Source organism: Oryctolagus cuniculus, chromosome 6 (assembly GCF_051225735.1).
Source record: "Oryctolagus cuniculus isolate XC-2025 breed Fujian yellow rabbit chromosome 6, ASM5122573v1, whole genome shotgun sequence".
Classification (NCBI taxonomy): Eukaryota; Metazoa; Chordata; class Mammalia; order Lagomorpha; family Leporidae; genus Oryctolagus; species Oryctolagus cuniculus.
Window position 1 is genome coordinate 167,314,700 of NC_142872.1, and position 59,983 is coordinate 167,374,682.

Sequence of the window (59,983 nt, forward strand, 5' to 3'; positions counted from 1 at the left end):
GGGCACTGTCCCCCGGGTGCAGGAGCTGGCTCTTCCGGACAGGACCCCCGCCCTCTCTGCCCACTAACGCCCCCCCCCACCTCACCCCTTCCAAAGGATGGCAGGTGTGTGATCCGGCTGCGGGCCAGCTCCCCACCTCTGGCCAGTACCCCCAGCCACGGCCCTGGGGGGACGGCTCTTGGGGTCCTCACAGAGCCCCCGCAGCAGGCCAGCTCCGTCTGGCAGCGGCCGCAGCTTCCCTGGGGCGTGAGGGGCTCAGGGAGGCCACCAGGCAGCGGCTCTGCCAGACGGCCTGCTGAGGCCACCCTGGACCGGGCCAGGGCGTGCCCGCTGTGGCTGTCACAGGCAGGGGCACCTGGACCAGGCCCAGGCGGCGCCAGGGCAGGAGGCCCCTGCATTGCTGGGAAAAGGAAGAGGAAGGGGTGAGAGAGCTCACACGTGCCCACACGGGAGGAACCGGCCCCTGAACAGACACAGGCAGACCCCGTGCTGGGCCGAAACCTGGGACCCCACAGCGTGGCTCTGAGCCCTGCCTGAGTGGGGAGGCCCTGTCCTGCCCTGGAGCCCTGTGTGACGGGGACCAGCCCTGCTACGCAGTGAGATTCCCCCCGACTTAGAGAACCCCGCTCTGCACACCACCCTTTCTGCCTCTCAGTACCCTCCCACTCTTTGCTAGGAGGGCTAGGAGGGGGGCAGGGCAGGTGCGGGAGACCAGCAGCGAGGGGGGAGGGCAGCAGCAGGCAGGGCCAGCCCCTGGGGCTCTCCTTCCCGCCCACGCACGCATCGGGACTCCAGGCACGGAGCTCCCGGGTGGGCGGACGGGCACTGCGCTGCTGGCTGCGGCTGCGGCACAGAGCCAGCTCCTGCCGGCGTCCCCGCAGTCCCATCCCCCGCCCCCGCCCCCCTCCCAGCCTGCCTGCAGTGGCACCGACAGCCCAGGGGGGAGGAAGGACGCTGAGAACCAGCCTGGCAGTGCCCCTACTTCTCTGCTGGGGAAACTGAGGCATAGCACAGTGAAAGGCGCTTGTGGGACACGGACAGGAGGCCGGGATCCACCCGGGTGTGACCTGCTGCCCCTCACCAAGGTCAGAGCGGACACCACCATGCTGCCGATGGCGCACCCCGGGGAGCTGGGGCCCACGGTGTGGGGCCCGGACCGGGCTGGGGGTGGCCATGAGTGCGGCAGGGAGGGGCTGCCAGAGGCACCGCACGCAGGTGGGCTGCTAAACCCTTGCCTCTGCTGGGCCCCGCAGTCCCCAGTCACAAAGCCCCCCCCCAGAGGCCCTCCTGGAGCCCCCCACCCAGCGCACGTACACACACGCACACGCGCCCCTGCAAGGGCCTGAAACCCATCTATCAAGGATGCCGTGGGTACCACAGTTCCCATAGCAACGCCCGGAGGGTGGAAGAGCAAGGATGGAAACACAGAGAGGAACCGGCACGGACGGATCCACAGCCCCAAATCGGAGCCGCTGGGGAGAGAGGGAGCTCTGGAGGCAGCCTCGCCGCCCCCCCCCCCACGGGGGCCCTGGCCAGCGCCGGGCCACGGCCGCCCGGGAGATGCTATCATTTCCCCATTTTACTGGCGAGGAAGCTGAGGCCACTCCGGGGGCAGGACGCGGCCCGGGGCTCCGGGGGCGGGCTCCTGCAGCTTCGGAGTGCCGCACAGCGGGTGCGGGGTCCTCCTGGGCCGTGGCCTCGCGTCGGGGTTCCCGTCTTCCGCTTTCTCAGACTTCTCTGGGACAACCCAGAGCACCACCTCATCACAGGGTGGGCTAACGAGGAACCCCACCTTGGGAAGTAGACTTTTGGGGGCCCGTGGGTGAGGAGGCCTTGCCGGGTGGCGCTGAGGGGTGCAGGGCTGCAGGTCAGGGGCTGAGCACCCAGCTGTGAGGTGGACGCTTTGTCCCGGCCTGACCGATTGCCGATCCCCTCACCAGCAGGGGAGCAAGCATCCCGGGGCGGGGGGCTGCCTGGAGGAGGCAGCACACACCCTGCCTGCAGGCACTGGAGGCTTGGGGCTGCAGGGGAGAGAGGGGTGGCCTGAGGTGTGACTGAGAAAAGCCTCTGGGAAGCATGTTAGGGTCCTGCAAGGGGCCCCACGGACTGAGGGCCCAGGCTGCCCTCCCCCGGGGTAGGGGGGTGACGGAGAAGAGAGGCCGCCTGGAGATGGGCCTTGTAGGCCGAGACAAGAGGAGCCGAGAAGTCAGCAGGGACCAGAGGAGCGAGCGAGGGGCGGTGCTGGGGCTGGGGGCCAGGTTCTGCCAGCCACCGCCGCAGGGACCAGAGGAGCGAGCGAGGGGCGGTGCTGGGGCTGGGGGCCAGGTTCTGCCAGCCACCGCCGCAGGGACCAGAGGAGCAAGCGAGGGGCGGCGCCGGGGCTGGGACTGGGTTCTGCCAGCCACCAACGCAGGGAGACCTCAGGAGACCACCTCTGGCTGAGAAGCCTGCCTGAGCCCACCACCCCCACCCCGGGTCCAGTCCAGGCCCAGGAGCTGCAGACGGGACGGACGGGGAGCCGAGCACAGAGCGGCGGGAACTGTGGGGTCTGAGTGGACAAGCCTCCCCTCCACCTGGGGGCACTAGGGGGCTCTGCCACTGGGACCCAGCCCCAGCCCCAGCCCCAGCCCCAGCCTAGGGCGCCCTCCTGGCCTCTGTTGAGCGGCATGGGTGTCTCCTGGCGGGGTGGGTACGTGAGTGGAGGGGCCCCCAGCCCCCGCTGCCGAGCACGGAGACCCAGGCTGGCGTTCCCCAGCTGGGCGGCATGAGGTAGCAGGGCAAAACAGAGACAGATAATTACGGGAGATAGAGGCTAAAAATAGCCTCCTTGACAGCCCGGCGGGGAAGACGCCAGACAAGCCAGCAGCGGAGGCCCAGGAGCCAGAGCCCCAGAGGACCGCAGCTCCGGGCCAGCCCCCCTCGCCCCGTGGCCTGGCCGGGAGTTGGGGACCCGGGGCTCACGAGGAGGCCCCTGTCCTGGGGGAGGGCCAGGGGTGCCTAAGCCACAGAGGTGGCCCCAAGGTGGGGGAAGGGGCTCTCCACAGAGGGTTTTCACGGATGAATAGGAGCCTGGCAGACAGCAGGTGTTCCCTGCACGAGGGGTGGCACCAGGTGCCTGGCAGCCCCCTGGTGCCCAGGGGGACTCGCAGAGGAGCAGGCGTGGGGACTTCCTGTCCCCATGGCGACGGCTTCCGCAGGTGGTCTCAGGCCAGGCTGGGCGAGCTGGGCGGGGCCAGCCAAGGCACCTGCTGTGCACAAGGCTCCTCCCCCCACATTGGAGCTGAGCTCAGGGTCGGGCCATGGACCTGGGCAGGGACTCAGGGCTGAGGCAGAGCTGGTGTGCCCGGAGCAGGGCGTGGGGACACAGGGTGGCAGGAGCCTCTGAGCTCCGGCCAGTGGAGCCAGGGCCTGTGAGGGCAGGAGCACATGGAGCCGGCGGCACGGGCAGGCCGGGAGGGCAGCTGTCCCCGGCCACAGCCCTGCCATCCCAGCAGCCCCAGGAGGCTGGTGCACAGGGAGAGGTCAGGCCCGACCAGGCCGGGCGCTGCGGGAGGGTGGAGTGGCAGGGAGGGCTGCTGGCCCTGGTAGGTGGAGCCGAGCTGTCCAGGGCCGCGCTGGGGACCGAGGAGGGAGAGCCGCTTGCACCTGCCCGACGGCCCAGGTCAGCCTGAGGCTGGGCAGGCCTGCGCGGGACGCCCCGTTTCCCCTCCACACAAGAGAAGCGATGCCTGGGGGTGCAGGAGGGAGCTTCCAGCCTCCTTCCCGGAGGAAGCGGGGGCCGGTGGACGGCCAAGGTCTGGGCTGTGGTCTGGCCATCACTCGCCCGTCTTTGCCTGTGCCTGATCCACCTCCCAAGCCCCCTACTCACAGGGGGTCGTGCCAGCTCTCCAGGGATGAAGGGGTGTGGAGGCGGCCTCGGCCAAGTCCTGGGGGCAGTGGTGGTGGCACCCGGGGCACCTCCCAGCCCGACGCCTGCCCGCTCGCTCTCACGCAGGCCCCGAGCGGCAGATTTGACTTTGCAGAGAGGCCCCGGGCTTTGCACCTGTGGGTCTGCAAGCTGAGCCCCCTCGGGCTTCGAGTGCCGTCCCCCAGCCCGGGTAAGCATGATCCCTTTCCGTGCCTCAGTTTCCCTCCTTGCAGTGAGCACAGGAGACCGGCTGGTGCATGGTGCCTGGCCGGACGGTGAGGACTGGCGAGGGAGCCACGTGGGAGCGTGCCGTCCCGGGCACTGCGGCTGGGGGCCGCCCCCGCCCAGCTCTGCTCACCTCTCCCGCCTTTTCTCCTGCACGAGCCGCTGAGCCGCTCCTGCCAGCCCCCCAGTCACTGCTCATTCAAAGGGAGGCCCCGTGGGAGCCAGCGTCTCGTAAGAGGCAAAGGGAGGAGCGGGGCGGAGGCGGCCCCTCCTGCTGGAGCTCGCGCTGTGCTGGCTGCGCGCACTGTGACGACATTTCCTGACTGCAGGTGCCTGCCCGCCCCGGCAAGAGGGGGCGGCGCCTTCCTGTGCCAGGCTCCCAGCAGGTGCGGCTCCACCCGGGCTGGGCCCTGGACCAGAGCAACGCCTTCTGAGCGGCAGGCCCCGGGCCCCAGCCTCGGTGGGCGACCAGCAGCGCCTGCAGATGGCCGATGCCGGCCCCTGTCCAGGCGCTGCTCTGCAGGGACGTGTGGGTGTGGCTGAGCTCAGGCAGACTCTGGGTGCACCTGTCGGGGCACGGCTCATTTCCTCCCCTGCAGGAGAGAACTCTCAGCCCTGCAGCCGGCTCCAGTCCACGCCAGGAGCCCCGGCTCCCATGAGGATTTCCAGCTGGCTCGGGCAGCCAGACAGCGGCTTGGACTCAGGCTCGCAACACCTGATCCTGGCTCCCCGTGGGCATGAGCTGGTGCGGGGCCCTGGGCCTGCCTGGAGCCAGGGGAGGCTCCTGCCTCTTCCCATGGCTGAGCCCACACATGGACAGCCTGGGGCAGGCGGCCACCCCTGAGGCTGAGACAGATTTCACAACCCTGCAGCCAGGACAGCCGGGGGCCCCAGAACTCCACAGCCCTGGCGGGGGGCGACTCACAGACAGAGAGGCCCCGGCCTGGCATGAACACAGGCTCCTTACGCTTGGCAGGCCGTCCACTGCGCACTGCCCACTGCCCGGCGGCCAGGAGCGGGGCTGAGCCAGGCTGGGACCCAGGCCCGCGGCGGAGGCTCCCACAGCCCCCAGCGACCCCTCCCTGAGCCCGCAGGGCCCCCACGGCAGCCCAACCCAACCCACCCCACAGAGAAAGAGCCACACAAACTCTCCAAGAAGTCTCAGCGTTTTATTAACAAAATCTTACAAAAAAAGAGTCTGTCTGGGGGGCAAGGTAGCTGGGGCGCACGCCTGGCTGGACATTGGTGGCCTGGTCCGTGTGTGTGTGTGTGTGTGTGTGTGGACGTGTGTGCGTGTGGGTGTGTGGACATGTGGGGGTTGGACCACACCCTCTGAGGCCCCGGAGGGCTCCCTGCCGCCTGTGCCTGCCTAAGCATGGGTTATGGCTTCTGTGCAAAAATAAAACCCAGGCGGTTGGCAGGGGTGCAGGGTGCAGGGCCGGTCAGACAGTCCGCAGAGCTGGCCCCCGGCGCCTGCGTGGCCTGCAGACTCAAGTGGCCGCCAGCACCAGGCGCGGGTGCGGGGCCACGGAGTGGAGTCCGGGCCTGGGCGGCAGCAGGGCAGGGCAGGGCAGGACGACTGCCCCAGCCCGGGGAGCAGAGGCCTGGGTGTCTCCGGGGCTGGGCTCGGGGCTTCTGGTGAGGGCAGCCTAGGGCTTGTGGAAGGCCCTGCAGCGAGCCGGGGGGCTCTGTGCGGAGGGCCGCACGGCCCAGGGCGGCTCCAGCTGCGGGGGCTCTGGGGCAGGCAGCGTGCGGCCGGCGGGGCGGGCTGAGCAGCAGGCCCTGGCCCTCGCGCCAGCCGCCTTCCTCCAGCGGCTCTCGGCTGGGCGCTGGGGACGCTGTTCTCTGCCGTGGCCGCCTCTCTGCGGCCCCCTTCTCTCTCGGCTGTCCTGGGACTTCTCTGCCCACACAGGTAGCTTGGGAGAGGCGAGGGGAGGCGGCGGCGCTAGGCTCAGCAGCAAAGACTTTGTGGGAGCCAGGAGACCTGGAGGAGGAAGAAACAGGTGGTCAGGGCAGGGCAGGGTCAGCGGCCGGGACCCACAGGGTCTGGGCAAGGACGGGCGCGGCTGCTCTCCCGGGGCGGGACCGGAGACCCAGGGATGACAGCGGGGGCCAGCCCAGGTGGGAGGGGAGGGCTCCCTTACCTGTTGCTATGCTCCTGGCTCCAAGGGCACCGGCTGCTGTCTCAGCCCCTGTGGGACCCTCCGCCTGCAGCTGAGTCATCGCCTGAGCGCTGATCCCGCTCCCGGCTGCCGTGATTCACTGCTGCTGGGGCGAGATGCACGGGTCCCGGTGAGCTGGCTCCGCGCCCTCCGCGCTGCCGCCCACTCCCGCCCCCCCACCCCGGGGGTCTCTGCTCCTGCCCCCCACCCCCTCCCTGCAGCTAACTTGCTGGGGACACCTCCAAGCCCAAATGGACCCAGGGTCTCCCAGCTCCGGGGTTGGGGCAGGGGCTCACCTGGGAGGGTCCAGGAGACACCAGGGGGTCAGGTCTGCTGCTGCTGCTGCCTGTGTGTGGCTTCAGCTCTCCCCCGGGGGGAGGGAGCCACACTGCCTGAGGCTGGCCAGCTGCCCTGGGAGGCACGGAGGGTGCCAGCTGGTTCCACGGTGGCTGCCGCGGGAGGGCGGCAATCCCGGAAGTGGAGGTTCCCTCGGTATTGATTCTGCCTTAGCTTCTGCTCCAGGGGGGCGGGAGGGAGGCCGAGAGCTTGGGGCCCCCTGGCCCGGGGCCAGCTGGGTGGTGGGTGCGTCTTGTGAGTACCCCGGGCACTGGAGCGGAGCGAGGGAGCGGCCGGATGATGCCCTGCGATGGTCGGAGAGGGTGGAGGGTGGACGCTGCCGGCCCAGGCGGGCGCAGGGCCGGCGAAGACTTGAAGGGCAGGAACTGGGCGGGCGAGAGGAGCTCCTTTATCTGGAAGGCGTGTGTCTGTGTGTGCAGGTCGGGCCCCAGGCCACGGGGTGCCCAGCTGGAGTCAGCCCCAGCTCAAGTCCTGGTTGGCAAAGGCCCGGGCCGGGCACGGCGGGCAGGCTGGGGGGAGCTCCGGCTGCCCTCTACTCGGGCTGGGTCCGGTCGCTGGCTACAGACTCGCTGGTCAGGGCGGGCGTGAGGGCCTCGGCCTCCTCCTCGGCGGCCGGCTGGGGGCTGGCCGGCTGGGCCGCCTGCTCCAGGCCGCCCTGCACCTCCAGCCCCCTCTGGATGAGCTGCTCCAGCGTCTTGGGCAGCGGGTGCCGCAGGAAGCGCTTGAGCTTGGGCTGCAGCGTGCCCACCACGTACTGGATGACCTCCTCCTCGTCGGCGTCCGCGTGGAGCGTCTGGTACAGGTCGCGCTTGCGCCACAGGAACTGATCCAGCGGCTCGCCCTGCTTCTGCGGCAGGTCCAGCTCGCGCTGGATGGCCTCGCGGGACACGGTGCCCTCGCTGTACTGCAGGAACTCCTTCTTGAACTCCACCCAGTTCTTCACCGAGCCCTGCTTGAACTCCCACCACTTCTTGGCCGGCCCGTTCATGTGGTTCTGGATCTGCGACAGCCAGTACTCCTCGGAGCCGCCCACCTGCCGCAGGTACTCCTCCAGGTGGGCCAGGAACTCCCGCGGGTCTTCGAAGATCTGCGTGTCCACGCCCGGACTCGGCTGCCCGTCCTCGCCGGGCCCCCACGGCTGGTACGGCTGGGCCTCGGCGGGCTCCTGTCCCGGCAGCTCGCCGGCCGCGGGGGGCGGGGTGATGGCGTAGGGGCTGACGGTGTAGTCGTAGCCGTCGGCCTCCTGGCAGCAGCCCTCGGGGCCGCCCACGCCCACGGACACGGTGTGGCGGGCCGGCTCGCTGCCCACCGGGTACTTGCCGCCCGAGGACTCGAGGCGGTCGGCCCACCTCTCCAGCCGGTAGAAGACTTCCCGCCACACGTGCAGCTCGCGCTTTACCCAGCGCTCCAGGTTGGCGATGGTCTCCTGGCAGCGGCACAGGCAGGCCTTGATGGACTTCTTCCAGCGCTGCGAGTCGCCGGTGGGCGCGTAGCCCTCCAGGTTGCTCTCCAGCTTGCCCACCGAGCGGTGCAGCCCCTTGAGCTCGCGCTCCACCTGCCTGGACACCTCGGTGAGCAGGTGCCGGTGGGTCCTCCGCACGTGCTCCAGCATCTCCGCGCGGCACTTACCGATCTGCAGGATCACATTGGGCTTGGCGGCCGGTGCGCCCCGCGGCCCGGGATAGGCGTGCAGGCCGCCGCTCGTCATGCGGTCCAGCTCCATCTGCGCGCAGGTGGCGGTTCGGACTCCTCTAGGCAGCGGCTCTGGGGGCGCGGGGGCCTGGGCGGCGAGCGCAGGGAGCTCTCCGCGGCTGGGAGAAGGCTGCGCACAGCTCTGCCCGCTGCAGCCGCGGCGCCCGCCTTTTATGCCGCGCGCACACGGCCGGGGGCGGCCCCCTCGCCGGGCCCGGCTCCCATTGGCGCAGCCCGGCCCCCGCCCGCGCCCCGCCCGCGCCCCGCCGCCCCGCCTCCCCGCCGCGCCGAGAGAGGACCCGCCCCCTGCACTCGCGGCTGACGAATCCCCCTCCCCGCCCGCCCACACCCTCTCGCGGCTCCCCGGGAGGACTCCGCGCTCCCCGCGCCTTCCAGCGTGCGGGCCCTGGACGCTACCGTCCCCTGTCCAGTCGGGTTTGGCAGGACAGAGTCCCTCGACCCGGGCTGAGGGGCTCAGGCTGTGCCGCGCCCACACTGCCCGCCTTGCCCAAGGGCCTAGGTGACACCTGCCTGGGGGCTGCCCCAGGCCCCACACCTGCGTCCTAGCGCCTCCAGGGCAGCTGGGCGGGGGAAGCTGGTGTGGGGGGGCGGTCACCGGGCCCTCGGGCCCGTGGGCGTCGGGCCAGAACCTGCAGACATCCAGAAGGGTTGGCAGCTGCGCGGGGAGGAGGGGGGAGGAGGAGGCGGGAGCTGCAGCGCGTGCAGCCCGAGGCAGGCAAAGCAGGAGGCCATATAAGGAGTGGGGTTCCGGAAGCTGCGACTCCCTCCCAGGGGAGGCCCTGCCGCTGCCACCGTCGCAGTCGCCGGCTGGATGGGTGGGCACGGGTCTCGCCTTGGTCATAGTACCTGGCTCAGGTCACATCACCCCCTGCCCACAGCAGAGGCACAGGGACACATGGGAACAGTGACAGCCACCTGCCCGGCACACAGAGCCACACACAGCCCCCATGCACACTCACACCCCCCACTTGTACCCCTCACTCACACCCCCCACTCGTACCCATATGAGTACTCATATCCCCCACTCACACCCCCCACTCGTACCTATATGAACTCAAACCCCCCACTCGCACCCCCCACTCGTACCTATATGAGCACTCAAACCCCCCACTTGTACCTATATGAGCACTCCTACCCCCCACTCGTACCTATATGAGCACTCCTACCCCCCACTTGTACCTATATGAGCACTCCTACCCCCCACTCGCACCCCCCCACTCATACCCGCCCCACACCCACACCCCCCAGCCCCGCTCCCTCTGGTCGGGACTCCCGGGACAGGCAGGTATCCAGGCCCAGCGGAATCCCTCATCCCCGCCCCTCCCCCTCTGCTTTCCCGGGGAGCCCCCCAAGCCTGTCTGTCTCCTCCTCCCCTCCCGGGGCTTCCGCCCCTCAGGGGAAAGTCTTTCTCGAAAAAAACTCCCCTGGTATTTCTAATTAAAGGCCAGTGGGCGGACGGCACCACGGAGAAGGGAGGGGGGGCGGAGAAGCTGCGAGAACCTCCCGGGCCTTCCCACGGAGCGTCTCCGGGCAGGCTGGAGCCAGCTGGGCACTGACCACGCCTGCGGGTCCAGAGTGAGCCGGCAGTGGCCAGGCCACCACCCCCCAGCCCACAAGCCTGTGTGGCACTGAGGTCCCCTATCAGCTTGGCCAGGGCCTGGGTCTGCAGTAGCCTCTGGGTTCCCACCACCACCCTACCCCCCACCACTGACACCCCCACCGCCCAAGGCCTCAGGGCTTTCTGGAGTGGGGGCGGGGAGAGGCAGGCAGTGAGCCATGCCTGAAGACTGTAGCCGGGGGCTGTCGGCATGAGGTGGGCACAGGGCATCTGGGAGGCCAGCTGGAGGAGGCGGCTCCCAGGGAGCACTTGGTGAGGAGTCCAGGGTGCCGCGGCCCACTCACCACCCTCTCTCCCACCTTCTGCTAAAGGGCAGGACATGGGTGGCCCAATCCAGACCCCGTGGCCAGGAGGCAGAGCCCGGGGACAGGCCTGGGCAGAGGCAGCGGGGCTGGGTGGGGAGCAGATGGCCCTGCCCCACGTCCCTGCCCTCCCGGTCCTCTACGCAGCCCCCGCCCTGGCGAGGTCTGCAGAGCCGCAAATGCAGGCCCCGTGGTGACAGGTGACAGGCGGCAGCCGCTGCTCTGGGAACACTTAATCGCTGCCCAATTATCGCCCCAGGAGCCCGCAACAACCCCCGCACTGGAGCCCTCGGCTCGCTTCCTCCACCCCCGGAAAAGAGGCCAGGCTGGCTCCCCACCGCCCGGACAAGGAGGGGGACGCTAATAACAGGGGCCAGCCCCCCACCCCCAGCCCCTACTGCCCATCCTCTGCCAACAGGGACAGCAGAGCTGAGCGCCCATCCCGGCACCCAGCCTCACCCAGAGCAGGACACCGACAGCCCCGGGATGCAGTGGAGGGGGCCGGGGTGACGGGGAGGGGGGGACTGGCGGGGAGGGGGCAGAGACGGGGGCTTTGGCCTGTGCAAGGAGCGGGGGAGGCCCCAGGACACCCCCCCCAGAACCAAGCTGGGCTGACAGTTGCCTGAGTGGGATCAGGCTCTGCGGGGGGAGGGGGCGAGCAGCGGAGGTGACCCACGGGAAGCCCCCCCAGGTCCCCCAGTTCTCCCCAGTTCTGGCTGCTTCAGCCGCAGGGCTCCTGGCTCCCAGAGATGAGATTTCCCTCCTATAGCCCCACCCCAGCCACAGCTCTCTAACCCCAGCCCAGCCCTGGAGACAGAGCCCCCCTCCCACCTTGGGACGGCCCTGTGACCACGCCCTCCGCACCTGCCTCTGGGGACCCCCGAGTGCTGGCTCCTGAGCCCCCGTGTGTGGGTTCTTAGTGAGGCAGGCGCTACCTTGTCCCTTGAGCCGCCCTCCCTACTCCTCACACCCCCAGGCTCCTGAATGGCCCCTCCCGGGGCGCCTGGCTGGGCCGGACTCTGTGGGCAGGGCCTCTCCCTCCAGCCGGCGCCCTCTCCCAGCTGACCCTGCTGCCTGGACTTGGCACCACATGGCCGCTGAGGGCAGGGCCCAGGCTGGCACGCACACACGTGTTACACACCCACACGTGTGCACACACACGCACCTGTCCACACACTTGTCCTGCTCCGGGACTCTTGCAGCGCTGGCCATGGGCCCTGCCTTGCAGGGACAGCAGGGAGCAGGTGTGTCTGAGGCCTCTGGGGGTCGGTGTGGGGGGACGCAGCCCCCGTCCCTGCTCCAGCTGAAGTGTGCGACTTCCTGTCCACTCCCTGGTCCTCCACACTCGACCACCCCCCACCCATGAGGCCTCGTTCCATCGCTCTGCACAGCCCAGAGAGGATGGGCCGTGTCCCGGTTGACAGTGTCGGGTGGATAACATCCCGTGGACGGCCTCCAGCCCGTGCCCGTTACGCAGTGTGCACGCAGGGGTCCCAGGGCCTCAAAGCCGTACCGGGCACCCAGGCTGAGGTCCACCTGAGGGTGCCTGTCCGGGGGAAGGCATCGCACCTGTGTGCTCGCAGCCATGGTGCCCAAGCCTGGCACAGGGTCTGACCAAGAGACGGGGGGCTCTCCCCACCCTTTCCAGCGCAGCGCCATTGGCCGCCACCACCCGAGCCTCGACTTTCCATCTGTGAAGTGGGAGGGTAGTGCCAGGGTCTGGGCGTCCCCCAAGGCTGAGCGATGTCAGAGAACTCCTGGGGACCCATGAGCCCATCGCTGCACCCTGCCCCTGCCAGCCTGATGGTCAGTCCCACGGCCGGGACGCCTTGCAGGGGGGCTAGCTGCCTCGCCCTGTCCACCTCCTCTGCCCCCAAGGCCACCACCCAGAAAACCCTCCTGGTACTGCGCTGGGGGTCCCCGTGCTGTGTGGGTGACCTGGCCCCGCCACCCCACACTGCCCACACCTGCACCCCTCCCTTGAGGGCCCAACAGCCGGGGGTGAGGGTCCCCGAGGGCGCACTGTGGGTGGGTGCTGGTGCTGGGGCGTGGAGACTGGACAGCGAGAGGAGAGCAGGACCAACCGGCCACTCGTGTGGACCCCTCTCCCTGCTCTTCACAAGGAGTGGGGGAGGGGAGCCCTGCCCGCCCAGCCCCCCCCCCACAGGGTCCCTGAGCCACCAGTGACCCCGGCTGATCCCTGCCTGGTGAGCCACAGCCACGGCAGGACTGGGGGTCCCAGGAGACCCCCTGAGTGCCGGGCCCAGCTCCCGGGGTGACGCCAGGGCCAGGAGACACAGGAGACACACTGGGGCGTGGGGTGGGCCCAAGGCGCAGGTGCAGGGGACCTAGGCCAGTGGGCGCAGGGCTGGGGGAGGGACTCAGCCCCCCCACTCCTCCCCAGGCCTCTTGGGAGCTGCAGGAACATTTTCTCCCGGGCCCTTCCTTCCTTCCTGTTCCCCCGTCTGGCAGGCTCTGTGCTGCTGCCTCCCCGTCCCCGGAACAGGCAGCTCCTTCCTGGGCCCCCACATGGCACAGGCCCCCTCCCCCGTCCCCTCCCTCCTCCCTCCTCCCCACTCCCCCTGACCTCCGACCCCCCTCCCCTTCCCCTTCCCCCTCCTTCCTCCCCATCCCCTTCTCCCTCCTCCCTCCTCCTGCTCCCTCCTCCCCTCCCTTCTCCCTCCTCTCCTCCCCCTCCCTCCTCCCTGCTCCCTCCTCCCCTCTCCATCCTCTCTCCTCCCCCTTCCTCACCCCCTTTCTCCTTCCCCTCCCTTCTCCCCCCTCCTCCCCTTTCCCTCCTCCCTCCTCCTCCCTTCTCTCTCTCCTCATCCCCCTCTCCTCCCCTCTACCCCTCCTCCCCTCTCCCTCCTCCTTCCTGCCTCCTGCCTCAGTGCCTCTGGTCCAGCCTCCAAGGAAAGTTCTGTATTTTTCCAATGATCCCAGCACCACTGTGCAGGGACAGGAGGCTCATGGGAGCCCGGGAGGGGACAGAGGTCCAGGGGGTGCGAGAGCCCGGCCCCAGGGACGGGGGTTCCTGAGCTCCCCCACCTGTAGCCATTGCACAGGAGAGGAGACGGAGGCGAGAGGGGTCACTCAGCCAGAAAGGCCAGAGCCAGTGCATGTGCCTGTGCGTGCACACACGTGTGTGCGCGTGCATGTGTGGTAGGGGTGGGGCTCCAGCCCTTGGCCCCTGGACACCCTCCTATCCCACATGACCACCCCTGAGGCCCCACCCCTTCCCTGGCCTCGGCTTCCTCCCACCCAGACTGCTCAGCCCCGGTCAGTCATTATCAACAAGGGGTCCTGAGCCAGGCCTGGGAGGGCGGGGAGCAGGGAGGAGCCCAGGAGACAGCCCTGGTGGCCCTCGCCTGTGCTATCAGCTGGGCCACTGCTCTCTGGGCCCATGGGCGCCGGCAGGGGTCCCCGCCCAGAGCCCCCCACCCAGAGCCCCAGAGCGATGAGCCAGGCACCGCCCATGCTGGGACAAGGGAGGAGGGGCTCATCTGAGCTCTGGGGGCTCAGCTCTTGGAGCACCCCGGGCATAAGGCAGGGGTGAGGGCAGGGATGCCGGGAACAGGCCGGAGCCCAGGACACGTACCCTCAGCACAGCGGTGCCTCCAGCCTGGTGCCTGTGTCCACAGAGCACTGGCCAGGGAGCAGCCCTGGGAGGCATCCCTCGCTGAGCACTAACCGGGCTGCTCCTGGCTCTTGGCGGGGGGCCGGGGAGGAGCCACTGCAACTGTGACTGCTGCCGGCCCAGCGTCCCTGCCCCCAGGAAGGCTTCCTGGGGCTTCTGTGTGCCCCACCCCACCGAAGCCTCGGGGCGGTGTGGGGGTGTGCAGGTGCACAGCCCCAAGTGTGGCAGGTGAGCAGGGACCGGGCAGGCGGGGGTGGTCCGGGACCACCAGGACTGCGGGAGGACGGTAGGCGGTGGGTGGGGCGCTGCTCTGGGGCCGCGCCCCAGAGGGGGACCTGCGAAGGGCCGGTGGGGGTAAGAGGGCAGCTGGGGTCGGGGCGCAGGTGGCCAGCGCTAAGCTGGGGTGTTCTCAGCGGGGGCTGGGAGGCGGGTGGCTGCCCCCTCCCCCGAGCCCCACTGATCCGCGAGGGCGGCCGAACCCTCCCTTAAGGAGGCTGGGGGCCGCCGGTGCCCCCGACGGCCCAGGCCGGCGCCCCGCCCCCACGCAGGCAGCCTCCTGCCCTCCTGCGGCTGCATTTCCACCGCGCCGGGCGCCAGCCTCTGCCGCGTCACTTCCGGCCCCATAAAAGGAGAGAGGCTGAGAATAGCGGGGCCTGACGCGGCAGGAGCTTCCCCACGCACGCGGGCCTGCGCCAGCCGCCCACCCAGCGCAGCGCAGCGCAGCCGGGCGCGGGGCCGCCCGCCCGGGGACCCCTCCCCAGCCCCGCCGGAAACGGAGGCCAGAGGCTCCCGCTGCCCTGCGGCCGCCGGCGCTGTAGGGCCCTGGGGGCCTGCCCTGCGACTCACAGGAGGGGGAGCCGCGGGGTCGGGGCAGTAGAAGCGTTGGAGCTTGTCCCGCGGCCCGCACGCCCCCAGCCCGCTCCCCCTCCTCAGCCCGGCAGCCGCTACCCGCTCAACCTCGCCGGGTTGAGCCAGCTGGGGCGGCCGGGATGGGGGTGGCGGGCCGGGGCCGTCCCCTGCGGGACCCACCTGTGCCTGGCCTAGGCCCGGCCCCTCCCACGCTCCTGACCTGGCTCCTCCTACTCGCGTTGGGCGCACCTGTTCCTGGAGTCCCGGCCGGGGCAGTGCCCCCCGCCACCACACAGGGCCCCGGGCCCGGTGCCCACGGTCCTGCCTGCGCTGAGCCGTTCCTGCTGCTTGCCCGGGGCCTGGGCCTCCAGTGGCCCGGACCGGCCATGTCTGCAGCGGGGGCAGCGTCCAGGGGGTCCAGGGTTCTGGGGAAGCGGGTGGGAGCGGAGGGCCTCCTGGAGCTCCGGGCAGCCTCACAGAGGAGGACGGGGGCACACAGAGCTTGAGGGTCGGGTTTCCATGCTGGCCCCTCCACCTCTGGTCCAGGAAACCGTGTTGTGCCGTCTGTGCTAAAGGGCTCCATGCCGGCTGCCCAGGACCCCTGAGCGCCCACTTCTTCAGTGCCACTGGGGCTCGCCCAGTGTGGCTGAGGCTCCTAGTCCTGGCCGCGTCCCCTCTCCCTGCTCCCTGTGCAGCCCTGAGCGGGGTTGGCGGAGCATCCATCTCTGTCCTTAGCCGCCCTCCATGGGGGTGCTGAGCCCGATGGGGGACAGGGCAGGGCAGGGCACGCGGGGTCCCCTGGTTTTCTCTTGCCCAGGGATTGCCTCGGTCACAGAGCAGGGGTACACAGCTTTCCACCACCTCCCTCCAGCTCCGCACTCCTGAACCACACAGGACTGGGGCTCAGGGCCCGAAGGGGGAGGGGAGGGCAGCGCAGCGTGGGGGAGGGGCTGCTCGCCGGTGGCCGGGAAGTACACCCGCCCTGGCCCTCCCTGTGCCGGCCTGTGGGCAGGTGCCCTCCTGTGGGAGACTCCGGCGCCCTCAGGCCCCCTGGGTGGGCTCCCCGCACTCCAGCCCCACCCTGCCCTGCCCTCCGCTCTCCCTCCACTTCCCTCCTAGTCCCGCCTGGAGACAAGACCCAGCCAGTACTTGCTGCCCAAGTGCCCTGCCTCACTCTCGCCCCTCTTTCTCCAGGTCTCTCTCTCTGCCCGCTGCCTCTCTCTGTGTGTCCAGATCCCCCCTGCACTTCTTGGCTCTCCCCAGGCTGCCCCTGAGCTGCTGTCCCAGGGCCTGAGACCACGGTGCCAGGCTGGGCCCACTGCCGCCTGGCTCTGCCCCCGCTCCACCCCAGGGGCACCCAGAACTGAGTCTGGGCCCAGACATGGGCGCCGCACGGGAGGAGGAGCAGGTGAAGGGGTCCAGGCTTGGGCAGGAGCGTGACCCTCCCATTCTGCCTGAGGGGGCTGAGCCCAAGCGAGGGGGACACCTGGCCCCAAGGGTCCTCCCCCGCAGGCCACGGGCTCCAGGCCTGGCCAGGGGGGTCTGAGGCCAGCTGCGGGCTGCTCACTGGGACCTGCAGCTCTCCCAGGAGGGGCTCAGGCCCTGAGCTGAACCCTGAGTATCCCATGTGCAGGTCGCCACAGCCACTGTCACCTCCTCTGACCACGACACAGCCATCACCACTCCCAGCCCAGCCCCGACCCCACTGTCACCCCCACCCCAGCCCCAACCCCACTGTCCCCACCCCCAGCCCAGTCACCACCCCACTGTCCCCACCCGCAGCCCAGCCCCAACCCCACTGTCCCTACCCCCAGCCCAGTCACCACCCCATTGTCCCCACCCCCAGCCCAGCCACCACCCCACTGTCCCCACCCCCAGCCCAGCCACCGCCCCACTGTCACCCCCACCCCAGCCCAGCCACCACCCCACTGTCCCTGTCCCCACCCCAGCCACCACCCCACTGTCCCTGTCCCCACCCCAGCCACCACCCCACTGTCACCCCCAGCCCAGCCACCACCCCACTGTCCCCGTCCCCACCCCAGCCACCACCCCAATGGATTGGGCTGGGCAGTGCTGGGCTCAGGCCCTGCTGGCTGAGCGTTCCCCGCCTCAGCTGTGGCCATGGTGCTGACCTCTGGAGGGGGGCTCTCTGCTGGTCCTGGGCCCGGTGTGGCTGCCCAAGCCTCCCCCAACCTCAGTACAGTGCCTGGCCAGGCAGAGCCACGGCAGTGCGGGGGCAGGGAGAGCCACTTCTAGGGAGCTGTGTCCACTGGGGGCTGGTTCAGGTGCCTTGTGCCGGGCACCCCTGACTCCAGGAAACACTTCCCTTATTATAAATAATGTCAAACCTATGCTGTATTCATGTGTTTTTGCACCCTGAACACTTGTGCTGTTAGCCCGCTGTCCGCACAGCCGGGCACAGGCAGAGTTGGAGCCCTGCTCACGCCCGCCATAGACCCCTGGGGGATACACCGGGAACAGGATGGGTGGTCCCAGGCCTGCTCCAGGGGAGTGGGTGTTGCCACACCCGACAGTCTATTTCTGCAGCCGCCCCCCCCCCAAGGCTGGCTGGCTCAGCCCCGGGTCACCCCCACCTCCCGGTGGGCAGTGGCAGGGTGGGCGGCAGCACAGCTCCATGAGCCCCACGCTGCTGAGTCGTCCTCGTTTCCAATGGGAGGGAATTAGTCAGCCAGTGACACGTTCATGGGGACACCGGGCCCAGCCTTATTCACTAAGGGGAGGGGGCGGGCTCAGAGCCCGTGTGTCAGAGTGACAGCTGGTGAGCCCGGCAACTCCAGGACACCCCGTCCCCCCCCCGCCCCCTCCTGCCCCGCCTCCTGCAGAGGCCCCTGTGCCTCCCCTGCCCCACTACTGGGCCCAGGACCCAGGAGTGCGACTTCCCAGCCGGAGGAGAGGACCCGGCTGGGGCTCAGCCCTGTCACTTCCTCCCTTTGGGCTCAGTTTTCCTCAAGGGACTGCAGGGGCACTAAGCCATGGTGCTGCCTGCCGGGGACGGGGTGGGGGGTGGAGAGGACGAGTGGGGGGGACGGATGAGTTGGGGGGAGCGGACGAGTGGGGCTGAAGCCTCCACCACACCTGGCCTCAGGAGACAGCCACAGCCTGCCGCAGGCCGAAGAGGTAGGAAAGCAGAGGCAGCCTGGGGTCCCCCGGCCCCCCGACTTCGTCTCTTTCTGGACAGACAGAGGCCTGAGCTGCGCGCAGGCTCGAGGAAGACAGCCCGCAAGCAGCTGGAGGCAAAGGGCCGGGGCTGGAGGAAGGGGGGCCTGAACTGATGGAGAAGCAGTCAAGCCACTTGTGGGAGGAGTCACCTCAGTCTGCTCAGGGCCTCGGCACCTGCACTCGCCATCACCACTGTGGACACCTCCTGGCCAACGCCAACACTGCCTCTACCCAAATGCCAAATGCCAAATGCCACCACCACCAGTTCTGACATGACACTCACTTCCTCATCAATCCTATCACCATTGACACCAGCACCATAACCACTACCATCACCATAACCACTACCATCATCACCATCGCCAACATCACCACCGTTACCACCACCACCACCATCAGCAGCAACACCACAACTGCTACCATCACCATCACCAACATCACCACCACCGTTACCACCACCACCACCATCTCCACCACCATCATCACCAACATCACCACCACAACGGCTACCATCACCATCACCATCACCAACATCACCACCACCATTACCACCACCACCACCATCTCCATCACCATCATCACCAACATCACCACCACCGTTGCCACCACCACCATCATCACCAACATCACCACCACTGTTACCACCACCACTACCATCTCCACCACCACCACGTTACCACCATCACCACCATCTCCACCACCATCATCACCAACATCACCACCACTGTTACCACTACCACCACCACCATCACCACCACCACAACTGCTACCATCACCATCACCAACATCACCACCACCATTACCACCACCACCATCATCACCAACATCACCACCACGTTACCACCATCACCACCATCTCTACCACCATCGTCACCAACATCACCACCACTGCTACCATCACCATCACCAACATCACCACCACCATTACCACCACCACCATCATCACCAACATCACCACCACGTTACCACCATCACCACCATCTCTACCACCATCGTCACCAACATCACCACCACTGTTACCACCACCACCACCACCATCACCACCACCATCACCAACATCACCACCACCGTTACCACTACCACCACCATCTCCACCACCATCATCACCAACATCAACACCACCTCTACCACCATAACCACTACCATAACTGCTACCATCACCATCTCCACTGCCAACATCACCATCACCATCTCCACCACCACAACCATGACCATCAGCACCATCACCATCAGCACCACAGCCACGACCATCATCACCATCACCAGCATCCCCAGCAGCAATGTCACCATCCTCGCCACCATCACTTCGAACATCATCATCACCATCACTACAATGTCACCACCACCACCATCACTACCGTTAGCATCGCCTCCACGTCTGCCACCCTGATTACCACCACCACCGCCGCCACCATTGCTACCCTGGTCACCTTTCATGTCCGCCTTCATCATCCTCCTCATCCTCATTGCCACCACTCGCATCTCTGTTGTCACCACTGTCGCTGTCACAGTCACCGCCCTCCGCACAGTCACCACAGCACCCCCATGGCCACCCCTGGCACCAGCCCCAGAACGATTTTCCCACCCGTGCATCTCACCTGTGTTTCACCCCTGTGAAGAACTGTCTCCCAGGACTTTGGGGCAGACCCCAGAAGGGACCACTCCATCAGTGAGGCAGGGAATAGGCTCCGTCCCAGGTCAGGCTCCCTGGAGGCCAGGCAGATAGGAGGCCTTTGCTTCGGTAGCTCACCGGCCGGCAGGGGGCTCCGAGCAGGAGCAGGACTGGGCCGAACAAGCAACAGCCAGGTTTGCCTCTGCTGGGTCTGGCTTCTGGTCCCCTGTGGACAGAGGCTGGCCATGTGCTTGCTGGTGTCAGTGCCCCTTACCCAGGAGGGTGATCCTAGAGAGGGATAGTAAGCCTTGGCAGCACAGAGCCCACAGGGCGCCCGGATGCAGCTCAGTGACCACCGCCAAGGACCTGAGCCCTGGACTCACACCAACCACTGGGTCTGGGGCTCAGGCGCAGCTCAGGGTCCCTCTGAGGGCTGTGTCCTCCTACGGTGGACCGAGGGGGCCCCTGATCTTGTGCGGGTCAGGAGACAGACAGGGGGAGAGAAAGTGGGAGGGGGAAGGGAGAGGGAGGGGGAGAGAAGAGGGAGGGAGGGAGGGAGGGAAAAGTAAGAGAAAAGGGGCAGGCAGTCAACCCCAGAGTCTAGTTTCTTTGCGACCTGTCCCCGGGGCTCTGTCTTCTGCCTAGTAGGCATCCAGCTCACACCCAGTGGGAGGGGACGAGACCCCCTCCTCTCAAGCGGGAAGCACCCAGGACCCCGCGGACATCTGAAGACCACCATGAGAGCATCCACAGAGGGCAGCGCACTGCTGCCATCACCCTGAAGCCCAGTGCCACCTCCCACTCTAGCCCCCTCCCAGGCCCCACCCCCGCCATGGCCACACACAGGTGGGTTCTCCCCTCAGCCCCTCCTGGCTGGGTCAGGGGCCAGGAGGGAAGATGCCCTGGCCTGCTGAGCCCAGCCCATCCCTAGCCCTCGCAGCTCAGACGCAGGAGGGCTCCCGGGAGCTGGGATCGGCCCCCCAAAGCAAGTACACCGTGTGAGGCAGGTCCCGGGATGAGGCCACGGCCTGGGCTGGGGCCACAGCTGTGCCCTTCTGCTGTGCCCTCTGCTGGCGGCTGGGGCTGTGCCTTGCCCCTCTCTGAACCTCAGCACCTGGGAGTCTCCTGCTGACCAGTAGGCAGGCAGGGGTGGGGCAGGGAGCAGAAGCCCTGGGAAGCTGACACAAGGTCCAGCCACCGCTCCCAGGGGCCTCCTGGGTGCCACAGAAAAGCCACGCCCTCCTCCACCCCAGGAAGGTCCCGTGCACCCCAGGAGGGAGCCGAGGGGCAGAGAAGGGACCGGGGGGAGCTGAGGACAGCCCAGCACCCCACGTTCTGGCTCCGGCAGGTCCCACAAGGTGGCTGCGCAGCACCCCTCCCCTGCACCCTTCCCAGCACCCAGGGCAGCAGGGCACCCAGGGGCAGGACCAGGCCCTGAGAGCCGTCCAGAGAAGAGGCGAGAACCGAGGTTCTTGGAAGGAGGGGTGGGCGTGCCTCTGAGGTGACAGAGCTGCCACAGGGCCAGGCCAGGACGGCACCTCTGGGAGGGGGACGGGGCCCTGCCTCTCCGTCGCCTGGGCAACGCCCAGACCTGCCCGCGCAGGACACAGCAGCTCCCAGCTTGGCCCAGGCGCAGCTCTCAGAGCTGCAAGCTGCACCCGGGCTGGGAGCCAGCGTTCAGCACCTTGGACAGCGCAGTCGCAGCTGACACTGGGCAGCGAGGGGGCGGCCCCGGCTGCAGCTGGGGGGGGGGGGGCGGCAGGGCCCCTGCTCCGCGAGGACGAGGACCCGGCCACAGTCGTTCCCCTGAGCACTATGTCCACAGGGCCAGCTCCAGTGGCACTGACCGGGTACCCCCGTCCCAGGACCTCCACCACCCTCCTGGCCCCTTGTGGTGACTGGGAGGGGCTCTCCCAAGAGCCTCCTGGACAGACTGGGGGCGTGAATGTGGGGGCCTGAGCTGCAGCACTTGCACTGCCCCCGGCTCTGCAGTGAGTCAGCTCCAGTCACCACCCACCCCCAGGATGTCGACTGTCACCCAGAGACCGGAGCCTCACTCGGTCTGGAGCGGTGGAGGGGATAGAGAGGGAGTGTGGCCAGGGACGGTGCTGAGTCAGAGAGGTAGGAGGACAGCTCCCGGCTTTTCTAGGTTAAGAGCGAAATTCACATGCAGGCCAAGCTCTGCAAAATCCAGAGGACACGGCTAAGGCCTCTGTCAGCGCATCAGCGAACAGGATCGGGGCTCACCTCTCTCCAGCATCAGGGTTTAGGGTGTGATCAGGATCAGGGCTCAGCTCACGACCAGGGCCAGGGCTCAGCTCACGACCAGGGCCAGGGCTCAGCTCACCACCAGGGCCAGGGCTCAGCTCACCACCAGGGCCAGGGCTCAGCTCACCACCAGGGCCAGGGCTCAGCTCACCACCAGGGCCAGGGCTCAGCACATGACCAGGGTTCAGTGTGTCACCCAGGTCACAGTTCCACACACGAGTAGGGCCAGGGCTCAGCACATGAGTGGGGCCAGGGCCCAGCGTGTCACCCAGATCACAGCTCCGCACACGAGTGGGGCCAGGGCCCAGCGTGTCTGGAGTTGGAGCACCGTGGCCAGGGCTGTGGGTGCCGTCACAGCGTGTCTGGAGTGGGAGCACCGTGGCCAGGGCTGTGTGTGCCGTCACAGCGTGTCTGGAGTTGGAGCACCGTGGCCAGGGCTGTGGGTGCCGTCACAGCGTGTCTGGAGTGGGAGCACCGTGGCCAGGGCTGTGGGTGCCGTCACAGCGTGTCTGGAGTTGGAGCACCGTGGCCAGGGCTGTGGGTGCCGTCACAGCGTGTCTGGAGTGGGAGCACCGTGGCCAGGGCTGTGGGTGCCGTCACAGCGTGTCTGGAGTGGGAGCACCGTGGCCAGGGCTGTGGGTGCCGTCACAGCGTGTCTGGAGTGGGAGCACCGTGGCCAGGGCTGTGGGTATCAGGCACCACCAGTTCCCGCCCTCGGTCCCGGTCCCACCACTGCTGCAGGACCAGAGGAGGCAGGGCCACCAGCGCTTCCTCAGGAGTCCAGCAGAGGGCAGTGTGTTGTCCCTGCAGAAGGTCCGAGCGTGGGGGTGGGGACGCAGCCACAGCAGGGCGGGCCGTCTTTGGAGGGGTTATAGCTGAGGCGGTGACAGCCCCACCTGGCCATGCAGGTTCACCCAGACCCCAGGAGCCACCGCGTGACCGCCCAGCCCCACAATGTCTCTGCCAGCCCCCGGCCTCCCGGCTGCCCAGGGCTGGCCCCCAGCAAGCCACATCTGGCCACATCTGGCACCCAGAGTGGGTGGGCTGTGGGGGTCACATGGTGGGCCCAAGGCAGGACCCCAGGAGGGTGCACCCAGGCTGCAAAGCAGGGAGCCGTGAGAGACGGAGGGAGCGAGTTGGAGGAGGCACCCACCCGGGAGCCCAGCCCGCCCGCACCCTCTCCCTCTTCCCGTGGCCCCCACCCCCCTCGTGTGCTGTGACGCAGGTCCCTACTCTCCCCGTCACTGGCTGACTCACCTCCCAGGTACCCAGCCGCCCCCTCGAGGAACCTCGCACGTGAGCCGTGGCATCCCGGATGCGGCCCTTGATGCCAGCGCACGCCTGCAGGAGCCCCAGCACCAGGATCCAGGGTCCAGAGGCATGGCCCTGCCCCCTGAGCCCCTGCAGGGCCCGGGGGGCCTCTTGCCCTCCTCCGGGGAAAGGCTGTCAGCAGCCGGCTGGCTGCGCAGCGAGGCCTCGGCTGAGCAGGAGAGGGGCCACGACAGGGCTCCTGAGAACTTCCTAGGTGAGCTCACAGAGCCTCTGGGCTTGGACAGGACGGGCCGTCTCTCACCTGGGGTGACCTCGGGGCCAGGCGCCTCCTTGGAGTCAGAGCAACCCCTGGTGGACAGATAGACGGAGGGGCAGAGAGCAGGAGAGGGCCCCCTGGGACCTGGCCCTGAGCTCGGCTCCTAAGAGCCCAGCCCTAGCGCCACCACGGAGGCAGGCAAGGGGCAGGGTCCCAGGACCTCACCCCGGCGAGCAGCCCCAGCCCATCCCCACGTGGGCTCCCACCGCAGCCCGGCCTGCGGCACCGTCTGAACTTCTCCATCGCTGTCCGGCAGGCAAGGGTCTGACCTGGGACCCCGCCCACAGCAGGCACAAAGGCCTGGGGGCCCTGGGAGTTGACCCAAGGGCAGGGCATTGCGGTTCAGGCCAGGGACGGTGGGCAGCCCTGGGCTTTGTGCTGCTCCCCAAGGAAGAGGGCAGGGCCAGCTGCGTGTTCCCAGCCCCTCTCCTGGCCCAGCCGCTGGAGAACACCTGCCCCTGTCACCCCCATCCTGGCTGCTCCCTCTGAGGGGAGCGAAGCTCTGTCCTTGTCCCTGCCCACTCCCTGTGACTGTTGACGAGTGGTGCCAGGGGTGGGGGCTGGTCTCACTCACCCGCTCAGGGGCGCTCGGGCCGGGCGGGGGCTGGCAGGAGCCTGGGCACAGCGTCCTCCCCCAGCACAGGAGGCTGGCCACAGGGGCGGGAGCAGGAGTCCTTGGGGCCATGGCCTGTGCACCTGCTGGGGGCTGGGACTGGACCCAGGCCCAGAGGCAAGTGTAGCAGTACAGAGCCCTGCCCGGGGCCTTCTGTGCCACTGGCCTGACCCTGCCTCCTCTGGCCACTCCCTGGGGACTCTCAGGAGGTCCCCTCCACAGGGTAAGCCCCTGCCAGTCCCTGAAGGAGGCTCCTTTCTCCCAGAGGTGGGTGTGAGGGGCAGGGGTGAGCCACCTCCAGGGGTCCAGGCTGGGAGAACCGCCCCCACAGCTCTCGCAGGGGCTGGACCACATTAGGCCAAGAGATTGTGATTGGAGGCCATTGGGGGTGTGGCGTGGGCTGCCAGCTCCCTCTGCCTGCCCCTCCCCTGAGAGCCACCCCAGGTTGGCTGGCTGAGCGTGGCTGACAAAGAGCCCACCCAGGCATGGGGCGGCAGGGGACAGGGCCCTGAGCCAACTGGCTGCAGATAGCAGGGAGCAAGGGGGTTCCTGGGAAGTCTTGTGTGCCTGTTCCATCCCTCACCCCGAGACCGGAGCAGCCCCTGCCCCACCCGGGCCTGCAGGGGGTGGGGGCAGATCCGCAGCTCTCGGGGGAGAGCCAGCCCTTGAGAATGCTGTCGGCGCGGGCTGAGCACACAGCACCCGAGGGCCATGTCCCCTTCAGACCCTCGAGGGGCCAGGGCTGAGCACACAGCACCCGAGGGCCATGTCCCCTTCAGACCCTCGAGGGGCCAGGGCTGAGCACACAGCACCCGAGGGCCATGTCCCCTTCAGACCCTCGAGGGGCCAGGGCTGAGCACACAGCACCCGAGGGCCATGTCCCCTTCAGACCCTCGAGGGGCCAGGGCTGAGCACTCAGCACCCGAGGGCCATGTCCCCTTCAGACCCTCGAGGGGCCAGGGCTGAGCACACAGCAGGCACCCAATCCACACCGCAGATGCCAGCAGACAGAGGTGCAGGGCAGGTGCACAGAGGAGAGGCGCGAAGCCCCCAAGGAGCACCGGGGGCTGTGCCCTGCTCTGTGCTCAGCAGACGGGTGGCCAGACGGCCAGGACAGAGGGGCGGGAGAGGCCAGAGCCCAGGCGGGCGGAGCAGCTGGTGGTAACCTGTCCCCGACATGATTGACAGGCCCCGAGAGTTGCTGTCGCATCCCCCAGGGAAAGCACAGGTGGCCCACCGGGGGCTGGGGCAGCACAGGGGCTGCCAGGGAGAAAGCCGACCCCAGGACCTTCTGGCCAGCAGAGGGTGACCTGCTCCATGCAAGGGACATCCCGCGAGGCTGAGGCCTGGCGGTCTCACTGCTACCACACCCAAGCAAGGCCTCCTGGCACGCAGCCTCGTGGGAGCTCTCCCTGCTGCCTTTTGAGGGGCGGTGGGCAGACCTGTGGGGCCGAGGGCCTGGACACCTCCCCTGTGGGCGCCTGGCTTGGTGTACAAGGGGGACCGGCTCCTCCAGGCCTCAGACCTGCTTGTGGGACATGGCAAGGGGGAGACTTCTACCCGCAGGACACAGCCCCAGGGAGCAGTCGGCACCCAGAGAGAGAAAAGAAAGGCTTGGAGGCGTGCGTGTCTTTCCAGTGCACCTTCTCGCCCTGGGCCCCTGCTGGTCACCTGCAAGGCCCGGCGAGGGGATCAACGAGCTCAGGACAACTGGCCAGGAACACCTGCGGACCCTGGTTCTTCACCTGGTAACTGTCCCCGGGAGCAAGAGAGGCTGAACCCAGGCAGCAAGCTGCTCCATGAGGGTGTGTGCCGGTCGGACAGATGGACAGACGGACAGATGGGGGATCAGTGAGGCTGTGTGTCAGACGGACAGACGGACAGACGGGGGATCAGTGAGGGTGTGTGCCAGATGGACAGATGGACAGATGGGGGATCAGTGAGGGTGTGTGCCAGACAGACAGATGGACAGACGGACAGATGGACAGACGGACAGACGTGGGATCAATGAGGGTGTGTGCCAGATGGACAGACGGACAGATGGGGGATCAGTGAGGGTGTGTGCCAGACGGACAGATGGACAGACGGGGGATCAGTGAGGGTGTGTGCCAGACGGATAGACGGACAGGCGGACAGACGGGGCATCAGTGAGGGTGTGTGCCAGACAGACAGACGGGGGATCAGTGAGGGTGTGTGCTGGACAGACGGACAGACAGGGGATCAGTGAGGGTGTGTGCCAGGCAGACAGACGGACAGATGGGGGATCAGTGAGTGTGTGCTGGATCAACAGGTGGACAGACGGGGGATCGAAGGATGCATGGAGTCTGGGTAGGAGGATAAGAGGGTGGGTGGGTGGGTGCACAGATGGATGGATGGGTATATGGTAGGATGGATGGACAGATGGACAGATGATTGGATGGACAGATGGATGGATGGATGAGCAAGTGTGTGACTGGGTAGAAAGTGTATAGATGGGTGGTGGAGAGGTGGATGAATGAATGGTTGGATGGATGGGTGGATGAACGGATGGACGGGTGTGGTGGAATGAGAAGGCCATGCCAAGGTGGCTGCTGGCAAGCGAACATCAGTTACTCAGGAATGGCTTTGAAACCCACATGGCAAATGGACCCTGTCTGGCAACAGGCTGTGATTGGATGGCTTTGGAAACTGCCTGGCAACAGGCTGTGATTGGTTGGGGGCATAGACCGCCCCTTGGCTGGTCTTGGCTATATAAGCTGTTGTACTAACTGAAATAAATGAGTCTGCGGGCTGCTTGCCTCAAGCCCACTTTCACCTGACTCCCGGGGTCTGTGTGGTGACTCTGAGCCTCTTGCCCCTCTTGCCCCCACCACACTCCTCCTCTCAGAAACGAATCCACTGCAACATTATTAAGAAATCAACTGCAACAAATGGGTGGAAGGGTGGACAGGTGGATGGATGGTTGGGTGTATGGATGGATGGATGGATGGAGGGATGGATGGATGGGTGGATGGATGGTTGGATAGATGGATGGATGGGTCGATGGATGAATGGATGGAGGGTTGGATGGGTGGATGGATGGGTGGGTGGATGGATGGATGGGTGGATGGATGGATGGATGGATGGAGGGTTGGATGGGTAGGTGGATGGATGGGTGGATGTAGGGTTGGATGGGTGGCTGGATGGGTGGAGGGATGGATGGATGGGTGGGTGGGTGGGTGTAGGGTGGATGTATGGTTGGATGGATGGATTGGTGGATGGATGGATGGATTGGTGGGTGGATGGATGGGTGGGTGGATGGATGGATGGGTGGATGGATGGATGGATGGGTGGATGGATGGATGGGTGGATGCATGGATGGATGAGTGGATGGGTGGGTGGATGGATGGATGGGTGGGTGGATGGATGGATGGGTGGATGGATGAATTGGTGGATGGATGGATGGATGGATGAGTGGATGGGTGGATGGATGGATGGATGGAGGGTTGGATGGGTGGATGGATGGGTGGAGGGAGGGATGGATGGATGGATGGATGGATTGGTGGGTGGATGGATGGATGAGTGGATGGGTGGGTGGAGGGATGGACGGTTGGATGGGTGGTTGGATGGGTGGATGGATGGGTGGATGGATGGAGGGTTGGATGGAGGGTTGGATGGATGGATGGGTGGATGGATGGATGGGTGGATGAATGGAGGGTTGGATGGGGGTTGGATGGATGGATGGGTGGGTGGATGGATGGGTAGATGGGGGGTTGGATGGATGGATGGGTTGATGGATGGATGAGCAGCTGGGTGAGTGGTTACAGAGTGCAGAGAGGGGTGGACGGTGGTGGCTGTGTTATCAGATGAGTGAACCCTGCATGGGGAGATGCGCCCGGCTGAGTTCTCACGCACATGCAGGCAGACGTGAGACCAATGCCACCTCTGTCCAGCCAGCTGCGGGGTGCTGTGGTCCTGCACTCCAGAGGTGCCTTGGAGCCGCCCCTACCCCTGAGCCCACAAACCCCGAGCCCGGTACATGCAGGCACCGTGAGCCTGTCCAAGCCTCCCCAGCCTGGGGGCCCTGAGTTCTCACTCACGGGGTGTCCCCAGGCCTGGGCACAGTAGGTGCTCAGTGGACGTGATGAGAGGGACAGAGGAAGGGGCTCTTGGCCCTGGTAAGTGAGGCCCATGCTGCCCAGCTGCAGTGGCTGACATGCACTGTCTGGGGCATGTGTGTTGTATCTCAGTAAAAAGTGGTTTTACAAAAACCAAACCTGAAGTCCAGTGAGTATCTGGGGTGAGGACGGGGGGAGCCCTGGAGGAGACACTGGGCCGGGCAGCAGCAGGGACAAGAGGACGGGGCGCCACGGATGGCGGGGTGCCTGGGACCAGATGCGGCCAAATTCTGATGCCCAATCCACGGGACGCGCCAGGCAGGGCTGGGGGTTCAGACCGCAGTGGGGAGCAGGTCCAGCCCGGAGCAGGGGGCACAGTGGGTGGAGGCTTTGAGGCCAGGCCCCACCGCCGGCCTCACTCCAGGGCCAAGAGCTCCCTCCTGGGTCCCTTTTGTCACAGTCACGGAGCACCGAGGGCCCTGGGGTGCACCCACGGTTCTGCCGTTTCCCATGACGGGAGCCAGCCGAGGTGTGGGAGGCCCCGCTGCTCCTGACGCCACCCACTGCCCTCCCCCAAGCCGGCCCGGCCCCCAGCCCCTGCAGCAGCGCTGTCTCCGCGGCTTTGCCCGCTGAGACTTCACCCACGTGACCATGAACCCTTGTCCCTAGCACCTGCTTGGTCTGCAGCGTCCAGCACAGGCGAGACCCAGGGCTCATGCTGGGGCGGGGAGGCCTGGGGGCGGAGAGAAGGGGGCAGCAGGTGTGGCCGCTCCCGGAGACCAGAGGGAGCAGAAGACATAGCCCCACAGGCTCACGGCGGCAGCTGTTGGTGGCGAACCAGGCCTGGAGCACAGGGAGGACTGCCCTTTTGAAACTGCTTACAGGAACCCCGGTGGCCTTTGTCAAGTCACAAATGGGGAAGCCAGCTCCCCCAGTGCACGGCACCACTTCATGTCAGCCTATGAAGCTCGATCCACAGCCAGTCAACAAGGAAGCCCCAGCCCCCTTGACTGCACTGCGGCGGCTGCCCCATCACGACGGGAGGTGCTAAGGCCCGGGAGCCAGCGGCTGAGCCCAGCCCACTGCTCCCGGGCAGCAGGTGCCCAGTGGCCGGGAGGGGCCGGGTGGGACTGGGTCCAGCCACGGCGGTGCCCCTAAGCCAAGGACAGGCCCAGGCGGAGGAGCCCCAGGGTGACGGGGCCACGCCTGGGGGTCAGACAGCCCCGGACATGGGAGGGACTTTCTGGGATTCAGAGGTTTGCTGGTACAATTGCAGTCAGGAACTGGGGGTGGGGGCACAGCCGCGGCACTCGGAGACCTGGGCCACAAGGACTCTGGCAGCACTGCAGGCGTGTGCATCGCCACACACACGTGTGCACTGGCACACATACAGGGACCCACAGAGAGAGCCCCTCATGGACACATGCGTGCCCCCAGATGTTCAGATTATGGGCCCCCTCACCCCAAGCCAAGGAAGTCCTGGCACCCCGCACCGCTGCTGGCCCCAGCTTCAGAGAGAGGCCAGCAGCCTGGGACGCGCACCAGGGAGCCTCCCCTCCTCCCCGTCCACCTCACCCCCACCCTGACCCCCGGCCCCTGCACGGATGGCCCTGTAGCCCCCACGCCTCCCCAGGCTGAGGGGGACACACGCTGCCAGCAGAGGGCAGCAGAGAGCCTGACTCCGCGCTGGTCCTCCCCAGCGACTCAGGGGAGCCCCAGGGCTGCCGGGCCTCCGGGGATGGCCATGGCCGAGGGCGGCTCCGCAGACTGACTTTGAGCTTGAGCTTTGAGCGGGCTGCACGCAGAGGCCCTGGCATTCACGCAGTGAGCTGCAGTGGGGCGACTGTGCTTAGTCCAGCTCCGTCCTTGGCAAGCTGTGGACACAGCCCTCCCTCCCCGCGGGCACGGGCAGTGGGCAGGATCCTCCGTGAGGGGCGGGGCTTCGTGGGCCCCGGGAAAGACAGATGGACAGGGTGGGCTCGCAGGTCAGTGAGAGGTGGACGCAGCTCTTGGAAATACACTGAGGTGCGGCTGTCCGGGCTGCTGGGCTCCCTGGCGGAAAGAGGACCCAGCCTGAGGTGCAGGCCGAGCCAGGGTGGGCCAGAGGGTCAGCACCCACAAGGGCCCGGGAGGCCCCTTGCACAGCCCCTGCTCAGGTAGAAGTTGGCAGGCCCCCAGCTCCGGGTCCCACTCACTACGGGGAGGCGACAGTGGTCACTGCAGCCCCCCAACCCCGGTCCTGGTCTCTCCTTCTCCCGGGCCTCCCTGCCCCTCGGGTGGCTGTGTCCAGGCCCAGGGTCTCGGCCATGGAGCTACTGCCCCTGCAAGACCCAGGCTGTGTCTGGCACCCCCAGGAGAGAGGACAGCCCCACTCACGCGTCCCCATCTGGAAGCGGCCGCCACCAAGGGCAGCCCTGGGGGAATGCCATGACTGCCCATCCCCGGGGAGGGCAGGCCTGGGCCAGGAGGCCCCCGTGTCTCTCCCCTGAGCTGTACGGCCGCAGCGCCTCTGACTCTGGGCCCCAAAGACGAGCAGGGTATGCAGGGAGAGGAAGACCACAGGGAGGGCACCACCAGGAGCTCCCGGGGAGGGGACAGTAGAGGGGAGGGACGTGGTGGAGCCAGGACAACACTGGACCCTGCCTGTGGGTGATCCAGGCCTGCGTGGGCACCATCCAGGGCTGGCCCCTGGCTGCAGAGGGTGCCCAGAGGAGCTGGCCCCAGGAGACGCCATCCCCACGGCCTTGCATCCCCCTTGGACTGCTGCGTGGCCTGTGGCCACAGCCCCCACGGTGGTCCTGCCACCAGTGGAGCCTCCCCGCTCACGGCGCCCAGCCCACCTCCAGTGCTGAGAGCTGGCTCTGCCGGTGCAGGGTTTGGCTGCGGTTTCCTCCCTGCCGCCGCCTCTGCCGGGAAGCCCACTCCTGAGCCCCTGGGTTCCTCCGTTTGCAGGATTCCCCCCCACCGCTTCCAGCCACCTTGCCGCAGTGGGCGCTGCCTCTCCTGCTCGGGTCTTGCCGAGTCTCTCCTGGGTGTGCGGAGTCGTGGCCCTCGGTCCCCGTGGGCTCCAGCTTCTTGGAGCTCTTCTGTCCCCTGCCCCGCTCCTTCCCGCCCTCCAGGAAGTCCCCGTGTGCGTGTCCGTGTGCCATGTTCCAGGTGGGGTCCCCGTGTGCATGTCCGTGTGCCGTGTTCCAGGTGGGGTCCCCGTGTGCATGTCTGTGTGCCATGTTCCAGGTGGGGTCCCCGTGTGCGTGTCCGTGTGCTGTGTTCCAGGTGGGGCCCCCATGTGCGTGTCCGTGTGCTGTGTTCCAGGTGGGGCCCCCGTGTGCGTGTCCGTGTGCCGTGTTCCCGGTGGGGTCCCCATCCCTGTGTCCGTGTGCCGTGTTCCAGGTGTTCCAGGTGGGGTCCCCATCCCTGTGTCCGTGTGCCATGTTCCAGGTGGGGTCCCCGTGTGTGTGTCCGTGTGCTGTGTTCCAGGTGGGGCCCCTGTGCGCGTGTCCGTGTGCGTGTGCTGTGTTCCTGTCGTGTCCCCGTGTGCGTGTGCTGTGCCCTGCACTCTGCCACGCGTTGCTCTTCCCTGCACCCCCTGCCCTCTGCTCGTGGTGAGCGTGGTTTCTGCCCGTCTGTCTCCAAGCCCACGCACCTGCTCTTCTGCTGGTTCCCATGGGTCGCTCAGCTCTGCCGGGGTCTTGGTGACATGGGCCAGGCAGCAACTGGCCAGTGCTCCGAGGACCTGCAGGCCATCGGCGGTCTCGCGGCCTCCATCCATGCCCTGCCGCACCTGCGCCTCTACTACGTGCGAACAGTGCCTGCAATGACCACCGGGTGTCCAGCTCCTCGTGGACCAGCACGAAGCCTTCCTGGGCCCCTCCCAAACTCCACCCCACTCGCACCCCTGAGAAAGGGGCCTTCACTGGGGGCAGCGTACTGTCTCTTTAAATAAACCGGCTTCCATCCTCACACTGTCTCTGCACGGATTCTCCCCACGCCCTGCCTGGCGCCCTCGCTTGCCTCTCCCCTGCCCTCTGAGTGGTGTCTCCCAAATTCTCTGGCACAGGCTGCGCAGCCGTGCACAACACAGGGCTTCTGCGAGCTCACGGGAACACGCATCATGAGGAAGCTGGGCCCGGACTTCCACGCGTGGCCCCCAGACAAGCTTGCGCTCTAACTCCACTTCCCCGTGAACTTGCTCACGTCCCGTGGTAGCAGCGGCCGCTGGGGGGCCGTCCCCATTGCCTGTGTCCTGTCCCCAGGCTGTGGCCACACCCCTGCCCCTCTGCACGGCCCGAGAGCTCCTGCCAGCGCTGCCACCAGCCTGGGCTCCTGTGACCTTCCTGGCTGGATCCCTGGGCGTCTGTGTCCCTCTCTCGCGACCTCTGCGGCTCCTCAGGCTGCTGCCCCGGGCACACCTGGCCTCCCTGGACATGCACAGCCCACGCCTGCTGTCAGCCCCCTGGCTGTGTGGCTGACAACACCCCGGGCCCAGCCTGCTTCACAGACTCCAACCAATGTGGGCAGCTCCTGAGGTCCACTTCGGAATCCCCGCCCCGGCCAGCCCTCTGTTCCCCAGGTCCGTGCACTGCCCCCGAGCCCACCTTGACAGCACCGTAGACGTGACTCCTCCACGGCAGCAGGGAGGGGCCGGGGCCCCAGGCCCTAGGCCTGCCTCCGGGCCAGCCTTGCGTCTGAGTGACCCGGCCTCGGGAACCAGGTGTGGGGAGGGCAGCAACCCCAGCTCCCCAGCCGCTGCCCCCCAGTGTGCACCCCTGCCCCAGGGGCCCGGATCCACTGCAGCCTGCTGCCGGCCAACACGTCCACGCCTGGCCCCCCACCAACCTGCAGAGGGGGTGGAGACGGGAGACCCCGGGCTGGCCTTCGCTGTCACCGCGTCCTGCAGGTCTGCACCCATCCTCTCCAGCCCCCAGTGACTGGGACCCAGCCCAACGGACTACAGCAGAGGCCAGGTGTGCAGGCCGAGGGGCTGCCCACAGGAGGCGCTGTGCCCCCTACAAGCCAGGGCAGCTTCGGAGAGCTGTGGCGGCCATCAGGAGACATGTGTGGCAGAGGGCGGGGCTCTGCAGGACCCTCGGGCTGCTTCCCCAGCCCAGGCCACCCTCGTCCACGCGCCACCAGGTGGGCAAGGGCGGGCAGCCCAGGATCCAGGATCCCCACCTCCCGGGTCATCTGCGGCTCCGCCTCCTGTGACAGACAGGTGACAGTGAAGTACAGGGTACCCCACCCCCGCCGGGCGCCTGCCCAGGGCTGGCCGGCCCCGTGGCAGGTGGAACCTTCTGTTCCCGGCTGCCCTGCTCAGCTGCAGCTGCTGTAGCGCAGGCTGGACGGCTCAGCCCGCAGGAAGCGACGTCTCACTGCTTAGGGCCCTGGCTGCCCGGGCCGAGGCCCCCTCTGAGGACCAGCTCTCCCTGGACACCTGCTGGCCCCGAGAGGCCCCACCCCGTCGCCCCAGGGCATCTCAGCCTCTCTGGGAGGTCGCTGCCCAGAAAGAGCAGGGCTTTGCTCCTTTGCAAAGACTCTCACGTGCACACCGTGTGTGTGTGTGTGTGTGCGTGTGTGCGCGCGTGTCTCTTCTCCACGGAACTCAGCAGGCGGCGGCGGCGGCCTTGGTGCCATGGCCGGCAGCTCCCCTGGGGCTCCGCAGCCACGGAGCACAGGCCCTCTGTGTGCACCTGGGACAGGCAAGCCTCAGCTCCAGGCAGGGCTGGGAACGGGGCGGGGCCCCCCCATGAAGCAGACCAGGCCCGGATGCCGGGCGGGCGTCAGGAAGGGGCCCAACCACCCCGACCTGCTCGGGGCTGGGGGCCCTGACCGCAGAGGCCGGGAGAACCCCGTGCCGGCCTGGGAGTGGGCGGCGGCCACCTGGGTGAGGCAGGCCCGCCACAGCCGGACGCCCGGGCTGCTTCAGGCGCTTGGGCCACCCCGGAGCTGGAATGAGGCCTTGTGGTCCCACTCAAGGCAGGTGACGGCGACGAGAGCCCCGTTCAAGTTGGCGAGTGACAGGCATGGGGGGGTGTCCAGGAGCAGGTGCCGCCGTGCCAGGACCAGCCCCAGCTGCCCTCCCCAGGCCCATCTCACCTCCACACGGGAGTGACCCCTCACTTCTTGCATCGTCACTGCCCTGCACTGGGGACAACAGGCCAGAGGCCCCACTGAGGAGAGAGGCGGGGAGCCGAGGCCACAGCAGGGCACGTGGGCAGGGCCGGGCTGCACCGAGGCTGGCAGTGGTCATGACCACAGCGCCCGACCCCGGGCAGCAGCTGCGGAGGAGCCGGCCTCCCAGGCCCAGCCGCCCCGCGGGCAGTTGGCTCCAAGGAAGCACCCGAGAACCCAGCCCTGGTTAGGGGGAGTCCTGGAAGCAGATGGCACGGCCCATCACCTGCCTGCCCAGTCCACGCGACGCCGGCCGAGACCCCCACCCAGGTGTTTGTCAGGTGCAGAGCGGCACCAGGGCCCGAGGGGGGTGGGCGGGCCCTGGTCTGTCCTGTGCCGCTGGACCTCCAGGAGCACCTGTGGCCACTCTGCTGCCTCTGGGGGGCTGTGGCCTCCGGGCCTGGGCCGGGTGCCGCAGGGCGGGTACAGTTTGTGAGCTCAGGCCTCTCAGTGGTCGGTGCAGCTAAGGCCGTGGCGGCGAGGGGTGAGGAGGTGGGGCTGGCGCAGGCTGAGGCCCCGGGGAGGGGGGTCTTCTTGAGAGCGCGCCCCTCACTGGAGTGCATGTCCAGCCCAGGTTCTCTCTGTTCAGGGGTCACCATGACGATGGCTTCTCCACGCCCACAGCAGACGCCGGCCGCCGGGGCCACCCAAGCCTGAACCATCGCCTCCAAGGGGGGAGCCGACACAGACCCCAGAGGCTGCTCTGGGGCGTCCTAGGGTAACAGAGGAGACCAACACAGCACGGCCCCCAGGAGGGGTCATGAGCAGGGGGACAGCCCCTCGGCCCTCCCCACACCTCGCCCTCCTGCTGCCCACCTGCCCCCATGGGACACACGCAGTGCTGGGGACGGCGGCTGCCCCAGGATGAGGAGCCACAGGCATGCCGTCCGCGCCCCCACCTCTGCCTGCACCGTCCCCGACAGGAATGGGGGAGCCTGCTGCAGCTCACGGCTGGACACCGAACAGGGCCCAACAGGCTCTGCGGGGGAAGATTTGAGGACCATGGCAGGCAGGTGCCCGGAGCCCACGGACACCACCCTGCCTGGCTGCAGCAGGGGCGGGGCCCAGGGGCGCCCACCCTGGGTTGGGGAAGCTGCACTCCGCGGCCTAGCCATCCCTCCAGACCCCCGCCTCGCCTGTCCCCGGATTCCAGCCCTGCAGGCGCCCCCAAGAGGCAAAGTCCAACCAGCTCACAGGACAGGGGGCCACGGACACCCCAGCTCCTTAGACCTGCCAGGGAGACAGAGGCCAGTTCCTGCCCCACACTGCCGGGGACAGCAGGGTCGCGGCCAGCTCGGCCAGCGAGAGGCAGGAGCAGAGGCCCATGTCAGACAGGAGCCCAGCCAGTCCCAGCAAAATCGTTTATTCCCGGCCACAACACGGCCGTGAGGGCTGCAGAGTGCATGGGACAAACCATCGCAGGGGACCTGGGAGGGTGGCTGGGGCACGGCCGCCGCCCCCGCAGCCCACAAACGCCGCCCAGGCCGCATCCCCTCCCCTGCGCCCCACTGTCCGCGCAGTCTCGGCAGTCCCGGCGCGGCCAGCGCCCTGTGTCGGGAGGCGGGGCACGGGGGAGCCGCCGCACGCTGCTCCCAGTCCCCGTGGCACACACGGCGACGCTGCGGTGACGACCCCGCGGCCTCGGCGGCCAGGGCGCCATCCAAGTTCTCGCGGAAGGAGCTTCTCACGCACCCCGCCCTCCCGTCACGGTCACCCGGGGCGGGGCCAGGCCCAGCTCCCAGGCCAACGTGGCCAGGGGGTCACATGTCCTCCCGCAACATGCCCACAGCTGACTCAGTGGGAGCCGGGGACCGTGGTCCTGGGGGCTGAACAGTGCACGCTGAGCGCGTATGACCCAGCCTGGCCCGGCCACGCCAGGCCCACGTGGCCACAGGAAGGGTGAGAGCGAGGGCCGGCAGCAGGGCGCGCTCCAGTGCAGCTGTCTCGGCGCCACGGCTCGTACGGGGACATTAGCCAGGACCCCGCCCAGCCCTTGGCACCTGCCCTGGGAGTGGCCGCCAGTGTCCCAGGCCCTCCCAGACAGCCTGCCTGGGGGTGCGAGGGCCACACCACGGGTCCAAGAGCTCTCCTCCAGCACAGAACTCCCGTCCGCAGCACGAGGCCCGGGGGCTCCTGCCAGGCCCGCCTCAGGCACCACGCGTGGCCACGCGATGTGACGCGTGCTGCCGGGGACGCTGGCCGGCCGCCCTGAGCGACAGGGACCGAGTGCTAGGGCGCCCTGACCTCAGTCCTCCTGGGCAGCGGGCGGCGGCGAGCGGGCGCTGGGGCGCTCCTGCAGGGCCTCCACCTTGACCGCGGCTCTGGGCGCGCCGGGGCACCGCCGCAGCTGCCGCTGCCTCCGGAAGGCCGAGTGCAGCGCGCACAGCTGCCCCAGCTCCTGCGCCGTGAAGCAGGGCTGGCCCTCGGCGAAGCCCAGCAGCGCGGCGAAGGCCAGGGCCGCGCGCTCCCAGGCCGCCTCGTCGTCGCCCACTCGCTCTGCGTTCTCCGCGCCCGCAGGGATGCGCGCCTCCACCGCCTCCCTCTCGGCCGTGCCCCACTCCTGGGCCTCCCTCCCCTGCAGTGGGCCGTCGGGGCAGGCCGGGCCGGCTCTCACGAGCTCCAGGATGTGCGCCAAAGTCTTGTGCGGCCTGGCCGCGCAGAAGTGCCGGTCCGCCCCCTCCCGCTCGGGCTCGGCCTCCGTCTCCACCTCCCCCTCCGGCTCTGCCTCCTCTTCCTCCTCCTCCTCCTCGGAAGAGCCTTCGGCAAAGGCCACGGCGGGCCACAGCTTCCTCCAGGCGCGCCGGAACACCTGGCCCGGCACGGCGTTCCAGGCGCAGACCACGTGGCCCATGGCATCGCCCGCGCCGGGCCCAGGGCGCGCGGGGGCGCGCAGGCAGCGCTCCAGGAAGTCCCTGCGGATGCCCAGCTCCATGGGCTGCAGCAGCGCGGCCGTGCCGGGCGGCAGGAAGACGGTGAAGATGTTGTCGGACACCAGCTGGGGTTCCTGCGGGGGGGCCCGGGAGCTGTCCAGCAGGAGGACGGCCTTGCTGTCGGCCGGCAGGCCCGAGGCCCTGAAGTGTTCCCTCACGGCCGGCGCGAAGATGTGATGGAACCAGTCCGCCCAGGCGCTGCTGTGGGCCCTGTAGGCCAGCGGCAGCTGCTGGACGCCCCGGCGGGCCCTGGCGCCGCCACACCTGCCAACGGCCAAGGGTTTGATCCGGTGCGAGCCCGTGGCGTTGGCGCACACGAGGACGCTCAGCCGGTCCCTGGCCTGCTTGGCCTCCGGGCCGGGGCTCGGCAGGCCGCGCCAGAAGAGGCCGGTCTCGTCGGCGCTGTACACCTGCTCGGGCGACAGCCCGTGCTCGGCCGCCAGGCTCCTGAAGAAGCCGCAGAACTGCTCGGCCGCGCGCCGGTCAGCCACCTGCTTCTCGCCAGACGCGTCCAGCTTCTTGATGCCGTGCCTGGCCTTGAAGCGCCAGAGCCAGCCCCCGGAGAACACGCAGGGCTCGCTGAGCCGCATCTGCCCGTACAGGTCCTTGGCCTTCTCGATGAGCATGGGGCCCGACACGGGCACGCCCTCGGCGCGCCGCGCCAGGAACCACTGGTAGAGCACGCGGTCCAGGTGCTCCAGCTTGGGCGTGTGCAGCGTGCGGCGATGCTCCAGCGCCTGGCTGGAGTCGGAGTTGGCCACGAAGCGCAGCAGCTGGGCCTTGTGGGCCTTGATGTCGTAGAGCGTGGACATGCCCACGTTGTACTCCTGCATCAGCGCCTTGCGGCTCTCGCCACGCTCCAGGCGCGAGCAGACGTCCATCTTCTCCCGCAGCGTCAGCACCACGCGCTTCCGCTTCCCGCCCCGGCCCTCGGCAGCAGCCTGCCTGGAGGCCATGGGGAGGGGCGCTGGCCGGGCCAGAGGCCGCCCCGGCCGGCCTGCTGCCTCCTTCCCTGCGCCCGGGGCCCCGGCTGCAGGGCGCTCAGGCCTTGGCCCTGGCGGTCCCGTGCGGCGCCGGCCCAGCCTGGGCTGCTGCGCGGGGCTGGACCCCCGGCATTCCCTGGCCAGGCTCCGGCGTCTCCGCGGTCCTCAGTGGCGGCTCACACCCTGCGCTCCGGCGGCTGCAAAAGCAGAAGAGAGAACATCACCGAGCGCCGGGCGGCTCCCGGGCTCACAGCTTCCTTCAGGCCCCGGCAGCCGCCCTGGAAATCAGAGCCAGGCCCAGGACGGCGCCGCGGGGCGAGGCTGGGGCCCGGCCTTTCCTGGGGGAAACTCCTGGAGCTGGGAGCCAGGCAAGGCAGGCCCAGAAGCCCAGTCGCCCCCAGCCCGCCTGTCCCCAGCTGTCGGCCGCAGCTGCTCCCTGGGCTGCCCGCGCCGGCCCCCAGCTCCAATCCTCTCCAGTACAGGGGGCACAGCGGTGCAGGGAACTCCCTCAGCCTCCCGGGGTCTGGGCCGAAGCCCCTCCAAGCCCAGGGGGAGCCTCTCCTGAAGCCCCGTCAACAGGGAGGCCCCGACAAGCCAGGGAAGCTCCCAGGACCCGCGGGCCTTGGACTCCCGCCAAGGTTTCTCCACACCGGCCCCCGCCCTCTCGGCAGACAGCGTGCCCCCACCCCAACCCTGAACATGCTGGTGTCTGGGACCCCCCCCCAGGGCCCTCCCGGCTCCCCGGGCTCGCCCACCAACGCGGGCGCCCACACGCACACGCATACACACTGCTCCCGGGTCGCAGGGAAGGGCCTGGCCACAGCAGGGGCTCAGTAACTCGATGCTAACTTAGGGTGCCCACGAATAAACTCCTAACTCAGCCAGGACCGCGCCTCGGGCAGCAGGACCACGCCTCGGGCAGCAGGACCGCCTTCCGGGAGCGGCTGTGGATCCCGAAGTTTACCCCTAAGATAACCCAGGGCACGTGGCCAGGTAAACCCCAGCCCCACCCAGGTCTCCCCCTGAGGGCTCGCAGGGACGCGCCTTCCGGGACCCCACCCAGCTGGGCAGTGCCCCGGCACTAGGGACTGGCCGGCTGCACACGCCCCCTCCCCCATGGCCCCTCAACGCCCTCATGATGGAACCAAGTGGGGAACGGGGGGCGTGGCTTCCTGTCCCGAGTTCGGCTCTCCTGATGGTCGGGGAAGCTGACCTCACACCCCCGGGGGTCACGGAGCCCCGGCCCCAGCACAGGCAGGGCCCCCAGCTCCACAGCCCGCTCCCTCCCCTCACCCATGCAGGGCTTCCCTCTGGTTCCCGCCGACACCAGGCATCGGCTCACCGCGCCGGGGGCTCCAGGCCGCCCCAGGACCCCGCGGGCAGCACCAGCAAGCCCCCGGGTGCACATCTGGACACGGGTGCACCACGGGGCGCCGTGGGCCGTGGGGCCGGGGGGCGACCCAATGGAGGGGCCCGGGTCGCGGAGGAGGCCGGCTTTGAAGGCGTCTCCGTCCCAGGGGCCGTGTTTGGGGGGCACAAACTCGGCCTGGGGCGTGGGCAAAACCCGACAAGGACCACGCAGGTCAAGCCTCGCTCCCACTCCTGGGGGGCCGGGGCGGGCGCGGACCAAGCCTCCCCGAGCCGGCGCCGTCAAGGCCCGGCGCGGCGGCGTGGGGCTGACCTCGAGCTTGGGCAGCCCCAGCGAAGGGCTTCGGGTGCACAAACCCAGGCCCGGGGTGCGGCCAGCCACGGCGGACAGGGGCCGGGGCTGCGGACCCGGCCGCGGCGGGAGGCGGGGGGCGCGGCCGCCGCGAGGGGGCGCTGCTCGGCCCGGCCCGGCCCGCGCCCCGCAAACCCCGAGAGCCGCTGCCCGCCCGCCCGCCCGCCCACGCGCGCCTCGGGCAGGACCCCACTCACCCGCCGGACCCCCAGCCGCCACGGGCCGGAAGTGCCCGCCGCTGCGCTCTCCGCGCGTCGCCGCCTCCCCCGAGCCCCTTCCGGGACGCTCTGGGCGGCTGGAGGACCGCGCCTCGGTGGCGGCCCGGCGGGCGGGTGGCGCGGGCCGGGGCGTTCGGGGCGCGGGGCGCTCCGGGGTCTCCCGCCGCCGTGCCGGGCGCCCGCGCCTGACGCGTTCGAGGGGCGGCCCCAGGCCTCAGCCCGCGCCCGGCCGCCCGCAACCCGGACCTTGCCCGTGACGAAACGGCCTCTCCGGGAAGCGGGCAGAGCCTGGCCTGGAGGGGGTCGCGCCCCTGAGACCCTCGCCCGCGCCACCCGGCCTCCGAGCGGCTGCGATGCGGCCACTCCGCGGTCGCGCCCCTGGGGTCCCCCCGGGTCCCCAGCACCCCGCGGTCGCGCCCCTGGGGTCCCCCCGGGTCCCCAGCACCCCGCGGTCGCGCCCCTGGGGTCCCCCCGGGTCCCCAGCACCCCGCGGTCGCGCCCCTGGGGTCCCCCCGGGTCCCCAGCACCCCGCGGTCGCGCCCCTGGGGTCCCCCCGGGTCCCCCGCACCCCGGCCTGCTCTCTTCCCAATAAACACCTGGCGGGGAGACACTGCAGTGGCCAGGGTCCCTGAGGCCGGCGGGGGAGATCTGGGGGGGGCTCTGATGAGGGCGGTGGCGGGGCGAGCCGGGCGCGCACACCGGGCAGCCTCGGGGAGCTGGGGGAGGCAGGGGGCCAGCGGGACCCCAGCCCTGCGGACCCCGGCGCTTTGGCTCTGACCTCTGACCTGTGCGGCGGGGACTGTGGGTGGGGTTCAGCCCTCCAGGCGTGGGATTTGCAGCAGGGGGCTCAGCTCCTTATCCCCGGTCTCCCCAGGACACCCCCCCACCCCGGCTCTCCTCCTTCCTGCCGGCCCTGGCTGGCTCCAGGCTGCCCAGCCTCTCCCCGGGAGACCGCCAGGATCTTGGCTTTGGGTCCCAAGTCTCCCAAGATGCCGGCCTCCGGTCAGGACCTCCCCCAGTCCAGCTCTGTCCCCCACCCAGCGTCTCTGCAGAGTGGAGCAGGCACCCCCACCCCAGCGCCCCCACGGGGAGCCCCCGCTGGCCGTGCCCGCCCCAGCGCCCCCACGGGGAGCCCCCGCTGGCTGTGCCCGCCCCAGCACCCTGCACTTGCTCTCGGCCTCGACTCCCTAGCTGCACGCTGCCATCAGCCAGGGGCGCTGGGTGGCTCTGCCCGCATCCCGCGCGGTTCAAGCGGCTGGTCGGGATGCGAGTTCAAGTCCCAGCGCTGCCCATGATGCCAGATTCCTATTTATTTATCTATTTACTCATTCATTCATTCATTTTCGCTCCCCGGAGAGGTAAGCCCCCACCGCCCGTGTCCCTGCGTGGGCCTGGGCTGCCGCCTCTGGACGAGGAACGGCCCACGCCTCCCAGGTTTGTGGTCAGGGAGGCTTGGAACTTGGAACTCGGGGTCCCAGGCTTGGAACCAGGTCCCCCCCACTAAGGGGCACGGGCGCCCTGGGACTGGGTCCACCCTGGCGTGGAGGGGCTCAGAAAGGAAGGGGAGGAAGCGCCGGTGTCTCCCGGGCCTGGCACTGGGGCCCCCTTCCACGGCCAGGCCTGAGCCACCCAGCAGCCGGCCTCCCAGGGCACCCACAGCCAGAGCCGCCTTCAGTCGGGGCCCATCCCCCGCCCCAGGCGCAGCCTGGGTCCACTAGGCTGGCCGCAGGCCACACCGGAGCTGGCCTCGCACTTCCTCTTCCGATCCCATGGCTGTCCCCACACGCCTGCTGTCCCCTCACTCAGGCTCCAGGAGGGCAACTCCTGCTGAGTTCCTCATCACCAGGCGGGGCCTTGGCTCCCGGCAGGCTCCGGGCACGGCCTAGCCAGGGCTGTGCGGCCGACAGGGGTCTCCCAGGCTCGCTGACCTCCCTCCAGGAAGGAAGAGTGGGCGCAAGCAGGGCTGTGGGGAGGCAGGGGTGGCCCTGAGAGGCACTGGAGGCAGAGGGGCTGGCAGTGGGGCTGGGGCTGTTCCGGTGGGGAGAGGGTTGGGGCAGGCCCACCCGTGGCCCCCTCGTGAGAACTGGGTGGAAGACCCTCCAGAGGGAAGCAGAGACTCCCAGGGGTCCCAGGAAGGGGGGCCGGGGCATTGCACGCAGCCAGCAGAAGTCTGGGACAGAAGCAGGCTGGGAGGGGCTCCGGCCACCTGTGATTACACGCACATGTATGCACACTCACCCAGCATCCCGTTGGCCTCACGAGACACACACGTATGTACACCCATGCACACATACAGTTCATACACAGCTTGCAAGACATGGCCGAAACTTCCAAGACCCAAGGAGCCCGGCCTCCCAGCCCCCTGGCCCCCTCGTTCAAGCACTCGTGGCCCCCAGGCCCCCTTGTCAGAGCCCTCACGGCCCCCCGGACCCTGGCCCCCAGGCCCCCTCATCGGAGCCCTCGGGGCTGTGCTGTGGGCCTGCAGCTGATTCCCCTGTCTCCAAAGATTCTCGATGGTGTCAGCTGGTCTTTGCAATTAACATGCCATCTTTGGCTTTTTTTTTTTTTAGTGATTTGCTTATTTTACTTGAAAGGCAGTTACAGAGAGAGGGAGAGACAGAGAGAGAGCTCTTCCATCCACCGGTTCACTCCCCAGATGGCCACAAATGGCCACAATGGCCATAGCTCCATCTGGGTCTCCCACGTGGGTACAGGGACCCAAGCACTAGGCCATCTTCCTCTGCTTTCCCAGGGCACAGCAGGGAACCGCACTGGAAGTGGAGCAGCCGGGTCTCGGACTGCCACTCAGGGGATGCTGGCATCAGGTGGCCGGTTAAGCTGCTGTACCATAGAGCCAGCCCCAGCCATTTTTATTTTTCAGAAAAGGTTGGGGCTGGTGCTGTGGCATAGCGGGTAAAGCCACCGCCTGCAGCACCGCCATCCTATATGGGTGCTGGTTTGAGTCCCAGCTGCACTCCTGATTCTGCTCCCTGCTGTGGCCTGGGAGAGCAGCAGAAGATGACCAAGTCCTCAGGCCGCTGCACCCACGTGGGAGACCGGAAGAAGCTCCTGGCTTCTGGCTTTGGATCTGCGAAGTTCCAGCCATTGGGGTCATCTGGGGAGTGAACCAGCGGATGAAAAACCTTTCTCTCTGTCTCTCTCTCTCTCTGTGTGTGTCTTTCTCTCTCTCTGTCTCTCTCTGCCTCTGCCTCTCTGTACCTCTGCTTTTCAAATAAATAAATAAATCTTAAAAAAAAAAAAAAAGCTAAGACACTGCCTGGGACGCCTGCGTTCTGGTCCCACCTCTCCGGCTTCGCTGGAGGCAGCGGCGATGGCCCAAGTGCTTGGGTCCCTGCCACCCACAGGGAGACCCAGGTGGACCCAGGTGGAGTTTCTGGGTCCTGGCTCTGGGCCGGCCCAGCCCTGGCCGTTGTAGGCATCTGGGGAGTGAATCAGCGGGTAGCAGATCTCTGCCTCTCTGCCTGTCAAATAAGTGTGTAAGAATTAACCCTGTGTGCACTGAGACCCAGGAGTGTCCCACATTCCATGCAGAGGGCTGGCGGCCCCACAGGGGTCAGCGCACTGCCCGGCCAGCCTGTGAACAGGCGGGCGCTCAGGGAACCCGACTGGTTTGGGCTGTGGCGTTGGGAGGGTGGGTGGAGGGCTGAGAGAACAGGAAAAGCAGGAGTTCTGGGAGGGGAGCTGCAGAGAGGGGAACAGTCACAGCCTTGCCACACCCCGCCCCGGCAAGGTCGTGCCCCAGAGAGCGGGACCTCAGGGGACCCAGGCTGGGTGCAGTGCCCACAGCAGCCCTTATGGAGGCAGGGGCCACCCCGGGACTAAGGCAGGGCTCCGGGGCGGGACCAGGGTCAGAGTCGAAACTGACCATAGTTGGGGCCCAGGTTAGAGGTCAACTGGTGCCCAGGGGTGGGGCCCAGTCACCTTGGACACTGGAACCCTGCTCATCAGGCAGTCCTGGCCCGGAGGCTACCCCCCAGCACCACCGGCGGACAGCGTGCACGGGGCTGCCCTGGGGGCCGTGGGCTGCTGGGCCGTCCCTGGCCTGTACCCCCTGGGTGCAGCAGGGACAACCCAAATGTCAGGGTGGGGACAGATCGGTCACGTCTGGGAACCAGGTCTGCAAACACACACACAACTACAAATATTTGAGGAATGAGTGTCCCAGGCGGGTGCTGGGTGCTGGGTGCCTTGACGCCAAGGCCGATAAGAACGGTCCCCGGCCAGGGGCAGTGGGAGTCTCCAGGCGGGGCTGGCCGAGGGGGTGCCGAGACCGGCAGGCAGCCACACACACCCAGAAGTCACCAGCTCCCCGGCCAGTGTGTGAGGCACTCCCAGGACCACAGGCTGGCGGGGGCACTGAGCAAGGGCAGCCCCGGGGTGGGGGCCACACGCCTTGGTGACCCTGGGCAAGTCCCTGCCCCTGTGTGCGCCCGGCTCCCACAGGCACAGGAGACACTTCCCAAGTACAAGAGCCCGGCCGGGGGCTGCTGGGGTCCCACAGGGAGACTGGACGGCTCCAGGGCTGAGACCCCCGAGGTGGGGGAGGGGAGCCTGCCTCACACGGCCCCTCCCCTCGCTTGATTCCAGGTGGGAGGGCAGCCCCGCTGACATCTGCCGCTCCCAGCAGGTCCCCAGGGCCTGGCAGGATGGGACAACCAGGAAGGAGTGGGGAGGGGTGGGGCACGGGGCGCCCGCTCAGTGGTGGGGCCTGCTACCACCCGGCCCTGACCACTCGGCAGGCCGGCAGTGGCGTGGCCGTAGCCATAGCTTTTACCCATCAGCATGCAGCTGGAGTGATGCCATGCCCAGGGGGACACACGGGCCAGCAGGAACGGCGGGGCGAGGCTGAGAGGGACCCCAGGGACCGCAAATGGCCCCGGCGCCCATGGCCGCAGGAAGCCACTGGCCCCAAGGGGGGAAGGAGGGAGGCTGGCCAGAGGCTGCCGGAGCAGACCCGGGCAGCCTGGGTGCTGGCAAGGGAGATGAGTGGATCCCGGCCTGCCCCTCCTCCAGTCTCCCCGGACCCAGAGCTGGGTGGGGGCGGGCCTGGGGTGAGCAGAGCACAGCCAGCATGGCCCGGCTGCCCCCGCCGCTGCCTCTCAACCTGCAGGGTCCGCCTGACTCCGCTGCAGCTGTGGGGGCTGCACAGGTCTGCAGGCAAAGGGCTGAGTGCAGGCCCCGCCCACCAACGCCCCCAAAGGCCCCAGCACAGTCCCTCCCGATGGCACCTGCTCCCCGGGCAGCTCGGGCTTCCAATCCTCCCGGGGACCAATGTCTGTCCCCCTGGAGACTGGGCCCCACCCGGGGAGCAGCTGAGCCTGAGAGGCGGTGGTCCCAGCCTGGCCTGGCCTTGGCCTTGGGATGGGGTGGACCAAGGAGCCCAGAAGACTTCCCAGCCTGGTCCTGGGGCCTGAGCCTGGGAGCCAGGCCCCGCCCTGGAGGCGCTGCCCTCTAGGGGCAGGAAGAAGGACAAAGGGAATGGGAGGTGCGCTGGCCGGGCCCTGGGTGGGATCTGCCCAGCCCTGGGCCCTCACTGGCTGCAGGGCACCTGGCGCTGAAGCCATATAAAGGCGCCCTGAGGCCGGCTCCCCCACTGGCCCCGCTGACCATGAAGGTGCTCCTCCTTCTCCTGCTGGCCACCAGCCTGGCCCTGCAGCCAGGTGAGGTCTCCACCAGGCGGGGACTCGGGGGACAGAGAGGCGGGGGGAGGGGGAGGACGGAGGGGCTCCGGCCCCAGCTGGGGTCCCGCAGGGGCGGGAACAGCAGGGGCCACCGTCCTCACCACCAGGGGGCAGCCAGGGGGCAGCCTGAGAAAAGCAGGCGACAAAGCTGCAGGAAGTCCCCGGAGGGAGGTTGGGAGGCCACGAGGGGAGGGTGCTGCGGGGTCCCCAGGGGGCTCCCCTGGTTTAGCTGTGGCCTCTGCTCCCTGCAGCTGGGCCGCGACGCCCAGGCCCAGGGCCCGGTGGGTAAGTCACTAGCTGACCCTCCGGAAAGTGGGGGATCACACAGCAGCCCCCTGAGGCCGTGGAGGGGGAGTCTGGGGGCCCTGAGCAGGTTTCAGGGGTGAGCAACGCGGACCCCAGTGTTGAGGGAGGAGACTCTGTTGCCGTGAACAACCTGGCAGTCAGGGGCCACCCCACCTCAGGGACAGAGCAAAGCTGCCTGGAGCCCAAGCCTGGTCCCACGCGATCGGAGGCCTGGGGGCCCGTGTGGATGGCACTGGGGGATGGGAGGGTGGGGCTCGATGCAGTGTGTGGAGAAGCCAGGAGAGCAGCGCCCATCGTCCACCCCGTCCCCGTGTCCACCTGGGCCTCTGCTCCGGGGGTCAGGCAGACCCAGCTCTGGGCTCCTGGTCTTTCCCTCGCTTCCGCCAGGACGTCTCAGCAAAGCTTCAGAACCTTAAGCGGTGGGCTGGGGCGTGCACGGCGCCGGAGCTGTGCAGAGGAGCCCCCCCCCACCCGGGGAAGTGGTGGCCAGGCCCCAGGGGCTCGCATCTCCCCAGGGAGGCCAGTGGGCGGGCAGGGGGTCTGTGGCTGAGCCCCGCCCCGTCCCGCACAGGCGCCGCCCTGCAGTGCTACTCCTGCGAGGCGCAGGTGAGCAACCAGGACTGCCAGACGGTGGAGAACTGCACCCAGGCGCAGACCCAGTGCTGGACCGCGCGCATCCGTGAGTGCCCCGCTGCCCCCGCGTCCCCCCACGCCCCTGGCAGGGGCCAGAGCGACCCCGGCTCTGGCGCTGGTGGCCTCAGCCCTCCCGCCCACGCAGCCTCGTTCCGCTGCCCCGGCCAGCCCGCAGGGCAGCCCGGCCCCTGCCCTCCTGCTGCCCGAGGCCGAGGGTCCAGGGTGGCCGTGGGCTCCAGCTGGAGTGTGGCCCGCAGGTGCTGTGGGGATCCTGAGGCTGATCAGCAAGGGCTGCACCTCCCACTGCGTGGACGACGCCGAGAACTACTACGTGGGCAGGAAGAACGTCACCTGCTGTTCCACAGACCTGTGCAACGCCAGCGGGGCCCACGGCCTGCGGCCGGCCACCGCCCTGGGGCTGCTGGCCACACTCGGCAGCCTGCTGCTCGCGGGGTCCAGCCAGCTCTAGCCTGCGGGAAGGCCCAGGACCCTGAGCTGCCACACACCTGCCCCAGCCCAGGACCCTCCTGCCCCTGAAGGCCCAGGGACCCAGGCCCGGTTCCCAACATGGGTCTGCCCGTGCCCCCTGCCTCTCGGCCCTCTGTGGCTCCTTCTAGGAGTCCTGCCCGCTGGGCAGCCTGGGCTGTGGGCCCGCAGAGGGCTCTTCCCACGCCCGCCCCCGGCAGCCCCGTAACCCCTCACTCAAGTACCTCTTCCTCCAGGAAGCCTTCCCTGCCCACCCCACCCTGAGCTGAGGCAGGAGGGCCCAGCCAAGGCTGAGATGAGATGGACTGGGAGGGTCAGGAGACTGGGGAGTCATGGGAAGGCCGCCCAGCACACAGTAGGCCCTCAATAAACAGCTGTGGGTACAGAGGAGACCCCTGTGCTTACACGCCCCCAGCGGGGTCCCAGCTGGATTTGGAGGGTCTGCCCTGGCCACGCGGCGGGAGGGGTTGTTGCCGGCCACGTGGTCGCAACGAGGTTACACGGGGGACACAGGCGCTGGTCAGGCCTCGCTGCCCTTCCTTGGCAGCCCCCACTCCCCTTGTGCCCCCGGGCTCCCTCGCGGGGATGTTCTGGGCCCCACCCGTCCTCCCTTTGGGCTTCCTGGGAAAGCTGCCTGGGCCGGGCGGGGTGGCTTCAGGGGCTCCGAGGCTCGGGAGGGAAGGGGCCACGGCTCACAGACAACGCTCAGCCAGGCTAGAAGCCACACCTGGGAGCAGCGGTCATGCCGAGGGTGAGCCTGGCCTGAGGCCCCAGCGATTTTAGATATTGACTTGGAAGGCAGCCACACACACACACACACACACACACACACACACGTCTTCTATCTGCTGGTCCCACGCCCCAATGGCTGCACCAGGCAGACACCAGGAGCCTGGAACTCCATCCGGGTCTCCCATGCAGGTGCAGGGGCCCGAGGACCTGGGCCATCTTCCGCTGCTGCTTTCCTGTGGGCATTATTAGCAGGAAGCTAGATCGGAAGTGGAGCAGCTGGGACTCGAACCGGCTTCCTTACAGGATGCTGGCATTGCAGGTGGCGGCTTCACCCATAAGCCACAACGTCGGCCCCGGCCCCAGTGAACTTGACCCTGCCTGTGACCTCAGGAGGGAGGCCGAGCTGCACACCAGCTCCGAATGACCCTGAGCGCCGGCTGCTCCTCCAGCGCCGGCCCCGCCTGCCCACGTCCACCTGCTCCAGGACCCCAGCACACTCAGCACGCGGGCCTGGCTTGCCTGGGGCACGCTCACAGCGGCCCTGGGGCGGGGGCGCTCACACCGTGCTGGGGCAACACTGCGGCTCCCAAAGCTGCCCTGGTGAGTCCTGGGTGTGGCCGCAGCTGCCCTGCCCTGCCCTGTCCACTCAGCGCACGCCTGTCCAGCACCTGCTAGGCTCCAGGGGCTGTTCTGGCACAGTAGGCGTGGCCGGGTCACAGCGCGCACAGGACCGTGGAGTCAGAGGAAGAGAACAGAAACCCGAGCTCACAGCCTCAGTGCAGAGAGCCGGGGAAGAAGAGAGGGCGACAGAGACCACCCAGCCCGCCAGGGAAGCCCGAGTGACGGCGGCAACTCAGAGCCCGCCCCAGGGGAGAGGGTCCCTTCTCCTCGGGCTGCTTTCCTGCCAGGCCCTGCAGGATGGGATGCACAGGGCAGATCCCTGTCCCCCCGCTCACACCTGCTGCGGACAGGAACCTGGGAGAGCTGGCAGAACCGAGCTCAAAGCCGAGGCCGCTCTGCCCCAGACACATCCTGCTTTCTCTGCATCACACGCATTTTTGTCACGACCCTTCCGAAGCCCTCATACGCACGGTTTGCACCCAAATACACTCTTCTTAGAATTCCACGTCCCACTAAACCTAGAAGGCCCAGCACCGGCGGCGCCCGCGTCTGGACCCGGGTACGGTTTGCCGTCTTTGCTCAGGTGGCACCTGGAGCTCACGGCACCGCCGCTGTGACCCTCACCCGTTCCACGCGCGGATCCGAAGAGCAGTGAAGGAATTTGCCCAGGGTCTTGCCGCGGGGGTAGGGGCTGCGGAGCCCCAGCCAGGCGGACACAGGCTCCGGGGTCTCCCCTGCAGACCCGGACACCCCGAACCTTCCCCGGCCCCACGCCCAAGCCCCCCCTGCGCATTCTGCCGCCACACCTCTGTGTCCCCTCCAGGGCGGCTGCCTGGACTGTTCCCAGTTGGCCACCCCCAGAGGCCCCTGCCCAGGGCCAGCCAGAGCGGTGAGGGGCCCTGTTCTGGTGGGCGGAGGGTGCAGGGGGCTGGCGGTTGGAGGGGAACGGGTTTGCCTCTTTCCTCCACTATGCCCCCAGGGCCCTTCTCCCACCCTGCCCCACCCCTCCCTGGCTTCCCTCTTCCTCCCCCCTGCCTCCTCCCTCCCCCAGCCAAGCCCGGGAGCCCAGGTGCTTCGGAAGGAGTGGACAGGCAGGAAGGAGCCCGGCCACACACGGGCCCACGGGGCGCCACCCATTTACTCGCTCCTGGGAAGGGACCGCCCTGTGCCCGGGCTGCGCACCTGACCCGCTGCCCGAGGCTCATCACGTGCCCGGGAGCGGGGCACACAGCCTGCCTCCCGCAGAGCCCGTGTGGCCCCGGGCAAGGGCGCCCGTCCCCAGTCCTGCCCCGGGCAGAGACCCCTGGAGCAGGCGCATCGGCGAGCAGCGATCGCCAAGGTGTTCGCCGCCGGAGCCGGGGGCGCGCCCGGGACGGGGCGGGAGCCCAGGGGAGGCTCCTGCGGCGAGAGCGCGGGTCGCCAGGCTGGCTCGTGCGCGGTCTGTGCCCTCGGCGTCTCGTAACGGAGGGTGCGGTCCCGGCACAGGGACCCCGGGCCCCTCCTCTGGGTCGAACGGCTTCTCCGGCTCAGGCTGCGGGCATCCGAGCGGACCCAGGCCGGGGGCGGGGGCGCGGGCGCGGGCTGCGCAGCGGGTCAGCCGAGCGGCCGCCGGCTCCTCCCGCTCCGTGCTGGCCGTCCTCCGGGGCCGTGGACTGTGTGGTCCGTGGGGGTGCGGGTGAGCATCGGGAGGCGCCAGTCACGGTGGCAGCCTGGGGCGCGCCGCTCCGGGCCGAGCGTGCGGGGCCGGCCTGCAGTCCCGGGTCCCTGGCGCCCGCCGCGGCCGCGAGATGCCGCTGCTGCGCTCCGGAAAAGCGAAAGCGGCGAGGGGCGAGGGCGGCGGGCCGGACCACGCAGCGCCTGGGGCGGGGGTGTCCGGGAGCCCTGGGCGGGGCCGCGGCCCGCGGCGCCGGCGCGCTTCCCCTACGCCGGCCGCGCGCGGTGGTTGGCTCCGGACGCGCCGCGCGTCGCTCCCGGCTCCCAGGCGTGCGGGCCGCCAGCCGAGCGGGAGCGGGGTCCTCGCGCGTCTACGCCGCCGCAATGCTGGGGCTGCTGGCGGGGGCGCTGGGGGCGCTCGCCTTCTTCGCGCTGCTGGACGGCTGGTACCTGGTGCGCGTGCCGCTAGCCGTGCTGCGCGCGCGCCTGCTGCTGCCGCGCGTCCGCGACCTGCTCGCCGAGCAGCGCTACGCGGGCCGCGTCCTGCCCTCCGACCTGGACCTGTTGCTGCACATGAACAACGCGCGCTACCTGCGCGAGGCCGACGTGGCGCGCGCCGTGCACCTGACCCGCTGCGGCGTGCTCGGGGCGCTGCGGGAGACGGGGGCGCACGCGGTGCTGGCCGCCTCGTGCGCGCGCTACCGCCGCTCGCTGCGCCTGTTCGAGCCCTTTGAGGTGCGCACCCGCCTGCTGGGCTGGGACGACCGCGCCTTCTACCTGGAGGCGCGCTTCGTCAGCCGGCGCGACGGCTTCGTGTGCGCGCTGCTGCGCTTCCGGCATCACGTGCTGGGGACCTCGCCGGAGCGCATCGTGCAGCACCTGTGCAAGCGCAGGGTGAGCGCCCCCCGGCCCCGGGGAGGGCCTGCCCTCACTGATCCCCTTCCTGGGGCGCCCCAGGGCCCCTGCATCCGCCCCTCCCAGCGGGGCGCCGCGTGCCCCCTCCTGAACCTGGCCCTCGGCTGCCGGCTGCCGTGGCACGGCTTCCTCTCGGCCCAGACCAGGCCTCTGTCCGGAAGTTCCGGGGTGCCCAGCCCCTCCTCTGCCACCCCTGGTTCTGAATGCCGGCCGGAGGGCCCCCCAGCTGGAGACCCTCCCTGCGCAAGCGACAGTCGGGCTGGTGGGGCCCCTGGGTTGGGGTTGGAGCCCTGAGCCCATGCAAGCTGCCCGCCTTTCCTGCCTGTCTCCTGCTGGGGAGAGGGGCCCGCCCCTGCCCGGGGCTCCCAGCCCTTCCCCAGGGCCCACTGCAGCCCGGCAGCCAGAGCCTGGGGACGGCCAGGGCCTGTGGTTGCCAGGGAGGCTCCTGAGCAGGTGCCTGGGGCCCCTGTGGGAGAAGCCAGTGCCCGCGGGCCCTGTCCCTGGTTACCCCGGGGCTGGGGGAGGGGGCACAGTCTGGCCTCAGGTCAGAGGCCGCAGAAGCCCCTCAGGGCCTGGGTCTTGCAGCCCCCCAGGAGGGGCGGCTACAGCACCCCCCTCGGCGCGCTCAGGTGCGGCCGTGGTTGGCCGTGGGCTGGTGGTGGGGTCCCCGTGAGTGGAGGGGCCTGGGATGGCATTTGTGAGGTGCAAGTGGCCCACCCTGCAGCGGGGGGAGGGGTGGCCCCAGGCAGGGATGTGGGTGTGGTTTGGGCAGGGGGAGCTGGGCCTGACGGTGGGCACGGGGCAGGCAGGCCAGGGCTCTCACTCTGAGCACCTGTTCCCCAGGGCTGTCCCTTGGGCCCTGCCCTGGGGTCCACTCCCATCACAGCGTGGTGGCTGCGTGTCCCAGGAGGAGGCGGCCAGTGCGGCCAAGCTGGGAGGGCTGGGGACAGAGCGGTCAGGCCCCGAGCTGGCTGCTGGCCGGGTCCGGGCCTCTTGGAGCAGGCAGGAGACAGACGCCCTCAGGATGCCGCTGTCCGGATCCTCCCCCGGGAGAGGCGCCCGTGTCCCCTCCGCCCCTGCCCCCGCCCCGCAGCCAGGGAGCCTGGCGTTCACGGCGCGGGCCGGAGCGTGGCCCTCTCCAGACTTCGTGAAGTCCTAGCTCAGAGGACCCAGGAGGCACCGGGCGCAGCCAGGATGGGTGTGGGCGGGTTCCTCCTGCACGGTCACTCTGGGCGGAGGCCCTGCCCACCCCTGCTGCTGCGGCCCCGGGCAGCCAGGCCATCCTCACCCTCCCGTCCCCTGCAGGTGGAGCCCCCTGAGCTGCCGGAAGACCTGCGGCACTGGATCACCTACAACGAGGCCAGCAGCCAGCTGCTCCGCGCCGAGGGTGGGCTCAGCGGCGTCACCAAGGACCAGTGACCCCGGCGCCCCTGCCCTGGGGGAGGGCCGGGCCGGGCTGGGCTCGCACCGAGCTGGAGCAGCCTCGAGGTCCACCCTGCCCCGGGGGCCCACTCGGCTCCCCAGTCCCTGACACCCCTCCGTGCTGGGCCCCGTCCTGGGCACCCCGACGCAGCTCTGTCCCCGGCGGGATGCACCGGGAGTCTGGGCCTCTGCGGGCCCAGGGTGGAGGCTGGCGCAGCAGCGGCCAGGTATCGGGGACAAGGCCGAGCTGCCGGGTGCCCAGGCCTGGACAGCAGCTCCCCGTGGCTCGGAGGAGGTCGCTGCCCGTGCCCCATCACCCCTGCCCTTGCCAGCCCAGGGCCCACAGAGCAGCTGGAAGCCTGGAGCTGCCTCCTTGCTGCCCCTCAGGGATCCCCCGTGGCCCCTGGAGCTCACTCACACCCCACCCCCGAGCTACCGTGCCTGCCTTGCGGCCGAGCCTTGGCTGCTGGCACTCAGAGCGCCAGATTAAAGGGTTGCACAGCACGCGTCCGGGGGAGCTCCGTCTCTGCGCCTCGAGGGGCGGCTGCCCGAAGCCTGTCAGCTCCCTTGGACTCATCCCTGTCCATGGGACACGGGGCTGGGCTTGTCCACGGTCCCCTGGCTGGCCTGTCCTCAACCCAGCCCTGCAGCCTGGGGCGCTGCCCACGGATGTCCCGCCCCGCCCACGAACACCCAGCTCTGCCCAGGTTTCTGGTTCCTTCCATGGGGTTCCTGGAACGGCCCATCCCATACTGGGTGTCAACCCCCAGGCTCCTGCAGCTGCAGGGTGGGGAGTAGCACAGAGGTCAGAGGTCAGCGTGTCTGGCAGGTGGTGGTGGGGCAGTGGCAGGTCCACATCTGCCTGCTCAGGGGAGCCCAGGAACCCCAATGACCTGGTGAGGGGCAGCCGGACACAGAAGGTGGTCTGGTGAGCGGGGTGGCCCTGGGGCTAGGAGCCCACCACAGGACACAGGGGGTCGAGGACAGCAGGGAGTGTGGGTGCTGGCCGGTGTCCAAGCTCAGTGGCCGGACGGAGGGGCCGTGGGTGAGTAGTAGAGCATGTGGGGCTGGACTCAGGATGCTGACGTCAGAGTGGGCACGTGGGACATGGGGGCATTCCCCCATGTGGCCCCGTGCTCCGCGTGGGCCTGGGTGGCTCAGCCCAGCTTGCTGGTGGGGTCCCCGTGTGCATGGCCGGGTGCGCCATCGTCCCCAGAGTGCAGGGCGTGTCCCCTGTTGCCCGGCTGGTGAGCAAATTGTGCTCACCCAGGAGGAGGCCATGGCGCTGGCCTCAGGGCTCCAGGTACACAGGGGGTGGGGGGCAGCAGGGAGTGACCTAGCCGAGGCCGGCCTGCACCTGCCCTGGTTGGGGGCTGCTCCCGAGGGACCCTTGTCACCAGCCTGGGCGCCCCCTCCAGGCTTCTGTCCATCACTCCCTCCCCAGCAGAGCTGCCAGCAGGACCCAGGGGTGTGCCTGGTGACCTGTGGGGGCTCGGGACCCATGGCCTGGCAGGCGCATCACAGACAGGTCCACCCTCCCCACAGTGGGGCAGAGCACAGGGGCCGGCCCAGCTGGGGGCCACGCCAGGTGTCCTAGCTCCTAAGGACCCTGGGGGTCACTGCTGCCTCTGTCCTCGGGCCCCATGACTGAGCCCTGGGGGACAGCCCTGGCCAGCTGCCCCCTGGGAGGGACGCAGGTTGGCTGGCACTGACCACGCCCTCACCTGGCCTCCCCAGCCATCCTGGGGGCAGCAGACAAGTGCACACCCCGGACGACCTGGACAGGGGCTGAGCCTCCACAGACCCTCGGCCCCGCCCTCCTCTCGCCACAGAGACGCCCAGCAGGCTGGGCTGGCAGAACCAGACTCCCAGCTGCCTTTGCACCTGGGGCTGGGGAAGAGGTCGGGAATGAGGCTTGGGGCGAGTTTGCAGGAAGGGCAGCCCAGGAGGTGTTTTTCCCCGCGAAGGCAAATGGGGCAGAAAGACCAGAACAAAGGTCAGGTGCCCAGAGCGAGCCAGGTCAACCCTGAAGGCCAGCCCTGGGGGACAGAGGTGTGGCCACCCTTGGCTCATTTATTTTCTTTTAAAATTTGTATCTATTTGAAAGGCAGGAGGGAGAGAGATGGAGGTCTCCCATCTGCTGGTTCTCTCCCCAAACGCCTGAAACAGGTGGGGCTGGGCCAGGCCGAGGCCAGCGGCCAGGAGCACTACCCAGGTCTCCCAGGTGGGTGGTGGGGACCAAGGACTTGAGCCAGCACCTGCTCCCTTCCAGGTTGCCTATGAGCAGGGATCTGGAATCAAGTGGAGGCAGGGCTCGAACCCAGGCACTCCGACAGGATGCCAGCAGCAGTGTCAACCCCTGTGCCCGGTGTCCAGTCCTCTGGCTTGTTTTCTGCAAGTGTGGTGGACGTGGGGCAGCGTGTGTCCTCAGTGTGCGTTCCTCCCTTGGGTCTCCTGAGGAGCTCATGGCCCGGGGCATGGGGAGCTGCAGGCGGTGCCAGCCGTCAGGAGAGGAGAGGCAGGAGGAGGGCAGCCCCCAGCGTGGCCAGGGCCCCCAGGCCCGGCCTGGCCACCCCCACTGAGTTGCACAGGTCGCGGAAGCAGCAGAAGACAGGGCGGGAAACCCCCATGCTGTCGGGGTCGGTGGCCAGGCAGGAGCTGGAGCAGGATCGGGTCACCATGGGGCTTCGGTCGAAGGGGTACTCTGCGGCGGCGGGGGGGGGGGTTGTCAGAGCGGGTACCCAGGACGGCACCGCCGGATCTGCCCGCCCGCCCCGCTGCACCTGACCTGCGTCCTTCCCGCCCCCAGCCCCGCCCCTGTCCCGCCTCTGAGATCTGGAAGGCGCCGTGCCCTCTCCCATCCAACCCACCCCGCCACAGGGACAGGTCGGTTGACGTGAACGCCGGCTCCCACTGAGCACGCAGTGCAAACCCCCAGCGCCAGGGCCCTAGGGTGGAGCCCTGCCTGGCCCCACATCCTCCAGGCTGGAGCAGGGCGGGCACAGCATCTGGGGGAGGTGGCTGCACCCGCGGGCCCAGCCTCACCCGATTCCACGGTCTCCAGCGTGGTCTTGCATGCCGTGTCCTCCTGCTTGCACAGGGTAATGTTTTTGCAGGAAGACATAGCCATGGGCCGCTCGCAGGAGTAGCACCGGAAGGCCTCACCTGGGCGAGGGGCGGGGGCCGAACCTCATCACCCGGCCAGAGGCCAGGAGCCCCCCAGCCACAAGCTCCCCAGCAGGCCTCCCCCAAGGAGCAGGCAAACAGAGCCCGAGGCAGGGTCCCTGGCCACTCACCGCAGCCCGCGCTCCAGGCTGCCACCAGCAGCAGCCGCACGGCCCAGGGAGAGGCCATGGCGGATGTTCCAGCGCCGCGAGAGGTTCCAGGAGAGGATTTATAGCCGGCCCTCGGGCACTGGCTCCTGGGCGGTGGCAGAGCCAGCCGTGAGTCAGCCGGTGACATAGACAGGACCATGGGCGGGAGCCGAGGGAGCCCAGCGGGACGGGCCTAGCCCTGCTCCGTGTGGGGCACCTCCAGCACCGGGGGCCACAGTCGTCCTGGGCTGCTCTGAGTGGGCTCAGACCACCCCTGAGGCCCCGCGCTGTGCTCTGGCTCTGCCTTCGGGTTCACTTAGGTCACGCGGCCCCAGTCTTGGGGACTCTCAGACCCAGGTACATGGCCCTGCTCAGCGCTCCCTCTGCCCACCTGCCTGGCCCTGGCGGGAGCCACACCAGACCCCAAGCCCCCATTCAGCCAGTCAGGGGCCAAGTTGAGGTTACCTGCACACCCAGGCTCCTCCCCCAGTTGTCCCTTGGATACCCACAGTAGGGACTGGAGGTGGGACCCTGGGCCAGCGTGGAGCAGGGTGAGTGCCTGGTGACACGGGTGTGGCGGCCGGGTCCCACTCTGGCGAGGACACGGAGCTGGTCTCCGCATTTCCAGCCCCTTCCCACCAACAGCCTTCCGACTAAGCCAGAGCCTGCTGTTTAAGCCCCTCCAACCTCTGACCAGCGCTGTGCACTGTCCCATGCCTGCGGCGGTGCCTGTGCTGCGCCTCTCAGTGGGCACACGGGCTGCTCTCCCCTCCCAGGCTCAGATCACGCTGTAAGACCCAGCCAGGCACTCCTCCTCCACGGCCCCTCCCAACATCCCACTCTTGGGTTTCCCTGTCGTCCCAGGTGGACCTAATGGTGTTGTGTGGATGGGTCGGGGGTGCGTGGATGGATGGATGGATAGGTAGATGGGTGGATGGAGAGACAGATGAATGGTATATGGATGGGTAAGTGGATGGAGGGATAGGTAGATGGGTGGGCAGATGGAGTGTGGACAGGTGAATGGATGGATGTTTGATGGATAAGTGGACGGATGGATGGATGGACAGATGGACAGATGGATGGATGCCTGATGGACGGGTAGGTAGGAGGATGGGAGGTGGGTGGAGGGAGGGATGGTATCTGAGGGCATGGGTGAGTGGAGAGAGGGATGATGGATGGACAGATGGATGGATGTTTGATGGACACATGGACGGATGGATGGATGCCTGATGGATGGGTAGGTCAGAGGTTGGGTGGGTGGGTGGAGGGGTGGGTAGATGTATAGGTAGATGGATTATGGACGGGTGAATGGGTGGATGAGTGATGGATGGACAGATGGATGGATGTTTGGATGGACACATGGACGGATGGATGGATGGATGGATGCCTGATGGATGGGCAGGTAGGGGGATGGGTGGGTGGAGGGATGGATGGTATCTGAGGGCGTGGATGAGTGGAGAGAGGGATGATGGATGGGCGAGTTCGTGGATAGGAGGGTAAGTGGCAGGCGGAGGGCTGGGGGTGGACTCTGCCGTCAGAGGCAGAGCAGGTGGTGGAAGGAGCTCTGGGCTGGCGCCAGGGAAGCCGGGGTCTGGTCTTGCCCTTGTTGCCGTCTCCCTGTGTGGCCCTGGGGGGCCCCCCTTGTCCCTGGAGACCTTGGTTCCCTGCCTGCTGCACAGGCACAAGTGATCAAAGTGATCAGGCCCAGGCTGAGGCATGTCCCCGTGGAAGCAGAGAGGGTGTGGCCTGCAGAGGGCGACCGTGGGCGGCACAGGGGGCAGTCGTGGTGGCCCGGCCCTGGCCCCCTGCAGACACGCCTGCCGAGGAGGCCCTGGATGGCTGCTTCAGGAGCCGCGTCCTGGCTCCGCCCAGCCTCCCGCGTGACCCGGATCGGCTCGGTCCCCAGGGCTGACAGCGCCCTGCCAGTCAGAGCAGGTGGGCTTGGAACACAGGTGAGGCCGACGGGGCAGCAGGCACGGCAGGCCGGGGGGCGAGGTGGTAGAGACGGTGCTTGGGTGGGGGTTTCGGCTGGAGGGAGCACACACACACACCTCCCTGCGGGCAGGGCAGGGCAGGCACCAGCTGGTCCTGCGTGCAGGTGGAAAAGTGGCATCAGACCTGGCAGAACTGGGTTCTAGGGAGATGGCTGTACTCCCGCCTCCTGCGTCTCTGCAAATCCACGCCCTTCCCAGTGGCCCTGGGTGCGGGACCAGGAGACCAGGTTCGAGCCCTGCTGACCTGGGGGCCGCTGACTGCCCAGAGACGGGAAGTTCCGGTTTGCAGGGGCCCTAGTCCCAAAGCCCAGGACCGGACTCTCGCAGGCCAGGCGAGCACCAGCCTGCCGGTTACTGGGGGCGTGGCTGTGGGTAGACCCACCCCCTTTCTGAGCCTGTAAGTCGGGGTGATGATCGCTCCCAGTCTTCGGGGTAGCTGGGAGGCTGAAATGAGGGACAGCTGTGCAGGCTGTGCAAGATGGACGGCAGAAACCGACAGAGGCACAGGCGGGAGCCTCCGGGCGCCCGCTCCAGGCTGGCCAGGTCACTCAGACAACTGTGACCCATTATCCAAGATGGAATTAGGGCCCCTCCCACCCAGCTGGCTACCGCCCAGTCCGCAGTTGGCTCCCGACAGCTGCCAGGTCAGCCTGTCACCATTGACGAGGGCCTGACCACACCCCCCACCTGCCACTGCACACACTGTCCACTGTCTCCAGGCCGAAGTCAGAGCCCCACCCCCACCCTGGTGCTCGGTGCGTGTCCCCCCTGGCCTGGCCTGCTGGGCTGCCCGATTCTTGAGGGGCGGTACCCGTGCCGTTCCTCTGAGAGTCCTCCCACACCAGCCTGAGCCCTGCCAACTGTGGGCAGCATTTTCTAGAGGATGGAAGGATGGGTGAATGGGGGTATGGAGGGGTGGGTGGGGGTGGACAGAGAGGACGGATGAGTATGGGGGGTTGGATGGGTGACACATGGGTGCAGTGATGATGGGTGGGTGATGGATGGAGGGATGGGTGGTTGGAGGGATGAATAGAGATTTGGATGGATAGGTGATGGATGGATGGGTAGGTTATGAATGGAGGGAGGGAGGGGTGAATGGAGGGAGGGAGGGGTGATATATGGGTGGAGTGACGATGGATAGGTGATGGCTGGATTGATGGGTAGGTTATGAATGGATGGATGGATGGGTGGGTGGATGGAGAGATGGGTGGTTGATGGATGAATGGTGGATGGGTGGGGGATGGACAGAGAGGACGGATGAGTATGGGGGGTTGGATGGGTGACATATGGGTGCAATGACGATGGGTAGGTGGTGGATGGGTGGATGGAGGGATGGATGGACAGAGAGGATGAATGGAGGGATAGATGGGTGACAGGGGTGGAGTGACGATGGGCAGGTGATGGTTGGGTAGGTGATGGGTGGATGGATGGGTGGGGAGGTGATGGATGGATGTGTGGGTGGAGAGTTGACGTCATTTCTGCTGAGGAGACCCAGGACGAGTGCTGCCTGGGGCTGACCCCTCCCAGGACACAGACGTCCTTGTAACCCCCCGACAGGGCACAGTCAGCACAGACTTGGACACCCCTGGGAGGTGGGGGGCTACTCTAGCTCGGGGACAGATCTGTCTCGGGCCCTGTTCCCCAGGAGCCGGGCTTGGCAGCACAGCGTCCCCCCCCCCCGGTCCTGTGTGCAGCCTGCAGCAGCCCCACCCCACAGGTGTGCCGACACCTAACCAGCTCCCTCCGGGACATGACTCTGGGGACTGTGGGGTTTTTGCATGGACAGCTAATGGGGGACTCTCAGGTCTAGGTGCTGATGGACAAGGACCTGAGGCGGGGCTGCCACGGCTGCCTGGGGGAACGAGATGGCGGTGGTGGGGCAGGCAGGGGCAGCAGCCATGGGGACGAAGCAGAGGAAGCCGTCCTAGCTTCCACCCCGACACGCTCCCGCGGAGTGGGGGAATGCCGGGCCCAAGGCGAGCAGCGGGCAGTGCCGGCTCAGGGCCGTGCAGTGGGCTCTGGCTCCCCTTGGGGGCTCGAGCAGGCTGTGTGTCTACACCGACAGCCAACCCTGGGTAG

At 68.4% G+C, this 59,983-nt stretch overlaps 6 protein-coding genes across 8 annotated transcripts; 2 read left to right on the forward strand and 4 right to left on the reverse strand.

Moving 5' to 3' along the window:
* Positions 1–5,282: 5,282 nt before the first annotated feature.
* ARC (activity regulated cytoskeleton associated protein) lies at positions 5,283–8,509 on the reverse strand. Of its 2 annotated transcripts, none has more exons than XM_051831027.3 (3): positions 6,591–8,509; positions 6,277–6,397; positions 5,283–6,116 (listed from the first exon to the last, which is right to left on the reverse strand). In XM_051831027.3, exon 1 carries the CDS (start codon positions 8,372–8,374, stop codon positions 7,184–7,186), a length of 1,191 nt encoding a protein of 396 aa, XP_051686987.1. In that variant the 5' UTR covers positions 8,375–8,509; the 3' UTR covers positions 5,283–6,116; positions 6,277–6,397; positions 6,591–7,183. The 2 variants fall into 2 exon arrangements, with proteins under 2 accessions (XP_051686987.1, XP_051686988.1); XM_051831028.3 differs by having other exon boundaries at positions 6,277–6,400.
* Positions 8,510–26,919: 18,410 nt separating this feature from the next.
* On the reverse strand, positions 26,920–27,684 carry LOC149126362 (uncharacterized; the record flags this gene model as incomplete). The annotated part of the gene is made up of 1 exon (XM_089336227.1): positions 26,920–27,684. A coding segment is annotated over one exon (765 nt), but the record flags the coding sequence as incomplete, so codon positions are not given.
* Positions 27,685–35,622: 7,938 nt separating this feature from the next.
* JRK (Jrk helix-turn-helix protein) lies at positions 35,623–40,247 on the reverse strand. Of its 2 annotated transcripts, none has more exons than XM_051831005.3 (2): positions 40,106–40,247; positions 35,623–38,385 (listed from the first exon to the last, which is right to left on the reverse strand). In XM_051831005.3, the coding sequence occupies exon 2, from the start codon at positions 38,159–38,161 to the stop codon at positions 36,521–36,523; it is 1,641 nt and encodes a 546-aa protein (XP_051686965.3). In that variant the 5' UTR covers positions 38,162–38,385; positions 40,106–40,247; the 3' UTR covers positions 35,623–36,520. The 2 variants fall into 2 exon arrangements, with proteins under 2 accessions (XP_051686965.3, XP_051686966.3); XM_051831006.3 differs by lacking the exon at positions 40,106–40,247 and adding an exon at positions 39,531–40,090.
* A 5,403-nt stretch (positions 40,248–45,650) lies between these two features.
* PSCA (prostate stem cell antigen) lies at positions 45,651–47,638 on the forward strand. The gene is made up of 3 exons (XM_002724466.6): positions 45,651–45,807; positions 46,706–46,813; positions 47,025–47,638. The coding sequence occupies exons 1-3, from the start codon at positions 45,756–45,758 to the stop codon at positions 47,234–47,236; spliced, it is 372 nt and encodes a 123-aa protein (XP_002724512.3). The 5' UTR covers positions 45,651–45,755; the 3' UTR covers positions 47,237–47,638.
* A 2,351-nt stretch (positions 47,639–49,989) lies between these two features.
* THEM6 (thioesterase superfamily member 6) lies at positions 49,990–53,100 on the forward strand. The gene is made up of 2 exons (XM_051831007.3): positions 49,990–51,153; positions 52,480–53,100. The coding sequence occupies exons 1-2, from the start codon at positions 50,644–50,646 to the stop codon at positions 52,591–52,593; spliced, it is 624 nt and encodes a 207-aa protein (XP_051686967.1). The 5' UTR covers positions 49,990–50,643; the 3' UTR covers positions 52,594–53,100.
* Positions 53,101–54,593: 1,493 nt separating this feature from the next.
* On the reverse strand, positions 54,594–56,026 carry SLURP1 (secreted LY6/PLAUR domain containing 1). Its single transcript, XM_051831008.3, has 3 exons — positions 55,893–56,026; positions 55,642–55,761; positions 54,594–55,300 (listed from the first exon to the last, which is right to left on the reverse strand). Exons 1-3 carry the CDS (start codon positions 55,948–55,950, stop codon positions 55,101–55,103), a joined length of 378 nt encoding a protein of 125 aa, XP_051686968.1. The 5' UTR covers positions 55,951–56,026; the 3' UTR covers positions 54,594–55,100.
* Between the last annotated feature and the right edge of the window lie 3,957 nt (positions 56,027–59,983).

Excerpts from the sequence above, each read along its gene's own strand:
- THEM6 (XM_051831007.3), top strand. The coding sequence starts at position 50,644 with ATGCTGGGGCTGCTGGCGGGGGCGCTGGGGGCGCTCGCCTTCTTCGCG. Across the intron at positions 51,154-52,479 it reads AGCACCTGTGCAAGCGCAGG|GTGGAGCCCCCTGAGCTGCC; the intron begins GTGAGCGCCCCC and ends CGTCCCCTGCAG.
- SLURP1 (XM_051831008.3), bottom strand. The coding sequence starts at position 55,950 with ATGGCCTCTCCCTGGGCCGTGCGGCTGCTGCTGGTGGCAGCCTGGAGC. Across the intron at positions 55,762-55,892 it reads AGCCTGGAGCGCGGGCTGCG|GTGAGGCCTTCCGGTGCTAC; the intron begins GTGAGTGGCCAG and ends CCCCTCGCCCAG. Across the intron at positions 55,301-55,641 it reads GCTGGAGACCGTGGAATCGG|AGTACCCCTTCGACCGAAGC; the intron begins GTGAGGCTGGGC and ends CCGCCGCCGCAG.
- JRK (XM_051831005.3), bottom strand. The coding sequence starts at position 38,161 with ATGGCCTCCAGGCAGGCTGCTGCCGAGGGCCGGGGCGGGAAGCGGAAG.
- PSCA (XM_002724466.6), top strand. The coding sequence starts at position 45,756 with ATGAAGGTGCTCCTCCTTCTCCTGCTGGCCACCAGCCTGGCCCTGCAG. Across the intron at positions 45,808-46,705 it reads CAGCCTGGCCCTGCAGCCAG|GCGCCGCCCTGCAGTGCTAC; the intron begins GTGAGGTCTCCA and ends CGTCCCGCACAG. Across the intron at positions 46,814-47,024 it reads GTGCTGGACCGCGCGCATCC|GTGCTGTGGGGATCCTGAGG; the intron begins GTGAGTGCCCCG and ends TGTGGCCCGCAG.
- ARC (XM_051831027.3), bottom strand. The coding sequence starts at position 8,374 with ATGGAGCTGGACCGCATGACGAGCGGCGGCCTGCACGCCTATCCCGGG.